The 72,089-nt window shown below is 31.8% G+C and overlaps 3 protein-coding genes and 1 pseudogene across 4 annotated transcripts in view; 1 reads left to right on the top strand and 3 right to left on the bottom strand.

Annotated features, from left to right (window-relative positions):
• The first annotated feature begins 23,030 nt into the window (after window positions 1-23,030).
• Window positions 23,031-34,764, top strand: LOC120081227 (early endosome antigen). Of its 2 annotated transcripts, none has more exons than XR_005482765.2 (7): window positions 23,031-24,320; window positions 28,133-28,226; window positions 28,618-32,745; window positions 32,835-33,077; window positions 33,170-33,328; window positions 33,458-33,633; window positions 34,188-34,764. XR_005482765.2 is itself a non-coding variant. In XM_039035968.2 (7 exons), the coding sequence occupies exons 2-7, from the start codon at window positions 28,146-28,148 to the stop codon at window positions 34,446-34,448; spliced, it is 5,031 nt and encodes a 1,676-aa protein (XP_038891896.1). In that variant the 5' UTR covers window positions 23,031-24,320; window positions 28,133-28,145; the 3' UTR covers window positions 34,449-34,764. The 2 variants fall into 2 exon arrangements, 1 of the variants encoding a protein (XP_038891896.1); XM_039035968.2 differs by having other exon boundaries at window positions 33,475-33,633.
• Window positions 34,765-39,928: 5,164 nt separating this feature from the next.
• LOC120072884 (histone H4-like) lies at window positions 39,929-40,532 on the bottom strand (annotated as a pseudogene).
• Window positions 40,533-54,225: 13,693 nt separating this feature from the next.
• Window positions 54,226-56,642, bottom strand: LOC120092974 (GRAS family transcription factor). The gene has a single exon (XM_039051250.2). It carries the CDS (start codon window positions 55,916-55,918, stop codon window positions 54,566-54,568), a length of 1,353 nt encoding a protein of 450 aa, XP_038907178.1. The 5' UTR covers window positions 55,919-56,642; the 3' UTR covers window positions 54,226-54,565.
• A 14,797-nt stretch (window positions 56,643-71,439) lies between these two features.
• The window catches only part of LOC120067095 (large ribosomal subunit protein eL27y-like), a 687-nt gene continuing 37 nt past the window's right edge, over window positions 71,440-72,089 (bottom strand). The window contains exon 1 of the mRNA XM_039018499.2: window positions 71,440-72,089. This exon is cut by the window's right edge and continues 37 nt beyond it. Coding sequence (XP_038874427.1) covers window positions 71,638-72,045 — 408 coding nt within the window. The 5' untranslated portion in view covers window positions 72,046-72,089 and the 3' untranslated portion in view covers window positions 71,440-71,637.

Here is a 72,089-nt window from a genome sequence, read left to right on the forward strand (position 1 = left end):
AGACGTATCCGTATCTTAGTTTTTTAGAAATTGACAAATCGCCGTATCGATCGTATCCGTATCGTGTAGCCGTATCTGTATCTATGCTTCATAGAATGATAGATACGTGGGCATATATTTCAATTATTAGATCAAATACATAAAAAAAAAAAAAAAAAAAAAAAAAAAAAAAAAAGGTTAATATCATATTTAAAAGATATTACATTATGCTACAAATAAAGGAAATTTAATCTAAACACTTAAGAAAATATATTAGTAGTCAATGGTTTGAATTTTCCATTTGTACATATATTAAACTCAAAGAAAAAATAATAGTAAGATTGAGTCATCACTATAAGGAAAAAAAGTACTCTCCCAACATCTAACATCGCTGGAAAATAGCCAAAAATATGTCGGGAGATGAACTCCCTGAAGGGAATCGAATTCGCATGAAAGTGTAAGATCACCTTGCATTTCGTTTTTTCATTTAATAGAAACAAAATCACAACAGTCCACATAAGAATAATGGAAAATGAACATCATATTCAACATGCTATACAAGATAGAGAAAAGGGAAAATAGAACTCACCTTTGTTGAATCCTGATCTTCTTGTAAATTCTTCTTGCTTGTCTCACGAATACCTCCTCAAGAACTTGGACACCACTGTAAGAATAAACGAGAATTTGTTGAAAGAGAGTAGAGAGGAATTCGGTGGAGGTTAGGTATTTCTTTTGCACAATCAAATCTTTATCCTAAGTGGGCTATAAAGATATATTTATATGGAGAAGGGTTAATCCCTTCTTCAAGTATTTCCTTTTCTACCCTTAGTACTAATTAACTCAATAACCCTTATTTAATTAATGGGCACGCTAATTAAACCATATATTAAATCCTCTCAATTGATTTAAACAATTCAAATCATTCTTCATTACTATCCTTTAGCAAGCTAACAAGAGGACTTTATAGACCTGCATATTAGAAGCTCTAATGATATGAGATTAATTAGTTAAACTCTTTAATTAAATTAATCGATATTCATTAACTGTCAGTCACTCCACTAAATACTGATAGTTGCACTCTTCGCACTACATATATATTTCTGTGTTCATGGATATAACCAATCAACAATGAGTCGACCCTTCACAAATCACTCATAACTACAGCTAGGTCAAATTATCGTTTTACCCCTATAGTTACATCTAATTCTTTAAATACCACTTATTCCTTTAATCGACAAACAGATTATTGTCTAATTATAAACTAACACCTCTCGAGCTAATGAGAGATTGAGGCCTCATTATTCAAGACTTGAAATCAGCTATTAAGGGAGTAATTTATTTACTTTCCCTAAGATCGGGAATAAGTGAATTCCATCTTATGTAATTGTACTCCCAACTCCTTACTCGGACAAATCCTCAAAATGGTAGACTTGTTAAGTTAGTTAGCATAATCACTCTCACCCATATAGATCAAAGGATTGCCCTCATAAACAAGAGTTCACAACTCACTCAAGATTAAGGTTAAGTTACCTATGGTCATCCTAGTGAAATGTAAGTCTCTTCTAGTAACGGTGTTATATAAAGAGACTATTCATTTTGTGGCCCGATCTTAAACAAACTCTTTGTATAGAATATCCTTGCTTACATGTCTCCACATGAACGATCAGGATCAAATCATTTATTAGCACTTTACAAGAATTGTAACAACTATAAAGTGGACCATATTCATAGTGCCACCAGGATAAGATTCCCAACCTTATCCATCTACTACAGACCATTTAGGCTATTCCTTAAATATGAACCACCTATGTTAACCACATACATGTTTTAAGTTACATGAAATAACATTGAATCTTGGTTTATTAGATTGATTTAATGCAGATTAAATATTAATAAAATATCTCTTATTTTATTAAATATATAATTTGTATTTACAAACTACAAGATACATGAGATTTAAGACACCAAATCCAACACTCCCAATGTCGTTGTCATTGTTGAGAGTATAGTTAGGAAATCCCCATAGAAAGACTAACTCCCGACGTCGGTGGCCACCTTGTCGGGAGTTTAAACTAACTCTTGACATCATATGTACAATGAGTTAGTTTAAACTCTTGATGAGGGTGACTACTAGCATCGAGAGTTCATTATGTCCAAATTGCTCATTAATATTCCGACGAGGTGTTTACCTGTTGGGAGATTCTTAATTTTTTTTTTTTTAGAATATTCATTATTATGTTCTTTATTTTTAATGTTGATCTTCGTAACCGAAAATTTAGAACTCAAATCAATAATAATTGAGTAAAGGAAAAGTTTTTACATACATTCAAAAAGCAACCAAAGTTGTTGTTAATATTGTTGTTACATATAAAGAGAGATATGTATACTAGAGAATAATTAATGTTTACACATATAGAGAGTACAAGAGAAGTATGTTTACATGTAGCTTATGACTCTCAAACGCACCTTCAAAGCATCAAATTTACCTACAATATAACTAAGTTCATCAAATTTATCTACAATATAATTAAGTTGCGATATTAGAGAATATTATATTACCAGCTCACTTCAATGAATCCTACAAACAATTCTAAAATACCAAACAGGCCTAAATCATTAACATTTCACACCCCCTCCCCCCTCCATAAATACACAAAAACAAACTTACACTTATTAACAATTAAACCCACTTCAATGAATCCTACAAATAATTCTAAGACACCAAACAAGATCAAATCATTAACATTTCACATCCACCCCTCTACAAACATACAAAAACAAACTTACACTTACTAAAAATTCAACCCACTTCAATGATTTCTACAAACAATTCTAAGACACTAAACAAGCTCAAATCATTAACATTTCACACTCACTCCTCCATAAACACACAAAAACAAACTTACACTTATTAATAATTTAACCTACTTCAATTTGCACGTTCCTAACCCAAGCGTAATAATTTTAAGAGTTAGAAGTCACATGCAGTCTTACTAACAATCCAAAAGGGTTTAACAACTTTAAGGTCTTGTCCAAATTTTTCAGTCAATCAAAGTAGATCCACACAAGGGTCATCAAGGCTTAAAACTTATCAATTTTCTCCAAAATCAAGCTCCAACACCTACTGGATAGCATCTCAAATTCTTCCAAAAGCTCCAATCTAACCTTAACAAGAGCAAAAAGAATTTAGGCCAAAATTTGTTGGGTATTCAAGATACACTATAAAATTTGTCAAAACTAACAAAATCCTTACCCAAACAGAAATTCCAGCGAAAACCCACAAGGCTAGTGCTCGTGCCTCGTGGCTGGCGAGGGACGGAGATCGGGTGAGAAAGAGATCAACAAAGAAGAAAAAGATTTGGTTCCACTATGTGGACGAGCTTTATCTGACCAATGTCGGAATACGCAAATGAACGACGACTGTTGGATGTCAACTGACGATGGCACCTCACGAACTGGCTGCTGGTGTGATTGGGATGTCCGTCGTGATCAGAGATATGGAGAGATGGAGGGACGTCGAAGAGAGAAGACGAAGAGGCAAAGAGGAGAAACTTTGGCTTTCAATTGTGTGTCAATTTCATATCTAAATTTTTCAACCCCATCTCCTGACAGCCTATCAGACCCATCGAGAGTTTATACTAACTCTCAACGAGTTCATTACTCATCAGGAGTTATCAAGCATCTCACGACGCTCTAATGCTAAGCATCGAGAGATTGAGACTAACTCCCGACGTCGGGAGTTAGTTCACTCCCCTAAAGCTAACTTTATAACGTCAGGAGTTAGTCTAACTCCCGATTATTAAACTTACGATGGTTATTTCTAGCATTAAGAGGGTTTATTTTTCTTGTAGTGTAGTGTAAATGGATGATAAGAACTATTATATATGTATTCGAATTTTATTGTATAAAGTAGCTCAAAGAATCTGTATTGTACAATAAATGTTAGAGAAACTATAATTTGAGACACTATTTGCTTGAACTTAAAATAAATAAATACTATTGTTTTTTTTGTTTAATTATTAATTAGTTAGTATTTGATGTTAATGAATTTACCTTTATTTTTATAACATGTGGGTGGAAAATTTGAATTTCTAATTTTGGAGTTGAAATCACAAATTTTATATCAATTAAGTCATGTTTGTTTTTATTAACGTGATGAATAAAACAATATATTTCCACGGATTTTAGACGTCAAAACAGATGAATAGTGTATTTGATTTAACTTTTACATATTTAATTTTAAAAATAAATCATTTTAAAAAATTTGAATTGTTTCTAACCACTCAAAAACTTTAAAAACTTTTTTAAAATATATTTTAAACTCTTTATTTAAAAAGAATTATTATAATGACTATTTTGAAAATTATTTTCCTCCCTAGTGAATCCAAACTTCGCTTAATGCTGGTGGTTCATTCTTGTGTTTCTACTTAAGAACTATGCTTTACATTTTACTATATTAAAATTTTAATATATTTGTTTCTTACATTAATTAATCTCTTAGAGTTAAAAAAAAAAATAGGCAACTTCAATAGACCATATTTTGTGGCTCCCACGGTAGATATTAATATGATGAGTGAGTTGATATTTCATAGTATCCAAGAATAAACTTTTGTTCATAAAATCTTATATGAATTATTTGGATTAAGATTTGAGACATAATCCTTTTAAAGGGGAAAAAAATCTGACAACTATATTAATAACAGCGACATATATTGTTCTCATATTAACTAAAACATAAACAATAATTATGAATAGAAATTCTTGATCAAATTAATTTTATAAATTAACTAGTGGGCTAATTTTAAGTTTAACCTTTCAATTTTATCCTACCAAATTTTAAATTTATGAACAATTGTCGTAATTATTGCCTCCTTAAAATTAAATTTGAAATTTATCCACAACTAACAATTACATATAAAAATGGATCAATATCGGTGGAAAACCATCTTCTTTTAACTAAAGGGAGATGAAAAAAAAATTGATATTGATGCGATCTAAATCATTATTATTAAAGATCAATCTTGAACTTGATGGATCTTACCTTCTTCTGATATACAAAATGTCGAAATTTACTAAATTTTTTCATTGAAAATTTTGAACCATACCATTTGTATTTACTTCAATAAGGTGCACACTTCTTCAATAGAAGAACCTTTTTTTTCGTATATGTCCCAATCCAGCTACAAATTTATTTTATATATATAAAGAGAGAGCAAATTTAAATATTTAAATATTTTATTTTGACTACTCATTCAATTTTAAAGTTCAATTTAATGAGATTAATGATTTTTTTAAAAACAAAAATATAAAATTAAAAGTATACAACTTGATCCATGCATGGCCCGTTGAAACAGCACTAAAAAAAACATAAATTCTAAATTTGGTGGATAAAAATGTCAAAATGAATTTAACTCAACTGACAAAATATATATTATCAATTTCAAAGTGTTCGATTTTCCCATTCCACATCTTGTTATTAAAAAAAAAAGGAGGATAGAGTAGTAATAATTAAGGTCCCGTTTGATAATCATTTCGTTTTTTGTTTTTTATTTTTAAAATTATGTCTATTTCGTCTCTAATTTTTAGTACTTATTATGATTTACATATTTCTTAAATATAATAGTTGAATTCTTAACCAAATTTCAAACTACTTTTTTTTTTTAGTTTTCAAAATTTAATTTGAATTTTTGAACCATTGATAAAAAATAGATAATAAAATAAGAAATTAGAATAAAAGTAGTGTTTAAATTATAAGCTTAATTTTTAACAACAAAAACTAAAAATCATTTTTTTACTAGTGGAACCTATGATTTTTGTTTTCCTCCATTCTTGCTTGCTTCGGTGAAAACTGACTGTCAAATCTTTTTTAGAGCTGTTTTTAAATATAAAAAAATGAATCAAAATATAACAAAATTTTAGAACTAACAGTGATAAATGCTGATAGACACGGATAGACTATCAATGACATTGATAGATACTGATAGAAGTCTATCAGTGTCTATCAACGTCTATCATTGATAGTTCTAAAATTTTACTATATTTTGTAAATATTTTCAACAGCTTTATCATTTGAAATAATTCTCCTTTTTAATCTTTTCTTTTCTTGTTTTTTACGTAAAATTTTTTGGAAAGACACCGAGATTATGAGTTTATGAGGAGGAAGTTAAAAAGGTAGCGTCTTAAATTGACTAAATTTTCCATAACTACCCCTTCCAACTTCCTTAATTCCCAATTCTCACCTTGAAGTCAAACTTCCCAAGACATTCTTTGCCAACCAATCAAATTCCTTGGACCTTGGAATTTTCTTTTCTTTACTTGTATATTTTCTTTCTTAAAAATGGAAAAAAAAATTATAAATGTCATAGGCGAAATTGGCCGTCAAAAAATTACATCATCCTTTTCTTTTTAACTAATTAAAAATATATTTGTTTTGTTTTTGTTTTTTTCCTTAAAAGAAACTACATTTGTTTTGTTATGTTTAGAGTATTAAATTTTCTTCGATATATCTATATTTTTATTGATATTTCTACGTTTCTATGGGTTTGATATCGATATAAGTGTGAATCAATATTTTGATTATATCGTAGAAAATCCATGAAACACAAAAAAATAAGCATCAAAATGTCATTAATAAAACTATAATATAAATAATACACATGTTTACTTATTCGAATATAATAAATGGTTTATTTACTAATTTCATTTTTAAAAAAATCTTTTGTTTTTATAATTTTTTCAGAAACATACATCGAAATCGATATTGTATCGATATTTTCATTGAAATTTTCGTAAAATTAAGACCTTGATATTTCCATCGACAACGATATTTAAAACCGCTTTCTCAAAAAAAATAAATAAGTAAATAGATAGTCAATGATTATAATTCAAGTGATGTCAATTTATATTACCAATCTCCTATATATATATATATATATATATATATGTATGTTTGATATTAAATTTTAGATTAAAAAGCATTTTGAGTCCTTAAACTTTCATAGAACTAACAATTTAATCTTTAAATGTTGACTTGTAATAATTTAGTTCTTATACTTTTAATTTTGTAAAAATTTAGTCCATAAACTAAGTAGGTAATAATTTAGTCTTTGTACTTAAAATTTGTAACGATTTGATCTTATAGTAAAAGATAAGTGTTAAGGTTTAATGAGATTCTTCCATAAATAAGTCAATTAATCAGATACTTAATATTTTTATAAAATACAAAGGGTACAATATAAAATAACAAAAATGGACCTAATTGTTATTTTTATAAAACTTTTGGGACAAAAAGTGTTTTTTTTTTATTTTTTTTAAAGTGCTTTGTTTTCCCTTAATTTTTTTTTTTTTTTTTTTAAAAAAACGAAATGTACGTGTAGTATTAAATTTTGTTTCTAAAAAGAGATCTTTTACCAAAGTGTTTTTATTTTTATAATTCCGAATGATATATTTTGTTTTTACTTTCTTTATTTGTTTCATATTTATATTAATTAAAATAGGACACGTTTATATCAAATTGTACCTTAAAAGAAGATCTAATTTTGTGCTACTAAAAACTGTTTTTCAGAAGTTATTATGTCAAACTAGTTTTCTACATTACTTTTAATTGTTTAATTGTTTTTAAATGAATAATTTATGAGATTAATTCAATGGTAATGGGCTCTTTCTCTTGGTTCAACCTTGTTACATACACTTCAAAAAATAAATAAATAAAGATTATAAATCATTATTTAACTTATCTAATATAAGATTTGTAATCTATGGTTTATATTAAAATTAAATTAAAACATTTTTAATTTAATAATAACATAATGTAATTATATGATAACCAACTTATTCATATAATATACATTATATAAATGTTATAACTAATATAACATTCGTAATCTATGGTTTATATTATATCATAATATAATATAACTTATAGTTGAAAATTTTCGTAATATAAATCAAATTTATATTAAATTTAATTATATAAATCTAATTCACATAATTAATATTTGAATCATATTCAAATATTTATTTTCTCTCAAAATAAATTTTATATTATAATGTATCAAATACATTATATTAATTATATACCACGAGGTTAATAGTATGAACATTGTGTCAGTTGAGCTACGCTCTTGTTGGTATCAACTCCAACAAATTGATACTTATTAAAGTTTAAGAATTAAATTGTTATAAATTTAAAAATACAAAGATTAAATTATTACTTTAATGAAAGTTGATGGACCAAAAGTGATTTTTAATCTGGAATCAAATGTAATTTTAAATATTTAAATATTTATTTTTTTAATCTTAAAAGCGTGCTAAGAAAATAAATTGTATTTAGTTTTCTTCCCATTCCACAATGGTGGTTTAATTCATACAGCTAAGGCGCTTAGTCCCCACCCCTTTCCTTCTCTTAATATTTATTTCCTTTTTCTTCTCTTAATTTTTGAAAGAAAAATAAAGTTGTTAATTGTAGAAAGAGATGTTTAGGTTTGAGAAGACGTTACGTTATAAAAGTTTCCTTATGGCTTATGGGCTGTTTGGATATTGACATTTGCTTTTTTAATTGGATTTTTATTTTTATTTTATGCATCGAGGTTGATTTATTCAAAATTGTATTTAATCGTATAGATTATGGCTATCCACTAACATATATATTTCAAAAGTATTCAATTGGAATGAGAAGAAATTAACTTCACATCCATCTAAGGACAAAAACCAATTGAACACAACGAAGAAAAGAACTAGGGGTGGTCATTTAAACCACAAAGATCGAATCGTTTCTAAAAATCAAATCGAACTAAATCGAAAACTCAGTGAAATTGAAAAATGCAATTTGATCCGGTTTGAAAAAATTTTGAAACCGAATTTATTCGGTTCGGTTCGGTTTCACTTTCGAAAATTGAACCGAACCATTCTTAACTAATATATATATATATATATTTATTTATATATTTAGAAAAAGAGTAAAACCGAACCGAACCGAACCGAACCGAACCGAACCATTTTTTAATTAAAAAAGAATATAACATAGATTTTTTAAAAATGTCAAAACCGAATTTGAAACCGAACCTATGCGGTTCGGTTTCACATTTTAAAAAATTTGATTCGGTTCGGTTTGACCACCAAACCGAACCGAACCGAACCACTTCCACCCTTGAAAAGAACATCAACAACTCAAGGAACAAAAGTTTCAAGGAAAACGTCCTTTCGAGTCACCTCAATTAAAGTCTTAAGCTACTTAAAAGGGAAAAGCAACATCATAGATCGCACAACGTAACGTATCACTTCTGCTAATCAATAAACTAATTAATAATTGACCTAAATGCATATAAATTACTATGGGAAAAGGAATTTATATATATATATATTACTTGGGTGTATCTATAGCTCTAATACCCAATTCACTAACCTCCTATTTTCTACATTTATTGTTAACGTTTGTTTAGGTTTTTTTTACTCCAGTGTTTGAACTTGATTTATGATTACTGAAGTTTCAAATCGAACACTTTAATTTCTTAATTTTTAACTACCTTCAAAATCTCAATTTGTCTCAAATCATCTACCTCTCGTCTATTAGTTCCTCCTTTCTAACTGGCCTTGTCGTTTGGCTTATTTGGGAAGATGATGGTTCCAACACCCTTTAGCTCTTAAGCCTTGAGAGGATTGAAGAAGAAAATGGAGAAGAGTGAAAGGAGAGGGAGACCACACATATAAATATATGTGTAATTCTACTAAATTAGTTAGTCAACTCATCATTATATTTAACAGTCACATTATTTTAAAGTTAATCACTAGCGGTCTAGGAATTTAGGAACTATGTAGAATTATTTTTTAAACTTCAAAAGTTAAGTCCGATTTGATAACTATTTAGTTTTTAGTTTTGGTTTTTAGTTTTTAAAAATTAAGCTTATAAGCACTTATTTTAACTTTAAATTTATTGTTTTATTATCTACTTTTTACTAATATGTTTAAAAATCAAGCCAAATCTTGAAAACTAAAAAAATAGTTTTTAAAAATTTAATTTAATTTTTTAAATTTAGCTAATAATTCAACTCTTATACTTAAGAAAAATGCAAATTATGGTAAGAAGTTAGGATAAATTAGGCTTGATTTTCAAAAACCGAAAAACAAAATAGAAATAGTTACCAAGTTCTAAAATATATATTTTGAAATTTTATAGATCCAACCTTGGTCATTTTGAATAACCACAAGTGCATTTTGTGTTTTTCTTTGATTAATAGGTCACTTTGAAATTCTTTTAAAAATTTTAAAAAAAAAATTAAGAAAAAAAATATTTGACGAGAATTTTAGGGGAGGAAATTGAGCCAAAGTAACTTACAAAATATACCTCAAAATACGCAAATTTATTCTAAAAAAAGAATTAACTTTCCATTTATAACCATCCAAAAGAGCAAATCATTTATAACAGTCCTGCTCGGCACCACTTTCATTTTTTTAGATTAAAATAAAGTTGGTCCATGCAATTAGTTTATTGTTAAATTTTTTCACTAGAAAAATTAGTCTCTATTTGCATTCTTTGGATAAATTGTGAAAATATATTCAGTCTTTGTCTATGAAAATTAAAAGAATAATTTTCAATGGTTTTGAGATTAATGGAAAGTGCATGACAAACATTTGAGCAATTTTTTATTTGTCTGTCTCTCTATTTTTCTTACTATCAAGAAAGTCCTCCCAACAATCATTGTTGCTATTTTTGCACAATTTTTTTAAACAACTGTTCTATTTAAGTGATTTTGAGCTTATATAGTTATAAGTTATTAACAAATTAAGTAATTCTTTTTAGTACAATCAAAGGTAGGAGAATTCGAACTACGAACTTCGTACTTTCTAGTACACTCGAATGTCAATCTAACTATGTTCGATTTGACAACAAATCAGATAAATTGATTCACTTATAAAATTTTAAAGTATAAATTAATAATATTAATAGATACAAATGAGACATCAATTGATATTGATGAATGGGGAGGCGGGGGGGGGGATATAAAGAAAGTAGAGGGGTGGGAATATGAAAAATGAGAAGGTAGCCAAAAGGGAAATAGCAGACGTCAATATCAGGGGGGGAAAACGACAGAGTCGTCACGTTTGCAGGCATACAATGGGCGGTTTGGTCGGTGGAATTTGCCAACGCCTGTCGCCGCCACTTTGAGACCAAAAAGCCTACCCTTTTCTCACATTGACCATTCTGACCTCCCCTTTCTCATTTCAATTCATTAAGGACGACAATAATAATAATAATAATAATAATAATTTACTCGACAACTTATTCATTCTATTATGATTCATACATTTAAATGACTATTTAGTTATTGATTCACCTTTTCTATGAAAACATGAGAACAATTAAGATAGAGGATTCAAACCATATATTTCTTACACTAACACGTTCATTTATATGTCAGTTGACCTATATTTACTTTGATCATGATTCCTAAATTTGAATACATAAAAGTATAGAGGTTAGAATAAGTATTAAAACATATGACTAAATTATATATCAACTAGGGAAGCTCTCTAAAATATATTTTTCATTTAATTTTTCAAGAATTTATCTATTCTTTTATGTGCTCGTATAATTTTTTTTAATTCAACCACGGTGGTGGGAAAAAATTTAAACTCTGACTTCTTGATTGAAAGTACATACTATATTTCGATTAAATTATCTTGTAATGAGTTTTTCTTTTTAAAACAAAAAACAAAGTATTATGTGTGATGTCACAATATTTTTTTTAAAAAAATTATAATGAATAGTTACATTTAGATTTAAATCCATACATCTATTCAACTTAACTAGTTGGAGTTGAAAGGCCACTTTTCTTTAATACATTTTTTTTATATGTTGTTTATTTATATTTTAGTTCACTGATCAACGTCAAGCATCAACCTTTGAAATGTCATTTTTAGTTCAACAATGCATGGAGTGGGATTCTAATAGCACCATAAAAGTGCTATCGTCCTTAGTTTAACTTGGGCTCATCCATAGAATTTTATGTGTTTATTTTGCTATTTTATAGATATTGAGCAACTAAGAGGTACAACAGACATTTGGAACTAAAACAAGACAAAACGAACAAAATTGAAGTTTTGTAGCATCAATCAAGGAAAATTATTCAAATTACCAAAATACCCCTAAGAGAGCATTGCAACCCTCCATCCAAGCGCACAACTACATTGGAAGGCAGTAGCATGGTGTTGTGAGAGCATTACGCTGAAAGGGTCTTTGACTCCTCGATACTCAATCAAATCCTCTTTTTTGAGGATTGAATGCACCCCTATAGTCCCATTATATGAATGAATCCAGGGCTTAAGTTAGAATACCAGTCTTTTCCAAGCCATCAGGTGAGGTCAATCTGATTAGATAGTCTTTTTATTCTGTAACTGTTCTTTTCTCTTCCCGCAGCCTTACTCCGCTGCTCGGCCAAAACAGAATACAAAGGATAAGATCCATTTCTATCTATATAAGATAAGAGATTTTCTATCTATATAAAAAGAGAGATTCTCTATCAGATCACGGCTCCATGTAGGTAAGGGTGGAGGAGTAGGATAGGAGGTGAGTGGTTGATAGAACCTTGGGATTCTAGGGAGATTTTGACAATAAGAGTGGTCATCACCCGTAACGTAATGAAGCTCACATTACGATGTGTCTTACGCTGAAGACATAGGAGCACCTATTCTCACAATGTCGCAACGCTACATATCAAGCATAGCTACGTTACGTATTTTGACAGAAAAAACATGCGCGCTTGTTGATCAAATGAGTTGAGGCTAGCGTGGCAACGTTTGATCCAAGCGTAGCAACATTGCGACAAGAATTATTTGACCTAGTCGTCTACTTTTGGCACACATGGTTTTGAGTGGAATTCTCCCTACTTTCTGACATCCTCTCTAAATTTCTTCTTCCCTACTTAATTGGGACATTTCTAGATCATTATTTTGTTGATTCTATCCAAATATTTAATTCCTCTCAATATAAATCATATTTATATTTAATTACATGAATCTCATTCATATAACAGGTATTTGAGTCATATTCAAATTCTTCTCATATTATCTTAAATTATAATATATCAAATATATTATATTAATTATATCACATATATAATCAATTTAATCAATTATATCATATATAATTAATTCCCTCAATTAATTTGAACACTTCAAATTAATCCTCGATTAAATCCTTGTTGAGCTACAGAGGAGACCTTATGAACCTGTAGATTGAAGCTCCAATGGTACTCGGATAATTAATTAAACTTTTTAATTAAGTTACCTAACATCCGTTAACCGCGGTCACTACACTAAAGACCGATAGCTACACTATTCACACTACAGATAAATTTCTGTGTCCTTTGGATATAATCAATCAACAATGCGATGACCCTTCACAAATTGCTCGTAAGTACAGTTTGGCCAAAATTTGTTTTGCCCCTGTAGTTACATCTAACTCCTTAAGTACCATTGGTCCCTTTAATGAAAAATAAGTCATAGTCCAACTATGACCAAGTCGCTCTCGGGCAAGGAGAGGGTGTGGCCATTATGTTCAAGACACGGAATCGACCCTTAAGAGAGCAATTTATCTACTTACCCCTACATCGAGGAAGGAGTGAATTCCGTCTTGTGTAGCTGAGTTCCCAACTCTCCAGTCAGACGAATCCCCAAAATGGTAGGCTTGTTGAGTTGACAATCTGATCACTCTCACCCATACAAATCAAAGGACCACCTTCATAAGCGAGAGTTCACAACTCAACCAGGATTCAGGTCATGTCACCTATGGTCATCCTAGTGAAATGTAAGTCACTATTATTAACGGCGTTATATAAAGAGACTAATCATTTCAAGGTTGGGTCTAATACAAACTCTTTGTATAGGATAACTCCACTCATATGTCTCCACATGAATGATCAGGATCAGATCATTTGCAGCACTTTACAACACTTGTAACACCTACAAAGTGGGTCGTATCCGTAGTGTCACCAAGATAAGGTACCTAGCCTTATCCATCTACTATAGACAGTTTAGGTTATTATTTAAACAAGATCCACTTATATATCTCTACATACTTGTTTAAATTACATGAAATAACCTCAGATCTTAGTTTATTGGATTGAGTATATGCTTATAAAATGACACTTATTTTATTAACAACAATATATTTATACAAAGTTTACAAACTACGAGATTACAAAGAGATTTAGGACATCATTCCCAACACTCTTGATCCGAGAGGGGTTTTGGTCAAAGTTAGACTATGACTTATTGTTCATCAGATGTAACTACAGGGGCAAAATGGTAATTTTGACCTAACTATAGTTACAAGCAATTTGTGAAGGGTAGTTGCACTATTGACTGATTATATTCAACGGGCACAGAAATATATTGTAGTGCGAAGAGTACAGCTGTCGATCTTTAGTAGACTAGATATTTTAATTATTCGAATTCAATCTTTATTTACTTTTCTTGCAATTTATTTCATCTACAACTAGCAAACTTCGAATTCCTTCCCGATTACCTCAGGCTGTAAACTGTTTGACTGAGAAATTCTTTGGTTCCCTATGTTCAACTCATGTTACCACTATTACAAAAATTTGGTAGAAACTGTAAAATTATTAGGTCTAGAATTAGGCGACAAATTTCACCGATAAAATTGGTGTCATTGCTAGGGAACCAAGCAGATTTCTCTTAAAGGGTTTATGGTTTAATTTTTCTCTGAATTTATATTATATGAAAATTGGGAATTGGGAACGATCCGTGCTTCTACAGTGGACCACACGGTTCCTTCAGTCCTTTAGGTGTTTGTGTGGTTCCTCCTCTGTACATCTAGAAAATGAAGACAATAAGTGAATAAGACCAGTTTTAAGCTCAAGAGAAAGCGTGGTCTCAGAATAAATAATGCATGGAGGCTGTTGGATCAAGTTTAGGGCCATAAGGTCCCTCAATGTACGCTATTTTGCAACCACTATGATGTTCTCTTCCTCTTCTTCTTCAAAATGCTCTTCCTCATATGTGCCTTCAGCATTAATATATTCTTCTCTAGCTCTTCACTCTCTATCCTCCCTTCTACGTCGCCTTTTCTCCCTACCTAATTCTGTAAAATACAACTATAGGATCCTGAGAGGATCGAATCATATACAGATGGAGAAAATACATAAAGGGGTTTGTATAAGACCGAACTACGAAATGAATAATATCATTATATATCACCATTAATAATAGAGACTTACATTTCACCAGGATGACCACATGACCTCAGTCCTGAGTGAGTTGTGAACTCCTGCCTATGAAGGCAATCCTTTGATTTGTATGGGTGAGAGTGGCCAAATTGTTTATTCAATAAGCCTACCATTTTGGGGATTCATCTAATTGAGGATCTGGAACACAGCTACACAAGATGGAATTCGCTCGTTCCCTAATGTCGAGGTAAGTAGATAAATTGCTCCCTTAAGGGCTGATTTCGGGGTTTGAACAATGTGGTGTCACACCCTTTCTTTGAATGAAATTTTCAAACAGTTTTAAGGTCAAGTTGGGCATCTATGTCCTCTAGATACCCACCTCTGATGAAACATATAAATTGCTCTAGTCCTCATGGGACACATACATACATGAAAAACTGAGTTTTATTCTACTATAGTTAAGTATGCCCACTATTTCTAGTAAGTCCCGTAGGACCCACAACCTCTAGTGAATCCCGAAGGAAACACAATCTCTTTCATATACATGGTTATGCATACACCTCTTTCGTATACACATAACCCACTTAATGTGTACCTCTTTCGTACACATGGTTAAGTATATACCTAACCTACTGAGTATATACCTCTTTCATACATCTAGTTATATATACACCTCTTTCGTATACACATAACCTACTGAATGTGTACCTCTTTCGTACACCTGGTTAAGTATACACCTCTTTCGTATACACCTAACCTACGGAGTATGTACCTCTTTCGTACATCTAGTTATGTATACACCTCTTTCGTATACACATATCCCACTGAGTATGTACCTCTTTCGTACACCCCAGATCCTCTCTATAAATGTAGGGATGCATACCTCTTTCGTACACATGGTTAGGCATACACCTCTTTCGTATACACATAACTCACTGAGTGTGTACCTCTTTCATACACCCCAGTACCCTCTAGGTATGTATCACTTTCATACACACCAGCCCTAATACATCTCTTTCATGTACTAGCGCCTTTGGACGTGCATCATTTTCATGCAGTCACATAGTTTAGAAAGGATAAGAGATTGCATCTAACTTCATATTACATATAACATTCACCTAATCATGAATCTTCTAAAAAATCTCTTGATCAAGGTTAGGCTAGTTAACCTCAACATACGTAATTAATCTAGTATTAATGGATCCACTCTAGTACATCACTTTCATGCACTAACACATGTAACAATCAAATATTTGAAATTTCATAATACATCAAATAACTTACACACTTTCATAATAAATCACATCAATAAGCACATCAACAAAATGCTCCAAATTTCACCTAACTTTAAGACATTTTCGTAATAGTGCCGCTTAACTCATAATTTAGGGTCATGCCCAATCGTCTTTTTAATATATTTCATAAAATTCTAAATCATGCTCATACATTAACATGCTTCAGTCATATTATCACATGTTCATATATCTTATCTAAACGGTCTATTAAATCTCAGAACAGTCAAAATTATCCTTATAACCAGTCTTACAATCCTCAACATCAACATATTAAATACAACTATATGGAATCACATACCATCTCATGCTAGCATTCAAGTGCCTATGTGCATAAATAAATAATTTGGATCTCGTAACAGAACATACTTTAATCATGTTATACTATCAATCTTTCATGCTGTCATTCTGCCATAACCTTCATTTAACATGCTAGCATACATCTAATGTTTGGCCCATGGGCAATTCCAGTAGTAAGATTACTTACCTTGATATTAGGTCGAACCAAAAAACAATTGAATCAATCTTTGTGAAATTCTTGAATCCTTAATCAAGCCTAAGGTGTGGTCCAATTCGAATTCACCTTCCAAACCTCCAATTTTAAGTCCAAATAATTAGCAAACCAAACTCTTCTTCATCTTGAATGAAATTCTTGAATCAACCTCCAAAACTCGCTAAAACAAACTCTAACTTCACTGAACAACATCTCAATACCTTCACAAACCAAATTGATAGATCCAGTGACGACAAAAACGAACGACGCTTGAGCAGTGGTGGACGAAGGTCATAAAGAAGAAATTGACGCGACGGCTTTAGGTGGCGTCGGACGGGCTCACGAACGTGAGGAAGAAAAGAGGGGTGGGGTTTGACTTTTTATAAAACAACAACAACAACAATAATAATAATAAAACAAAAAAGGAAGTAAATATAATTACATTTAATTCTTTTCCGTTTTATACTATTAAATTCATTTCCGTTTCAAAAGAAAATTAATTCCTGTCATTAATTTTCAATTTGAATTTCAAATTGAATAATTTCACGCTAACAATTAAATTCCCGCACTTACACTTGAAGTCCAAAATTTCAAAAATGCCCTCCAACTAATAACAATTACTAAAATTCCAAATAATAAAGTTATTGAAATTACATTATTACTAAAAAAAATGTATGGGGTGTTACATGACCCCAAAAACTCGAACTTGCAAGTAAGTAATGGTTTTGTTAAAATGTTTGCAAGTTGATTTTCTATTTTGCAGTAGACAAGAATCACATCTCCATTTTTCTGTACTTCCCTCGAGAAAAATAACTTTGTTTAGTCTTCCCGTGAAACATAAGATTACAAGAAATAGCAATAGCAGCTTGATTGTCAACAAGAATCTCTGTGCTTTCCTTATGCTCCTAGTCAAGATCAAATAAAATTTTCTTAGTCATAAACTCTGCAACACTGGAGCCAAGAGTAAAACAATAGCCTGAAATGCTCCTCATATCATCAATGGAACCTCCTCAATCGCTATTAGAAAAATCAACCAGCTTGAACTCCTTGCTCCTTGTGAACTTAATATCGAAATCAATTGTGCCTTTTAAATATATTATCACTCTTTTGACAGCCTTAAGATGTAATTCACTTGCACAATGCATGAATCGAGACAAAATATTTACAACATTCAAAATATCTGGCCTTGTTGCCGTGAGAGACATCAAACAACAAATCAAACTCCTAAAATATCCTTCATCAACTTTGTCAGAACCATCTTCTTTGCACAACTTCTCTTTTTGATTCACTTCACAAATCCTTAGGGTTGCTCAACATAAATTTCTTCCTATAAGACACCAATTAGAAAAACTAATTTTACATCCAACTGGAACACTTTCCAGCCTTTTTATGCTACTATTGCAAGTAGTAACCTGATTATGTCTAATTTGGCAACAGGAGCAAAAGTGTCAGAGTAATCAATACCAAAGACTTGAGCATGCCCTTTAACCACCAGCCTGACTTTATGTTTGTTAATTGAGCCATTAGCGTTAAGTTTGGTTTTAAACACCCACTTAACCCCAATTACCTTCCTTGTTTGAGGCCTGTCCACAAGAATCCAAGTCTTGTTCTTCTCTATCATTGACAGCTCCTCCTCCATTGTAGTCATTCATCTTTGATCCTTTTTTTCTCCTGCATAGTCAATAGGTTCACATACAACAACATTGCATCTTTCATAAACATCTGAAAGTAACCTTGTTCCTCTCACAGGAACATCATCCACTGCTTCATTTTGCCAATCATCTTCTTCTTCGATGCTTGAGCCAGAAAACTTGAGTTGCTTTGCCATAACCTAATGCTTCTTTGCTTCATCCTAGTTCCACTTTTCATTCTCTATAAAGTGAATATGCATACTAACTACAATATTTCCAGTTTGTGGTTGGAAAATTTTATAGGTCTTACTGACAGTATTATAGCCTATGAAAATACCTGATGAAGCTCTTCTATCAAGCTTGTCACGTTTACTCTATGAAACACGAGTGAAATACAAGCAATCATATACTTTAAGAAATTTCAACGAAGGTTTGTAACCATACCAAGCCTCAAATGGCATTTGTTCCTTTATTGCCTTTGTGGGAAGCCTATTGTAAAGAAACATAGTTATATTTGCTCCTTCTACCCAAAACTTCTTTGCAAATTTTTTTCATGCAACATGCATCTTGACATCTCCATGATGTATCTATTCTTTCATTAACCCCATTTTGTTGAGATGTGTAAGGGTTTGTAAGTTGATGCTCTATGATTGAATTTTCACAAAACTTGACAAATTCTATTGACTGTACTTCTTTCTATTGTCAGGCCCAACAATATGAATTTTATAGCCGCTTTCATTCTTAACTTTTGTCTTGAACTTCCAAAACACTTGGGCTATTTCTTACTTAAACTTCAAGAAAAAAAAATCCAGCACATTCTAGCGAAGTCATTAATAAAGGCAATATAATAGAGACTACCTTTTAAAGAAGGTATTCTTTGAAGGCCTACAACATCTGTGTGGATGAGCTGCAATTTGCGAGTGGCTTTCCAGGTTGACTTTGAGAATAGTTTTCTATTGTGCTATCCAAACTGACATGCTTCGCAGCTTGAGATTGTATCACTGAGTTTGGGCACATCAAGTGCTGACTCCTTTCTTTTAGTTACAGCAAACCTTGATGATGATAGTATCCTACTGATGATAGTGTCCTACTCTCTTGTGCCAAATCTATGTGACTTTTGAAAAGAAAGGCTGATTGTTCCTCTTCTAAAGGATTAAGTGAAAAACTCTTTCCTTTCATTTTTACTTTGAAAATATCTTGATTAGTTGCATCTTTAATTAAACAATATTTATCTTCAATAAGTTGACCCAGGTTAATATCGGGAATAAAGAGAACATCCTATATATGTTTTATACCGGTACAACTTACAATTGCCACACGACCTTTTCCTTTAAAAGAGATGAAATCTCCATTGCTTATTCTTACTTTGGTAATGTTTGTTGGCTTCAAATATTTAAACAACTCCTTGTCATGAGTCATACGATTAGTGCAACCACTGTTAATAAGCCAATTTTCATTTGATTAGTGAATCAACATGTAGCCACAAATAGTTTATCCTCCTCCTCCTCCTGATCAACATTCTAGCCTCCTGATCAACACTCTTAGCCTCTTCACCTTACTGTTGATTCTTGCTCTTGTAAATTACAGCTTCATGTCCTATTTGGTTACATTGGGTGCACTTGGCGTCTGGTCTTCTCCAACATTTGAAAGGAGGATGACCTTTTTTATTGCAATGTTGACATGGAAGGTATGATCCCTTCTTGACTCCTACTTTGTTGTTGGTTGAAGATCCTCTATTGAAATTTTGGTTCTTCTTGAAAAATTTCTTCTTCTTGTTGTTCCTTGCATTCTCATGATGCTTGGCTACCAAGGCTTCTTCAACAACACCATCTTGCCTCATGGCTCTTCTTTGCTCCTAAGTTTGTAAAACATTTAGAAACACCATCTTGCCTCATGGCTCTTCTTTGCTCCTAAGTTTGTAAAACATTTAGAATCTCTGCAAGAGTAATTTCAGTTACATCCTTGGTATTTTCCAAGGCTGAAATGGATACCTCAAATTTTTCGGGCACTGTTACAAGAATCTTTTCAACAATTCTTAGTCCTTAAATGCAGAACCAAGTAATTTAGTTTGCAATGTCCAACAACCTTTTAGAATACTCTTTGATTGATTTTGTTTCCTTCATCATTTGCAACTTGAATTCTCAAATCAAATTCAGCACACACATCCCTTTGATTCTTCCATCTCCTTTATAATTTGACTTTAGATAAATCCATATCTCATATGCTAACTTCAGAGTCATAATCCGAGTGAATATAGTAGATGAAACATCAACAAACAAACAGGCCTTTGCCTTGGATTTATTTTCCTTTTTCTCCTCCTGCAATTTGATTTGTGCCATGGTAGGATTGTTTGGGAGATCAGGAATTTCATAATCCTCTTCCACAACTTCCAAATATCCAAAGCTTCCATATAAGTCTCCATATGAACGGCCCAAACCTGGTAGTTGTCTCCATTAAACACTTGTATTATTAACTCAAGCTATTGGGGTAGAAAGATTATAATAAATTTTTCATTGCAAAATGATCAAAACATAACGGTATTTAAAGCTCTAAAAATAACAAAATGCTCCTAAACTTGCTCCCCAGTTAAAGAGCATGAATAACAACAAATTCCTATAAAGTAGGCATAAACTAACTATTTCCTAGAAAGTAGAAATAGACTTTGACATAATTATTTTAAAAAAGAAAAAAAAAACATATACTTGTTTCAGTTTTTTTTAAGAGGTCCTATAATGAATTTATTAAGTAGTTGTGAGAGGAATAAGTATACTCAATTAAGATATTTTCTTCAAAGTGGACATAACTCAACTGATATAGTATTTGTATTATCAACTTTAGAGTCAGAGATTTGATGGTATTTTTGTCTTTATGTTTTGTATTAACTAATAAATAAGAATCTTTAAAAATTAATCAAATACTTTAGAAAAAAAAAATCAAATAAACAATAGTATTTCACACATCTACTCCACATGATATCTTTAAAAGTCATAAAAGTTCGAGGAAAGGACAAAATGTTCACAACTCAAAGAAAGACAATATTTAGTATCCTCTTAGGAAAGTCATAATTATAAAGCAAGCCCATGCACACATTATTGAAGCACATTATATTACCTTTTTCTATTACTTCTCACGGCGTTAACAAAGTATGTTGCCATAGCCATTAGAACATTCATCTTCCAACCCAACCTCTATTAGCTAAAAATTTGTCTACACTGAGTAGCAATCGTCTATGCATGTGCTTGCATGCACTCATGTATGTTGAGTGACGGTCAAAACAAACAAAAGTATGCTATAATTTAGAAATATCGACTCTACAAAATTCAAAATCTCATTTATCATGTATGTTATGAGCTAATCTATGAGCAATTAGTTTTTTCCTGCACGTGATCTAGTCAATGATGATATATTGATGTATATTAATTGATGTGCTATCTGTTGATGCATATTAACAAATGTGGTATTAACTATTGAATTTGTTTAGAAGATAATTTTAGTATGTTAGCTAATATTTTTCTATGGACGGAACTATATATCATGTAATTCAAATTGGAGTTTCAAATTAATAATACACTTTTTTCCATAAATAAAAACTAAAAAAAAAGTTTTATTGAGATTAAAAATAAAACTCACCATAGATATACTTTATTTTTAGTTCAACAAAAATAAACAAAGACATAGAGATTCAAAATAGGGTAGTACCTTTATTGATGAAATATTGTTCATGTCCCTTGAGATAGATATAATTTAAAGCTATCTTCCATAAGATCACCTAATTTTTCTTAGGTTCAAAATTATTACCTATTTTCTATCAGGTGCACTTGAAACTTTGTTGTCATGTTCATTCCTCTTGATCATTATTTAAATTTATTGTTGCATTACAACTAATCGATGCTAGCTTCGACATTTTAAATGATTGCTAAGATAAAATTTGAAATGACTTTTATATGAATAAAAAAAATGCTTTTAATTTCTTAAAAATGTCTTTTTTAAGTAGTAATGAAATTTGTTTCGAAAATTTTAAAAGTAATAGAAGACGCAAGGTTAAGGTTAAGATGTATCTAAGAGAAGCACTTAGGTACGTGATTATGAAATTATTAAAATCATTTTTGTCATGTTCAAAAGAACTTCGAATTTTTTTTAATTAATTAAAAAAAATTTAATATTTAAATTTATATTTTTAAATATAATTTTCATAATCAAAATTGATTTTAAATGACTAAGAACACATTTTAGAGTGATCTTGAAAATGACGAAAATGATTTTAACTATTTTTTAATTATCTTGAAAACATATCATTAATTATTAAGATTCAGAATAAATAATTTTTTCAAAGAAAAATCATTAAAAATCTCCTCTTATTATTTTGTACAAACTTTATTTCATACAATAAATTCAATATTCATAACATCTCAATTCATTTAATATGATGAATAGCTTACTTTAAGCTCATATCTTAACTAGTAGAAATTGCGTAAGCTCTCAACTAAGAGGTATGTACGTCTCAATTTCTCCCTCCCCATGTTGGATTAGAAAAAAATCATTTAATAAAAACTTGACCTCTTAATAGATGTTAGAACAATATGATTTAGATTCCATCTTTTGAAGAGGTTTAGAAGGGTTTGTGATTTAATAAAATAATTTCCTTTTTTTAGCTGCAATTATTTTCTATTCATTTATCTGAAATTATCTGGAATATGTGCAACAGATTAAATAACTTAAGGGGGAAAATTACGGCCTTTAAAATAGAAAAATCTGCAAAATCAATACATACTTTTTTTATCTTAATTAAAGGTTTCTTAACTAAAATGTAATTAAAAGTTTAATTTATATAAATATTACCATATGATTTTGTATGTGTGTGTTTCTTCAATTAAGTTCTCATTATTTGAAAGTTTTAATCTAATTTCTTATGTTATAACATGGCGTTATATATGGAGTCCTTGGTAAAAATTTATAAAAGAAACTATGCTACATAATAGAGATTTTTTAAAATTAAAGTATTGGTTGAATTTTCAATTTCGACCCTTTTAGGATATTTATGGTTTTTTTTTTCTAAATTTCTACCACTGGTTAAGTATCATATTATATAAAAATTTATCATTATCTATCTTTAATATTCACCAACAAAGAATTTCCTAAAAAAATATTCACCAACAGAAAAATGTTTAATTAAAAATCTTAAAATATGAAGGAAATTAAAACTTTTTATATAGTAAAGAGGGAATTGGAAAACACACAAATATTTAGAGGTGAATCATATTCATAATTTTTTTTTAAAAAAAAAGACATATATTTAGGAAAAGAAAATAATAATAATCATGGAAGAAAGTAAATAAAAAGTAAGGGCTAAAGAGGTAATTTGATTAAAATGAGAAAATTGGAGAGATAAGTACATGGTACGGTTGTAATATAACTCGAATCAAAGGGCTGATGTGGATGAAACATCCAACGCGGCTGCTCTAATTGGACCTATACCTATTCTCCCTTCTCTTTGTTATTGTGGACCCCACTCTCCTGGGTCCCACGTTCTAATTAAAAAATATATATATTATATTAATATTTATGTTAACCATATATTAACAATTCAAGTCCATTCAAAAACTCATTTACTAAAAAGAATCTCTCTCTCTCTCTAACCACCCTCCTTGATCGGCGTCTCCTCCGCCGTTCCCCCATTTTCCACGGCGTTAGAAACCGCAGAAATCGTATTGAAAACGCTACCGCCGGACCAAAATTTCAGGTAACTTCACTTCTCTCTTTCTTCCTCTCTCTCTCTCTCTTGTCGTGTTCCTTTCTTGTTTACGCGTTTTGTCTCTCTTCACTTCTCCGCTGGCTTTGCTACACTGTTAATTTCTGCAACTGCTTCTTCAGTCTTACCTCTATTTTTTTCTCATGAGAAGATCGGCGACTTTGTGTTCGATTCAATTTTATTATGTTATATTCTTTACACTTGATCTCCTCGTTGTGTAGTGGTGAATCGATATTGATTGATGATGTTGAACGGCCGTCTCGTCGATTTGCGTTATGTAAATTTTCTTTAATTCTCTGCTTATTTTCTGATTTTTACTGCAATTGGATCTCATTCAATCTCGCTTTCAATACTGCGGCTCGTGGTTTCTTCTGATCACTATGTGTTCGTGCTTCATTTCTCTTTGAATTCTGCTTTGCTGAATCGAAAATTTGCAGTGTTATCGGTGTGTGCTAATGACTGTTAAGTCAATTTTAGGATGAATTCTGTATCAGATCAATTCACCGCTTTCTTAAGGATCAAGGTAGAATTTCATCAGATCATATGAGATTTCCTTTTCGCCTTTACTCTTCACCAAATCATTCGATGCCTTTGATCTAAGGATTAGGATTTTTTTTTTTTGGTTGATTCATCGGTACGGAAAATTCTGTGGCATAAAGCGAATCATCCCTCATAATTCGAATTAAATTTTCACTTCCAACACTTCTATCGTGAAATATTATTCAACTTCCATCTTTAGATCTTTAAAGATGAAAAATCCTTACACATATGAGTTTATTCGCCCAATTTCCTCCCTCCTCATTCTTTTTGGCTGCTTTCACTGTGTTGATCTACTGCACATAAAATTTTAGGTAGAACTAGAAGCTTAGACACTTGAATAATTTAGATTAAATATCTGACACATATCCACGTGGCATGTGATTAAAATTCTTAACACGATGACATGATTTACCACGTCAGATAAATGTCAATGTCAATTTCCCAAATTATTCATTACTTAATTTTGCATTGAATAGTTAAATTATTTTGACAAAAACAGTTAATAAAATTTTACAGCCAGTAAATAATCCACTCAAATTATTTTGACAAAAAAAAGTTAACAAAGTTTTACAGCCAGTAAATAAGGTAGTGGACTTAGTAAATAAAAAGATGCCATTATAATGATCAATCATTTTGACAGAACTATTGCCTTTTTCTGGTGTCGTAGTTTGAAATGTCATGTTTACCCTTCTGTAAAGTATGTAATTACAAAAAGAGAGAAGGAGCCAGTCGTAATATTGGGAGAGAATTATAATTAAAAAAATGGAAAAAGAAAAGAAAAAGGTGCTTTGATTTGGACGGCGTTGATTGAGCTGTCCGAACAGATGGAGAGACTATAATGCGTTTGGTGGTAGTGGTGCTGCTGTTGGTGCCTATTGGAAACCAGCAACGGGCTAACCGGCTATTGGCGGTTTTCATGGTGGGGACCACCGACTCTATATTCGTTCATGTCCAACCCTCTGATCTCATCTGATTTATATTTAGGCTTATTTCGAATTCTGTGGTAAAATTCTGATGACAAGGCTCCTTCCCTTGATTTGCTGGCAAGTGCCAAACCTATCCAATGGGTCCCATCCTCAACCAACGGTCCTGACTCTGGTTCTACTTTAATTGAAAGCTTGTTTAGCACTAAAAACAATGCTTCTGGGCCCACCAGCTAGGTTCGAAATTGTTTTGGTTTATAATTCATATTGCTCTAAACGTAAAACATTTCCACTTTTTTTCGTTTTGGGGCAATGTAGTTCATTATTCTTTTGGTTTTCCTTTTAACGTCTTTAAGAAAAGAAAATATGATCCCCTAAGTTCTACTCTGTTGCCTTGCATGCCGAATAAAAATTTCAATTATTTTCTATTTACGAGACACAATAAAACAATATATTTTTTTAAAAAATATATTTTATAAATACTAGAGGTGAGATTATATGTTACTTTTTATTTTTCTTTTTTAATTTTTTTTAAGAAAAAAATTGGTTTATTTCTTGATTTGTTAAGCTTTTGGGACCATTTCTTATATATATATACACAAAAGCATACTATATAAATAAGAGGAAGGTTTTTTCTTTTTGAAAGTTTATTGTTTATGTATGCTAAAAAATGTTAAATTATTGTAATATTTTATTTTTATCTTGTTATTTTATTAATTTATTCGTATGGTTACAAATATATCCGAGGTCAAAGTGTCACCTTTTCCATCATCTCATATTATTTTATTCATTTCAATTTAACTACTTATAATAAGTACATAAAATTGTTATATTTTTATATTATAAGGACTAAAACTATTATTTAATAATTTGTTTAATGAAAATGAGTTTCTTTTTTAGTTAGCACTAGCAGGTGGCTTTTTGAAAGAAAAAGAAAACTAGAAAGAGAAATGTCCAATTTAGTAAATAGACCTTTTTTCTTGGTTGGTTGGTTGGTTTTTTTTAAAAAAAAAAAATCTAGAAAACGTGCTGCCTATAACTTTTCTTAAAAGAGACAGGTAGAGTATCTCTTAGGATATTAGTTGACGGAGATAAATAGCAATAATGTCTGCATTATACTAGTTATAGCTAGTATCGTTGGTAATTATCGGATTGACATAAATATAAATTAGTGATCTGAGGTTTTCAATTTTAGCCGCCTAGTAATAAGTAATAATGGTCCAATTGTAATCAATTAAGGCTGAAACATCCACGTTCTCTTCCCTAGAACGATACTCAATCTCTTCTTTAAGAATGACCAACTTTTGTTTTATGCGAGAATTTTAGAATCCAATGCAAATAGTGCAACGAGCCATGGCATTAAAGAAAAGACAGAATAATATTTAAATTACTATCGTACTTCCTTTTGTCGCAAATTTGCATGTTCAAAAATCTATCAAGTAGCTCAACCACTGATCTTTTTTAAAAATGGTGGGGGTTAAAATTTTAGATCTCATTAAATGTCGAGATAAATTCGATGGATCTAAATTCTAATTCAATTTTCTGGAATTTAAATGCCGAAGGAGTTGCCGTTACCACCTTTTCACTAAATGAGAGAAAGTGGGTTAACGAATAATTAATTGAAAGTTGCGTGTGTTGGTAAAGTATTGATGCATGCCATAGCGTAGGATCAAATGTGTGAGTTTTTGGTTTTGTCAGACGCACACCATCTTCATTTCATATATATTTTTGTGCAATTCTTTGCTTTCATTCTAGCTTTCAAGTGTCTTCTCTCCTCTTTGTTTTCGTATTGTGGAAAATTCAGAGGGATAATATCCTCATGTTACTTCAAATCAACGAGCATGAGTTTTTATGGAGAACTGGGCTCTAGAGTGTTTTTATGATGGACTGGGCATAGAGCCTACACGGAAGTGCAGAATATTAGATCAACATAGAATTATATCTCAAAACTAATTGGCTATGATAGGTTACCGAGTAACCTATGTATTTCATACATAGCTAGTAAGGTCCCATATTTTCTAGATGAGATCTTCAACATCTCTCATGATTGTGTTTCTGGTCTTACCATTCTTAGATCGGATTTTTTTCCTAAAATAGTATACTCATTTGGGCTTCATGGACTTTTATACTATATTAGATAAGCATTCCATTTTAAAACCAATTGGTTAGTAACTGGTATATCTTATAAAGATCATAAGGTATCTTTAAAGATGGGATCTCGACACATATTAGTACTGAAAACTAGCGTGGAATAATCGTTGTGCACTTTTCTCCTTGTTACTAACTTACTATACGGTGACTAATTGACCTTTTCTTTTTCTGTTTAAATTGACGTTATAGATAAAGCTGAATAATGGAAGTCGAACCTCAGAAGTCGGAAGTCCCAGCTACAAAGGTGGTTGAGGATACTGGAAATGATGTCAACGGCGATAAGGTCAGGCATGCCTTTTCTTGTGTTATACTAATAGCTTTCAATTTGGTTTGAGCTTGATGACTGAAGCAGAATAAAGAATTTAGTAACGGGTGGTTATCTGTGTGTTTACAACATTTTTGTAACATGTGATAAATCAGTTGACAAAGTGTATGTATGCTAAGTTGTAATGGTCTTTCTTGGCATGTTATGTGCGCAACTTTCTTTAATTTTGCTTTTCTTTTCTATCAAAAGTAAACCATTTTAGTGTTGTGGCATCATGACTAATAGAGCTTGGATAACTCAATATCTGAACTTGATAGAAATATTTAGGCCTACAAATATCATACTAAAATTACAATTAATTCTTAGAAGTTCTTGATAGTCATACATGGTTTCCCAAATCTTATGATAGATCACGAATGGGGATGCAACTCAAGTAGAAAAAGAAATTAAGAACGAAGAGGAGGACAATGCTCTGGACGGGGAGTTCATCAAAGTAGAAAAGGAGACTCTGGAGGCGAAGGATACTCTAGCCAAAACAGCATCCTCAGAGGATAAACAAACTATTGTTGAAAGAAGTTCAAGCAACTCGAGCAGAGAATTATTGGAGGCCCAAGAAAAGTCGAGAGATCTTGAGCGTGAAATTGAGAGATTAGCTGGAAGTTTGAAGCATTTAGAGTCAGAGAATTCAAGGCTGCAGGATGAGGTATCACTCACAAAGCAGAAGTTTGAGGAAAGTGAAAAGAAATTTGAAGTTCTTGAACTTGATCACAAGAAATCGAAAGAGCTAATTGTTGAGTCTGAAGAGAAACACAATTCGCAGCTCATCAGTTTGCAAGAAGCACTGCAAGCTCAAGAAGCAAAGAACAAGGAGTTGATAGTGGTGAAAGAAGCATTTGATAGTTTGACTAATGATTTTGAGAATTCCCGCAAGCAGATTCAAGAGTTGGAACAAAAACTGAAGATCTCTGGAGATGATGCATTGAAATTTGAAGAGCTTCACAAACAAAGTGGTTTGAATGCTGAATTGGAGGCAAAAAGAGCATTAGAGTTTGAGAGGCTTCTTGAATCAGAAAAACTGAGTGCAAAAGAAAGAGAAGATCAAATCTCTTCCCTTCTAGAAAAAATCAAGGACTTAAATGACAAGATTGCTGAAAGCCAAAAGGTAGAAGAAGCACTTAGAACTACAGCAACTGAGCTTTCTGCCGTCCAGGGAGATCTAGAGCTTTCAAAAACTCAAGTGCTAGACTTGGAGAAGAAACTTTCTACAAAGGAAGGTTTAGTTGAAGAATTGACTCAGGAGCTGGAAACCCGAAAGGCTTCAGAATCAAAGATCAAGGAAGATATTTCAGCCGTTGAAAGTCAGTTTGCTTCAGCTAAAGAGGATCTTCGTGTAAAGTTTTCTGAACTGGAAGAAATAAGGTTGAAGCTTCAGGAAGAAATTAACCAAAAGGAATCTGCTGAATCTGCTTTAAAAACACTGGAAGCACAAGTCTCTGTTATTCAAAAGGAACTTGCCGCAGCTATCAAAGATAAAGAAGAGCTTGAAGTGACTGTAGCAGATCTCTCTAGCAATGCCAAACAAATGAAAGATTTATGCAATGATCTTGGGGAAAAACTGAAGCTTTCAGATGAGAATTTTGGAAAAGCTGATACTCTTTTGTCTCAAGCTCTGTCCAACAATAAGGAGCTGGAAGAGAAGTTGAAGAATTTGGAGGATCTCCATAATGAAACTGGAGTTGTAGCTCAAACTGCCACTCAGAAGAATCTTGAACTTGAGGAAATTGTCCGAGTTTCAACTGCCTCAGCGGAAGATGCAAATTCTAGATTAAGAGAATTTGAGACCCGATTTATAGCAGCAGAGCAAAAGAATGTGGAGCTCGAACAACAGCTAAATCTGTTACAATTGAAAAACAATGATGCTGAGAGAGAATTGACTGAGTTATCTGAGAAAATAAAAGAACTTAGTACTAAATTGATCAATGTTGAGCAAGAAAAGCAGCAGCTGAATGACCAAAAGCAGGAATATCAGGATAAAGTACTGCAACTGGAATCTGCAATGGAGAAGTCAACGTCACAACATCAAGAACTGGAGAAAGAGCTGAAAACCACAATTGGGAAGTGTTCTCAGCATGAGGAACGAGCCAACATGAATCTTCAACGTAGCATTGAACTTGAAGAACTGATCCAGGCATCTCACAACAAAATTGAAGTTGCAGATAAAAGGGTGAGTGAATTGGATTTGTTGCTTGAAGCAGAAAAGTACAGAATTCAAGAGCTTGAAGAACAAGTAAGTACTTTAGAAAAGAAATGTGGGGATGCTGAAGCAGAAACCAAGAAAAATTTTGACCAGGCATCTGTCCTGGCATCTGAAATCAAATCATATGAAGAAAAAGTAGTGAGCCTTGAAACTGCATTGCACGTTGCCAATTTAAAGGAAAAGGAATTAACTGAATCGCTGGATATAGCAACAGAAGAGAAGAAAAAATTGGAAGATGCATTGAACTCGTCCAGCAGTAGGCTAGCTGAATCAGAAAATTTGGTGGAAGTTATAAGGAACGATCTGAACATTACTCAAAAGAAACTAGAAAGTATTGAGAGTGATCTCCAAGCTACTGGAATCAGAGAGACTGAGGTGCTGGAAAAGCTGAAATCTGCGGAGGAGAAACTAGAACACCAATTACGAACAATAGAGGAAACTACTGCAAGAAACTCAGAACTTCAGTCATTACATGAGTCATTAGCCAAGGATTCAGAAACTAAAATGTTGGAAGCAGTAGCGAAGTTCACCAACAAAGAATCTGAAGCTAACTCTCTAGTGGAGAAAATTAAAGTTCTTGAAGAACAAATAGAAGCTTATCAGGACCAGATATCTGAAACCAATGGAAGATCTGCAGCTTTAAAGGAAGAATTGGATCAGACTTTGACAAAATTGACTTCTTTAGATAGTACAAATGGTGAACTTAAGAAGTATAGTTCGGAAATTGAAAACAAAGTTTCTCAAATTTCTTCAGAGAACGAATTATTAGTAGATACAAACATTCAACTGAAAACCAAGGTTAATGAACTTCAGGAGTTATTGAGCTCTGCTCTTTCTGAAAAGGAAGCTTCTGATCAACAGCTTGCTTCTCATAAGAGCTCTATTGCTGAATTAACAGAAAAGCACTCGAGGGCCATTGAGTTTCAGTCTGTAACAGAAGCACGTCAAGTGGAGATAGATCAGAAATTGCAGGAAGCCACTCAGAAGTTTGATCAGAGAGATTCCGAGGCTAAGGACTTGAGTGAGAAACTGAAGACAGCAGAGGACCAGATAAAATTGTTTGAAGCAAAGGCTCTGGAAGCTTCTGCAGATGCTGAAGCTCATAAGAGTCAGCTAGAAGAGACTCTTTTGAAAGTAAAGCAACTAGAAAGCATGGTGGAAGAGTTGCAAACCAAGAAAGTTGATGCTGAACAGGAGAGTGCAGGGCTAAATGAGGCGAAGTTGAGGCTTACTCAAGAACTGTCCTTAATTGAATCTAATTTGAGTGATCTCCAGGCCAAGTTGTCAGCTGCAAACGTTGAAAGAGATGAAACTGCTGAACGGCTTCAGACAACAGAGGGTCAGATTAAATTGGTCGAAGCAAAGGCTCTGGAAGCTTCAACAAATGCAGAAGCTCACAAGAGTCAGCTCGAAGAGACTCTTTTGAAAGTAAAGCACCTAGAAAGCATAGTAGAGGAGCTGCAAACCAAGGCAATTAATGCGGAAAAGGAGAATGCAGGATTAAGTGAGGCAAATTTGAAACTTACTCAAGAACTGGCCTTAATTGAATCTCATTTGAGTGATCTCCAGGCCAAGTTGTCAGTTGCAAACGTTGAAAGAGATGAAACTGCTGAACGGCTTCAGACAGCTGAGGGTCAGATTAAATTGGTTGAAGCAAAGGCTTTGGAAGCTTCTACAAATGCAGAAGCTCATAAGAGTCAGCTCGAAGAGACTCTTTTGAAAGTAAAGCACCTAGAAAGCATAGTAGAGGAGCTGCAAACCGAGGCAATTAATGCTGAAAAGGAGAATGCAGGATTAAGTGAGGCAAATTTGAAACTTACTCAGGAATTGGCCTCATATGAATCTAATTTCAGTGATCTCCAAACCAGGTTATCCGCTGCACACGTTGAAAGGGATCAAACTGTTGAACGACTTCAGACAGCAGAGGGCCAAATCAAATTGGTTGAAGCAAAGGCTCTTGAAGCTTCATCAGATGTTGAAGCTCACAAGAATCAGCTCGAAGAACGTGTTTTGAAAGTAAAGCATCTAGAAAGCATATTAGAGGAGCTGCAAACCAAGGCAATTAATGTCGAAAACGAGAATGCAGGGTTGAATGAAGCAAGTTTGAGACTTAAACAGGAACTAACCTCATATGAATCTAATTTGAGTGATCTCCAGAACATATTATCTGCTGCAAATGCTGAAAAGGATGAAACTACTGAACGGCTTCAGATTGCAGAGAAGACAGTAAATGAGTTGAAATCACAGCTGGCTTCTGAAGAACAAAGGCTACAGTCTCAGGTTTGTAGAAAAGTTTATCTTTCAACTAATTGGTGCTAGTTAAAATGTTATTTTCGGATAGTTCAATGAATTATTTCTCATGTTTACAGATCGCTTCAATTATGGAAGACAACAACGTCCTCAATGAGACATACCAGAAGACCAAAAACGAATTTCGGTTAGAGATATTGCAGCTGGAAGAAAAATTGAAAGAACAGAGCAAGGTAGAAGAATCATTAAGATCTGAAATTGAAAATCTTAAAGCAGATATCGCGGAGAATAATGGTTTAAAAATACGCCAAAAAGAGCTTGAAGAAGAGCTAAGTAAATCTGAAGCTCTACGGAAAGATGAGGTATATCTAAATGAAGATTTCATTAATTTTCCATTTGGTAAAATTCTTGTTCTGAAACTTTAATGATTGTTTGTGTTGAATGGTTTTATTAGGTTGAAAGTGTCCGGGCAACCGCTGCTGGAAAAGAGACAGAATTGATTTCCAAATTGGAAGATTATGGACTAAAAGTTCAAGATAGAGATCAACTAAATGAACAAGTACTTCAACTTCAGAAAGAATTGCAGGTAGCAAAGGCGGAGATTGCTGAACAGGTTAGTCATCATTACTCTTTTTTTTTTTTAACTCTTTAAATAAACTCTACATTTCTGAAAAAACATGCTGTTACAATCAAGTTGAATTGCTTGGATTGTATCAACAATGAATTTAGTTTAATTTCTTAGGACGCTGTCTTCAACAGAAAGAGAAAGATTCTCAAAAAGAGTTCGAACGAGAGGATTCACTTAAGCGGTCTCTTCAAGATCTGGAAGCGAAGGGCAAAGAAATTCTTGCTCTAGAAACACAAATCAAGGACCTCCAGCAGAAATTGCTCCTGGCTGAGGCTAAGCCCATAGAAAAGGTTCGTTTGTTCTCATATATACAAATCTTAAAAGAATCCTATTATTGTGGACGACGTTAAGTTATTTCTTTTAGGGAGAGAGAGAGGATAAAGAAAAAACTACTTGTCTTCAACATTTGAATAGTATGAAGCTATCTGTTATGAAATCAACAAATAAAAATTAAAAAAAAAAAAAGAAGAAGTATAAACAGTAGAGAATCGATGCAAAGATTTACATGGTTCACTAACACTATGTTAGCTACGTCCACGGGAGGGAGAGCAGTTTTTTTATTAGAGGGAATCTCATTGAGATTACAGATTAGCATTTCTGGGGCTAGAGTTTATATAACGCACATCTCTAAACTTTAGGGTAAAAAACATAAATAATGTAAATATAACAAATACGAATACAATTTAGATTTGTTCGGCAGTCTCTGATAAGTGAGACCATGTACTTAGTTGTTCAAAACGTCAAATAACAAATTCAAGGCATTCTAATACTATTAGTGCCTCCAATCTTTAAGTTGTCAAGTAAAGTATGCAGGCATTGATGTTTAGTTGAACTATGTTTGCAGGCTGATGGAGGCAGCTCGATGGAGTCGAAGGACGGAGTAGAAATCAAATCCCGAGACATTGGATTAAACTTTTCAACTCCAACAAAAAGGAAACACAAGAAGAACAAAGAGGCATCAGCATCAACACCATCTCCATCTCCATCTTCTGCTGAAACACACACTCAAATTGCTGAGGTTTCTTCAATCTCCTCTTTGAAGTTTGTTTTGGTAGTAGCTCTGATCTCTATTATACTTGGTATATATTTGGGGAAAAGGTATTAAATATTTGTGGTTTTCGATTTTTCCTTTTTTTGCCAATCATTTCCCCCTTGTTTTTTTCTTCTTTTTTCCCCCCCCAAAGCCTCTTTTTGTTTCTTCTTTCAAATTTCTTTTTGAGTTTTAAGGTTTTTCTAGTCAGTTCGGGAATTCGTTTTTTAATTTCCATCCACAGCCAGTATGTAAAAGCAAATACAATTTGATGATACGTCCTAGTTCTCCTAGTGTGTATTTATTTTGTATGCTCAAAAGTTGCAGATGTATATGTATTTTCTTTGTAATGCATTTTACAAGTCATTATGATGGAAGCATTTTACTTTTATCCATTCTCACCATTTTAAGGTTGAACATCTCGGATGTAAGTTTCCCATTTGAAATTGAATCCATATTTGAACCTACAACCTCAAAAAGAGTACGAATACATGTCAAATCACTATATTATGTTCACTTTAGCTAATCTATTCAACTTAAAAGTTTAATCGACAACCACAATATATGTTGAATAGTCTACTAATTGTGTGTTGGGAATGGTTTGTTTCAACTATGCTGCACCGATTTTGGTTTATACTGATTCTTTACTAACTTTGGAGAAGTGAAAATTATTTTTGAAAATTTTGATGTTGTATTACAAACTAAATTTATACATCAAGTTTAGCTCTAGGTTGGTATCCAAAGGTCCTTACTGTAAAAAGTGGCTAACAATGAGGGGATACGTCGGTCGGTTTTTTTTTTTTTTTTTTTTTTGCAAGTCAAGCAACCGATCAAATTTTAAAACTCAAAACCGACAACCGGCCGGCCTACATCCTCGTCAGTTTTCAGTTACTTTATGTACACCCTTGGTAACAATCAAGTCTTAAGAACTTTTGAAAAGTCTTATAAGTAATTTCAAATTTTCATGTCTAATAGGTATCTTCGACCATTTTAAAAATTAAAATATTAATTGATCTATCAAATTTAAAATTGATATTTGAGAACCTATTAAAAAACGAGTAATACTTGGATACATCTCTGTATGCTTTCCTCACTCATCACTCATACTAAAAAATAATTACTATATTTTTTTTAAAAAAAGAATAATTTGTCACATGTTAAATTATGACATCACTCACACCAAAAAATAATTTAAAAAATAAGAATAATTTGTCACGTATTAAATTATGATAGAACAATTCAGTGAGATGCACAGAGATAGGTGCTCCTCAGATGCACCTAAGTATTTTCATTAAAAGAAAATAATCTAAATAAATAAATAAGCTTATTATTACTAGACACAAAATTGATAGTTTAAGTCCTATTAGATATCTTTTAAAGTTTAAAGACTAAATAAGCACAAATCTAAAAGTCTATGGACAACTAAACTTGTAATTTTTGTAAAGTATAATATACAACAACATTAAATTTTTTAAGAGCACTTTAAGAAGCTAAAAACACTTTGTACTTTTTCCAAAATCATTTAGAACACTTTGTTCACAAATGTTTTCTTGCATGAAAATCCATGAGAAACTTATAAGATGTTTTAGCTTTTTTTTTTTTTTTTTAATAAGTATTTAATACATATCATGGCATCTAACTCCATTTACATGGAGCTCAACCAATCTTACAAGATAAGACTTGTCTCTATAATTTTTTATTTTTTAAAGATATTATAATTAAAGTATGGGGTGGGAAAATCGAACCTCAGACCTCGAGGTCAATAGTACAAGCACTATGTCAGTTGAGCTACTAGGAGACTTAAATTTATTCTCCATAAACTCCATTTTACAATAACATATTTAAATAATAATAATAATAATAATAACAATAATAATAATAACACTTCTCAACAAGCATTCAGGTATCGTCAAATTTTCCCAAAAAAAAAACATATTTACTTAGTTAAAATTAAATCATTTTCTAATTAGTCAAAGAAAATTTGAAAATCATAAACCATAAACAAACACACAATTTAGAATATTCCAAGAGAGGAAAAAGAAAGTCATCAAATTTTATGTGCATGAGCAATCCCAATCAGTCAAAAGGAGAATTGCAATTGATAACACTTGTAAGGATAATAATTAAGATTTCATTTGGTTATCTTTTGTTTTTTTAAAATTAAACCTATTTCATCTATATTTTTCTATCATGATTTGCATCTTTTATAAGTACAATGGTTGAATTCTTAGCCAAATTTTAAAAACAAAATCAACTTTTTGAAAACTACTTTTTTATTTCTAAGAAATTGACTTGGTTTTTTAAACAATTGATGAAAAATAAATAACAAACGAAGAAATTTGGAGGTGGAAGCATTGTCCATAGGCTCAATTTTCAAATAAAAAACAAAATGGTTCCCAAACAGGTTCTAAGTGTATCTTGTGTTCACTACAAGAATTTTCACCTTTCTTCCCTACGCAAAAAAACGTCGGGCAAAGTATTAAAAACGTCAGGACTGATTATGCCGATGCATTTTTTTGCGTAGGCATAATCGTCATCGTATCCATGTTGGGAGAAGTTTCTCCCAACGAAAACGATTTTCGCCGACATAAATACTATTTTTGGCAACACAATTGTAGGTTTAGCTAAGCGATCATTTAGTTCTGCTCGGCACACTAAGCGATCGTGTAGTAAATGTAAGCGATCGTTTAGAAATCGCGGGTGATCATTTAGTACGCGGGTGTGCGATCGTTTAGGAACACGAGCACTATCGCATAGGCTCTCAACGCTAAGCAATCGTATATTTTCACACCGTGAGTGATTTTTCTGATCTCTTTCGTGTCTTTTTAAAAAATGAAAACAATTTTCATTTTATTCTTCAGTTACAAGAACTGAATTCGAACTTCCCTCTTTCGCACGAATTATCACATAACCGCCCAATTAATTAATTAATTAATATAATCATATTATATTCTTAACCTATAGTTTGATATCATATATTTACTATAGTGTTTTCTCCTCTACTTGATTCATATTTATATTCAATTTCCTCCAAAATAATGTATCTCACATATTTAGTCAATCATATCATATATAATTAACTAGTTCAATTATATCATATATAATCGAACTCCCACTTGTCAATTTGAACATTTCAAACTGATCCAAAAACTTATTCTCAACTTTATCTAAGCTACCAAGGGGACCTTATGGACCTATGACTCGAAGCTCCAATGGTACATGAATAGCTGACTAAACTCTTTAGCCACGAGATCGGATCTGTTAACTGCTAGGCATTCTACTAAAGACCGACAGTTGAACTCTTCTTACCACAGATATATTTCTGTGTCCATCTAATATAACCAATCATGAATACGATGACCATTCACAGATGCTCATAAGTACAGCTCGGCCAAATTACCGTTTTTGTCTCTTTAGTTACATCTCACTTCTTAAGTACTACTAATCCCTCTAATGAACAATACAACATAGTCCAACTATGTGTGAACACCTCTCGAGTCAAGAGAAGGTGGGTAGTGCCACATCGTTCAAGCCTTGGAATCAACCCTTAAGGGAGCTATCTATCTACTTACCCTTGCTTCGGGGAAGGAGTGAATTCCATCTTGTGTAGCTGAGTTCCTAGCTCCCATATCAGACGAATCCCCAAAGTGGTAGGTTTGAGTCGGCGACCTGGCCAGTCGCACCTATGCAAATCAAAGGACCACCCTCAATGGCAGGAGTTCTCAACTCACTTAGGATTGAGGTCATGTTACCTATGGTAATCCTAATGAAATGAAGTCTCTGTCATGAACGGTGTTATATAATGAGACGTTAACACTTCGTGGTCAAGTCTTATACAAACTCTTTATATTGGACGCCCCCACTCACATGTCCCCTACACGAATGATCAAGATCAGACCATCTGTGACAAGTTACAACATTTGTAACTATTCCACAAAGCGGACCCATCCGTAGTGTTACCAGGATAAGGTTTCCCTCCTATATCCATATACTACATATCATTTTGGTTATCACTTCAAACATGATCCACTTGTATGTCACCACATACATGCTTAAGTTACATAAAGATAACCATGGATTTTAGTTTATTGGTTTGTGGCAAAGCAAATAAAACATTCAACTGAGCAAAATCAAGAATTAAAGTAAAATATCATATATTATACATCACAAGCTTTAGTACAAACTGTTTACAAACTACAGGACACGATACTTTAGAGCATCAACCCCAACATGAAGTTCCTAAATCCATTACAACACTCGTATTTGAAGTAGTTACCATAACTGTAGGATAGCCACACAACAACCAAATTAAGTTTCTAAATCCACTAACCAAAGACTAAAAGTTGTCATAACATACCTAGTTGTTCGAAGGTGCATCTCCTTGCTTTTGTTACGCACCTAACTATCTTGTGATTTCAGTCAATTGATCTTGAAAACCCGAAACTATTGACTTCAACATGGCATTTTCCTCCTTTAAGTTTGTCACCTCCGCCCCAAGCTTTTCATACTTATTCCCAATATCTTTCTTCAATTTGTGAGGAAATTTGTGAGGAAGATGTAGCTAAATTGGGTTTTAAGATCCATCTAAGACCTTTAGTATGGCCTGATCGTTTTTCCAAAACCCGTTCACAAATAATTTCCTCCATTGTTGGTTCAACCCCATCTTGTGATGACTTTCTAATCTCCTCTTGCATTGCCAACTATATTTCTAATAGTTTTTTAGGTTATATATTATATATAAGGATTAATATAAAATTACGCATATATAATACAATATAACTTACATATGTTTCTTTGGCGGCTTCGTTTATCCACTCATCCTTCACTGAGAAGTGACTTTTGTAAAACAATTATACTTGGCCTACTTTTTCACCTTTCTCGATCATCTATAATTCAATAAACAAATTTATTTTTTACATTCAATGGGAAATTAATAAAACAATAATGAATTTACATCATACCATACCAATTCATTTTGCACTTGAAGAAAGGATTTCGATCCACAATAATGGTTGAAACGGAGACATTCTCTATTCTTCTTGTTCTTCTCCCTTTTTTCATACACAAATTATAATTTATTAGTACAAGCAATTTATGTAAACAATAAGTACAACAAACATACAAAATTTATCTGTCATTCAGGAGTCTCCCATCGATCACAAAGAATCTTCCAATCTTCTTTATTTGTTAACCTGTCTGGTGGACTTTCACGAATAATTACAGGATTCTCAAAACTACAATAGTACTTATGCAGTTCTGATCTATATTCTCTAAATGCTTATACAGTTCTGGTGGACTTTGACATCATGATTATAGATCCTAAATATGTACATATCGTAAATAAAATTGATCAGAAATATTCAACTCATATCCTTGGATTTTAGCTTCAATGTAGATTAAGAATCTAATTACAGTCACAACGCACCAAATATTAGATGTTCAAAGTTAATAAAATTTAGAATAATTGAACAACTTGAAGTGGTTTGCAGCTTTGGAATTAGGTCACACATTTTAATTTAAACATCTCAATGAAACACTAAGAAGAACGAAACAGATTGACCAGAAGAACTATAAGAAATTCATATCATAATTCTTCAACCAAGTAACATTTCAATTTCTGAACAACAGAGCTAGGTTACAAGAAGTCCTAAAAAGAGAAAAAAAAAAATTATGAACGCTAAGAAAGAAACCATATCTAAAGCCAAGATCTACAATCCTCCATATAATTAATCTATAACCTAACCTCCGAAACCATACAAAGTCCTTCCCTGCCTTTTCAAGGCATAAACCACATCCATGGTGGTCACCGTCTTCTCCTGGCGTGCTCAGTGTAAGTAACAGCATCGCAAATGGCATTCTCAAGGAAGATCTTTTAAAACGCCTCTGGTTTCTTCATAAATCAAACGGCTGATTCACTTCACACCACCATGACGAGCTAAAAACGGCGAATTGCAGGCTTTGAATGTTCTCTCTCAAGACCTTTCTGTGACGCTTAGCTCTTCCTTTTCCCAAACCCTTCCCTCCCTTTCCACAGCCAGACATTTTCAAAACTTGATTTAGGGAGGGTGAAAAGAGAAAGAGAAAGGAAAAGAAAAAAAAAAAAAGAAAAAAAATGAGGGGAAAAGAAAAGTGAGAGGTGGAGGGAAGAAGAATGGGGTATTAAAGACTTTTCCCCATGCATATTTTATCGTGAAAATTTTCAATTTTTGTCGGCATAAATTTTTTTAAAAAATGTGCACGTTACTCTATTTTGGCCAACGCATTAAATTTTCATCGAGATAAATACGCCTATGCTAATGAAAATGAATGCGTAGGAAAAAAAATATCAGAACAAATAAAAATTCTTGTAGTAGTTTTTGTTAAAAAAAAAAAAATTAATGTATAGTAACATTTTTAAAGAATTGCAAAGATAGAAAAATCTATCAATGATATAATTTCTGGTAATTGCAATGAATAGCATTTTTAGAGCTAATAATGAAGTGCATAGCAACATTTTCAAAGAATTGCAAATATAGCAAAACCTACCCATGATAGACCCTATCACTAATAGACACTTATTAGTGATAGACTATATCGCTAATAGACTCCTACTAGCGATGTGATCTATATCATTAATCAACTTTAAGAGCTAGAACTAAATTTTGCTAAATTTACAAATTCTTTTGCATTGTACTATATCTGTAAATACTTTAGATCTGATTGATTTTTATAGTTCATCACTGATCCGAGAGCTAGATCTAAATTCTGTTATATATATAAATATTTTTGTATTATGTTACATCTACTAATACTTTAGTTATTGTTATATTTGCCATTTTCTGTCTGATTATAATGATATTCGGGGGAATATAAATCCATGAAGGGTTGTTTTTGTTTTAGGTTTTTGCATTGAGACGCGTGTGGTACACATTAGCATTAAACTCCTTGGACACAATTGATATGGATATAATGCTCATGTTCACCATCAATAAGTGGATGTCTTTTTCAACTTTTACAATTGTTTGAGGAAAAAAAAAACAAAAACAAAAAGCAAAGCAAAACAAAATAATAATAATAATAAAAGGATGCGTAAATTTATATCCCATCGACATTTTGGGCATTTTCACTCATAAATAAATAATTAGAATTTTTTTAGTATAATTAAGGATAGGGGATTCGAAATACAGATTTCAAGATCACAAACACACTCGTACGTCAGTTAAGTTTTGTTCAATTTGATAAATAATTAAGTTGTAAATGTTTGTCGAATATGATTTAACTAGCACGAAGCTTGTATCATTTATTTTGATGTCAAATAAAAAAAAATGGATTTGTACACCACATATTAAAAAGAATCTAAATATTTTTACAGAGAGAAGATTGGCACTTTGAAGGTAATTTTATTTTACTTTTAAATGTATCACTTTCCCTTCACCTTTTAAAGTTGACGTGTGAATTTTCTCAATTTTCTCAAGTGACAATCTTTGTTTTCATTAGGGATTTGGTCAAAAGGAATTCTAATGTTTTTCAAAGATCAATGATTTTTGGTATCCAAGTTTCTCTTTTCTTTTTCTTTGTTCTTCTTACACACAATTAAAGTGGGTTCTCATTTTGGCTTACATAATTTATCTTTAACCAAATGAACATGCTTCCATACAATTATATTCTTTTTATATATATAAAAGAATATCCAAGTCTTTCATATGTTGGAGTTTTAAAATCTTAAGTCTTCCCTCCTAGTTTGAGAACACAAAAGGATTTGTTTGATTATCCCTCATATTTTGCTATGGAATGCCCATGTTTATGTCGATGATTTGATGATATGAAGCTCTCTTGAGAAAAAAAAAAATTAGTGTCTATTTTAACTAAAATCTAAATCTCTTTTAACTTCGTAGCAATATTCACAGATGGAAATTTTATATTTTTCTCCCCCACTCCTTCTCCCATTTCCCGCTCCGTTAGGGACGAGCCCCGTCCCTATGCGAAAATTGTACATCTCTACACTCAACATGTCTCGTACCAACGAAAATAATTGTTCATACATATATATCCACGATCACTTTCTTCTTTATTCAATGTGGGACTTTATTTGTACTCTAACACTGAAGACATGACCTTAATGCATGTTCGAGCGGTTCGGTCAACGGTGGACCTATAAATATTTAAGGATATATAATGTAGTAACTAGTAAAGACTAAGGTGGAGAAGTTCAAGAAATTCCATACGAGATGTGCGGGGTATATGGAAGACAAAGGAGTGAGACTGAGAAAAACAAAATAAGCTAAAAAAGTTAGGTTTTATTGGATAACTGTTTTTCTTTTAAGAATATGCTTAAATGTACTTTTTTAAGATAACATTTAAAAGTACTTCATATTCCCATTTTACCAAAATATATACATAAATAAACATTAAAAAAAAAAAAAAAAAAGTTGATAACTAGAAATTTCTTTCTTTTACCCATTCAAATGACCAAGCACTACGGAAAAATTAAAAGAATATTGTACTTTTAGAAACTATTTAGGAAAATATTGTTGTTTTTAAACTATTTTTAAAAATATTATTGTTTTAAATAAGTCGAGGGTTGAAAATTCGACCTAGATAGATCGAATTTTGAACCCTCGACCTTCTTTTTTTTTAGGAAAATATGGTTGTTTTCAAACGGATTCTGTCATCTCAGCAAGTCTGACTAAATAACGAGCTAATGAATCTCTTTCTTTTTGCCACTGAACTTCCCAATCAAATTCGAGAGCGAGATTTTGAGCGAGAGCGTGAGCGTGAACGAGAGCGAGAATACCGTACAAATTTCCTTTTTTTTTTCCTTTTTAATTATTACACATTCCACCTTCTTCTTTTTAATCCTTTTTTTTTTTTTAATTTTCCATTTTATAAAAAAAAAATTCTAAAAATATTTATTATTTTATTGAAACTCTAAAAAGAATAAATTAAAAAAATAATAACTCATAAAAATAAAAAAAAATGTAAATTAAATATCTCATTTATATAAAAATAATTACAAAAATCAATGTGTCCCACAAGGCGGACGTCGTCGATTTTAAGCTGGTTGTCGTCGTCGACTTCGAACTTGAGGTTGCTCGGGTTCTTCTTGATGTTGCTTTGATACCTCTGCAGGCGCTTCATAATATAAATATTCATTATGCTCTCCACGACCCCGACCATGTCCATGCACGTATGAAGACGAAGGACCAGCCTCTGAGTCATAATGTCCTGAACCAAATACTGACATCATCATCATCGGACTAATATAATCAGTTTGACTCTACGTCTGCGTCATAGGGGGCAACTCTTCCACATTATGTGCAACCTCATCAAACTCATCCTCTTCCCGAACAGGTCCTCTACGTCTAGGAGCTGGTGGAGGAACAATAGATATATCATACATATAATGAATTTCCTCCATATAGCTTTGGTTGTTACTACATATAGCAAGAACCTGGTTCGGATCATTCGCAACCTCACGAAGTCTACTGTTGTTCGATCTCTATGAATTATAAAACAATTAGACAACATTTAAATTAAAAAAAATTAGATAATATTCATTCATTTATCAGATGACCCACAGCTGCTCCCGGAAGAGTGACGTAGCGCCTTGTGATATTATTATACTAATGAATATATTCTGGAGTGACATCTATGTCAAACTGTTCAAAAGAAACCCCCACTGCAATAAACCTTGCACGATAGTGCCATCGAACTACCAAATGTGCAACTTTTTCGGACCAATCTCCAGTCCTTAGGTCAATATCATGCAGTACGGGTTCAGTATTACAAGGCGATAGGACATCCTGCTGAAAACCGAATTGTCTCTTCACCCTGTCAGGAAGATGTCACTCACCAATGTGAAAACATATGAGAGGACTCATCGTCCGCCATATGTTTTGACCATTCGTACAAAAATTAGGCAAAGTATGCACAATAATTTTGTACGACTCCCAAAAAACCTGAAACACAAAATATTATATTAGAGAATATTAAAGACAAATACAATAAAATTGTGAATAAAATAATCAATTAGGTTTAGTGTAATATACATGTTCAAGTTGAAGCAGATCAAACATGTATCTATACTGGTTGACTACACGTGTGGTTGTCCTAGTCACACAAAATTTGTCTCTCCACTTAAATTTTTAAATTGATAATTTAGAATTTAAATTAACTAGATTAGTGATATAAAAATTAAATTGAATTAAAACAACATACTGAGAACCGTAGGCTCGTCCAACTAACTGAGCGTCATTAACATGATGTAGCTGTGGAGCCATTGTTGGAAATCGCTCCCAAGCCCATAGTTGCAAAAGTATAGAGGTCCAGCTATCTCTCGAACCTCAAGTCTTGTTGCTTTGCATAGTTGTCTATACAACCATGCTAAGCATGCTCCACCCACGAATACTGCCCCTCATCATGGAGGTTAGCTAACGTGGCATGAACATCAAGTGAACAAAATGACTTAGTGATCTTGAACAAGCCATCATACCGAGCAGTACTGTTCATGTAACAAGTGGCAAGCATTCGGCATTCCATGCTCGCATTTTATGGCCGTTTGCTCACATTTTAACATGAACTACGAAGATTTTATTGAGGACTACTACAAATTGTCAACGTATGCTGAATGTTACTCTCCTCAATTTCAACCTGTACTGCATGAAGATTACTGGATCATGCACCCTAATATGCCTGTCTTACATCTTGATCCATCGTTGTTGAAAAGACCTGGTAGACCGAAAAGTTCACGTTATCACAACGAGATGGATTGGACAGAACCAGCCACTCGACAACGATGTGGATTTTGTAACCAGTTAGGACATAATCGAAAGAAGTGTCCTTCGTTACTAAGACGGGCTTCAGATAGTTAGGGATTGAATAATAAATAATTTTTTTTATTATATATTCATTTTATTGTATATTCAATTTTTTTATAATAATCTACTGTATATTCAAATTTTTTTTTTTTTTAATCAATAAAGTTTTACATTATAATAATCTAATATATTCAATTTGTTGTCAAATGATTATTCAATTATAGTATAATAGTCTAATATATTCAATTTGTTGTCTAATGATTATTCAATTATAGTATAATAATCTAATATATTCAATTTATTGTCTAATCATTATTCAATTATAGTATAATAATCTAATATATTCAATTATAGTCTAATGATTATTCAATTATAGTATGATTATTAGCTCTTTTTTCTCTTTTTTTATATATATTTCTATGGAAAGTTCAAATAAAGTGAAAACTCTCGCTCTCTCCTAAGATCTCGCTCTCTCACTCTCACTCTCACTCTCTCTAAGATCTCACTCTCTCGCTCTCTCCTAATCTCGCTCTCTCTTAAAATCTCGTTCAACATCTCGCTCTCTCCTTAATCTGCTTCAACCCACTTATCTCCTTAATCAATTTGAAGTTTCGACATGTGTGTAACCTTTGACAACCTAATATACAAAATTTTGTTCGTAGACAAAGCTAATTCGGAATTGTCTTTCATTCCAAGGCATAACTTGTATCCATGCGCTTCATATTCGCCTGGAGTTCGCTCCCAGAAATATAGTCATCCCCACCCCCTCACGTCAATCCCACAAGCCTTCGTCTAATTCAAAATGATAACAAAATGCATAGGTTGTTAGAAGCAGCTCGAGTACACAGATACATATAGTATACCATCTCATTACTTTATTTCCTCTATGAGGGAAAAAGAAAAGTAATAAACCTGCAATCTCGAGGGTGGATGTGTGTCGAAACTTCAACATTCGACAACCTAAGCGAGATTCGCGAGATTTCCCTTGTCGAGGGTTGAAGTTTCGGCTTATGTATTGTTTCCAAGTTTTTCTTTGTTCGTCGAGTTCTCAACGTTCGACCTCCACATTAGTCGAGTTCTCAACGTTCGACCTCTAGCCTCGTACTCCCAAAACAACAATATTTCTCTAATAAGTTTCAAAACAACAATATTTCTCTAATAAATTTTGAAAACAACAATATTAATATTAAAAGTCCCAAACACTACACCAAACTCAAGTGTTATTTATCTTAGAAAATATTTATAAAACAACATGTTTAATTCTAAAATGAGAATGAAATTATGAAATATACGAAGTTTTTAAAAGGTTATTGGTATAATATTATCATTATTTTTGCTAACCTTGACATAACTCGAACTCGTTAGGATAAAGAAAAAAAATAAATAACGATAATATTAGAATCTCCTTAATCGAGGGAACAATGTGATAAAAAAAAAAAAATAGATTTTTAAAACACAAAAGAAAAAAAAAAAAAAAAAAAAAAGAGTGGAATTGAATGAAAAGTTTCTATTAAAAAAAAAAGTACCAAGTTGATATATGCTTTCCAACACAGAAATAATTAGAATGTAGACATATACGTACATAGTGTGTGTGTGTGTGTGTGATAGTGACCCAATAATTCTTATCATATGAATGATGCAAGAAAAATAAAAAAGAGTGAGTGTATGTATTGTAGTGTCTGTATGACAATCCCACCATCACTATGTGTCCAATCTAACTCACTGTTTTTCAACTAAGTCTTCATTATTTTGGCTTTCATTGATAACAACAAGTTTTTGCATTGTGTGCCAAAGATTCTTCCACTACTTCATTACAAAGTTTAGCCTTCTCTTTTTTGTTCCCAAGCTTTACTCTTTCTTTCATATTCAATTTCACTTATATATATATATATATATAACATATGAGTGTTTTTATTTTAAACCATTTTAATCGGTAGTGTTTAAATGAAACTGACTTATTTAAAAACGTTTTATTTTTTTAAGTTAATTCAAACATATTCTTAATTTGTTACTAAAAATCATTTTTGGATAAATCCTTTTCTTTTTCTTTTTCTAAATTTAGTGTCTACTAATCAATCCATAAACTTTAAAAACAGTCAAATAAGCTCTTGAATTTTGGATCTTGTGCATAGGTCATTATAAAGCTTAAAATTTATATAAAAAGTTATCCACATTTAAACTTTTAATTTTATGTCTTATAGGTATCAATTGACATCTCAAAGTCGATTTTGCTGTGTAATTCTCTTTCTTGCCATTTTTTTATTTATCAAAACTAAAATTCATGAACTTTCAATTTTATATCTATAGATTTCTATGATATTTAAAAATTTAAATTAAAAATAAATACCTTAAAATTGATGGACATATGTTTGAGATAAAATTGTATATTGTAATAAAACAAAATTCAAATTTGTATCTAATTTATTTTATTTTTTTCGAAAAGGAAAAGGAATATGATAAAAGAAAATTGTATATTGTCTTATGACTTATGAGACACAAAATTCAAATTTGTCTCTAATTTTTTTTTTTTATTATTTAATGGAATATGATAAAGAAAATTGTATATTTTCTAATTAGGGGATGCAAAATTCAGATCTGTGCCTATTTTATTTTTTTTAATAGAATACGATAAAAATGTCTATTAGACATAAAATTAGAAATTTAGAGACTTATTAAAACATATCTAAACTTCAATAATTTACACTAAATTTCAACTAGGAAAGTTTTAATAATTTATTTGACACATAATTAAAAGTTCAATGACTGACGCAGTCGTGAAAGTTGTTAAACTAATTTATATTTTATCAACTATTTTTAGAAATTAATTAATTGAGATAGTTGTGCATGCACTAATTTTTTTTAATTAACATACTATCTTTCAAATAGGATTATTTTCAAATAAAGGAAACTAAGTCAACTTATTTATAAATATATCAAAATGCCACTATCTATGATAAACTGTGATAGGCTTTACTAAGTGATAAAAGTCTATCGGGGTCTATCACTGATTAGACATTTCGCTATATTTATAAATATTTTTAACGATTTTACCATTTAAAATAATGTTCTGTGAAACCATTCGAACTAAAAAGTGTCACTATAAAACATGTTTATGCAACTTTTATTCTCAACAACAGAAAGATGTTTTTGGAAACTACTATCAAGTTTCAAATAAATCCTTTATGTTTTCTTTCGTTCTCATCAAAGTTGCCTTTTGAGTTCTTCTTTTCTACATTTTAGGAATTTTAATTCATTAAAATTGAAGTACTTCTATTTCTTATGGAATAATGAAAGAATATTGAGGTGGGATTGGATATAATAATTATGCAAATTTATTGTTTAAATCAGAATTGAGAAACTAATTAGAACAATATGTTTTGGGAAAAAATAGCCATATAAATATAAAAAGGGACAAATATTTCATTAACCTTCATCTCTACATACAAAGAGAATATTTTAAGGAACTAATTTAATGCCTCGAAATTTGAATTCTATTTTATATTTCAGATTTATCGGATTAAACAGATATATCGAATATCTTGATTTAGTTATTAAAAAAAAAATTTAAGAAAGCAGTATCATTTCATGTCATATTAAAAAAAAATAAATATATTAGCAATTGTTTAAACTTGGATTCAATTTCTAAACTTCCTATCAAAAATGTTTGATAACATTAAGAACATAAACTCAACTTTATTTTTCATTCAACTCCTTATTTAATTTTTCTTCTTTGTAAAAACAAGATTAAATTGTTTTCTTCTTAAAAACAACTAAATTATAGATATTTTTATAATAAAAAAATATATATATTTGCTTCTTCAAATTTCAAAAACTAGCAACTAAGAAGAGAGCTAGAGAGCCCCACACCCAACACCTATTTTGATAAAAATATATTCTTCTTCTTCACAACATGAGACGATGATGACATATCCCCACATTCTATATCATCTCAGTATTTGGAAGCTCATTATTTGATCTCACTGATTTTAATTGTTTGTGGGTCCATTTTCGGAACGTGTTTCGTATCTCACCGTCATTTTTCTTCCGTGTATCGTATATCATCTCAGTGCTTGAACATACTCAATCATACTCAATCGCTCATACTCGATCAGAACTTCTCACATCTTGTATCATATCAACGTCCCAATCAACTCCTAAGAGCTTTAAAAAAAAACACAATTATATGCATTAAAAAAAACATTCGAATCCAAAAAAAACACCTATCACTTTGGAGACAATTATTTAGCATTTTGACAATAAATAAATGATTCCTCCCTTGACTTTGCTTCCGTTATGGAGAGAGATAGGGCATCAAAATTATGATAAACTGTCCTATAGTTGACACTCAGTGATGATGAATTATTGAAGAATTAGGTGGCAGACCGTTTTTACACTATTGAATGTATGAGCTATCAAATAGACACTACGAGAGTATCAGATAATTAAGTTTAGATCTTGTTTATTAGTATTCATATCCGTATCGAAATTAATTGATTCGATCTTTTTTTCGTTTTATTTGTACTTATGGAATATATTAGAAATATCGAATGTCAAAAACCCTCCATTTCAATTTATGGATATATCAACATATTGACCGATTGTTTCACTCTTTTGTCTTATCTTACTTATTACACGAATTAAAAAACTTAAAGTTCTAGTTATTATACATTTCTTAAAATACAGAGATTAAAGACATCTTTAAAAAATTTAGAGGCTAAGACTTAGTTTGAGATTTTTGTAGTTTCTAAAATAACTGTTCAGCAGTTATTTTTAAGAGAAAGGAAGGTAAAATAGTTTTTGGTAAAAAAAAATACTATGGCATTAGTTAGTTAAATAAATACCAAATTTTTGTAATTTAGTTATATTAACCAAAAAAGACTTGAGTGTAACTCTTTTCTACCGCCTAAGTTGTACTCAATAAAAATATGTTAAGTGACAAAAAAATTAATTTAATTTTTTATTTTATTTTTATTATATTAAAAAAATATCATTGAGATTGTATCTAATCATTACTTTTATATCAATATTTAATTTTTAATTCATTATAATAGAATTATTTATTTTAAAAAAATCGAATTGCAACTAGTTTTTTCTTAAAATTTAATTATTATGATAAGAAATTAAATAATAATTATTATTATGTGAGAAAGTAAATTAACACATCAGGACAAATTTGAAATTGGTAAATATTTATGGAAGGTATTAAATTTTTTAAGAAGACTAAAATCTAAAAACTAATATGTAGTAGCTTTTTTATAGATGAGAATAGATTAAAAAGTGATGTTCATCAAATAGTCTAAGTAATTAAGACATTAATATATTTATATTTTACACTTGTAAATGCAATTTTAAACCGATCTAAAAATTGGAACCTCAAAATTAGCGTTTTGATTGATTTGAAACTAAAACTCTTTTTTAATTTCTTTCTTTTTGGTTTGGATATTAGAGAAGGACAAAAGGAGGAGGCAAAATAATTATAAAATGTCCTTTTTACAATTTTGCAGAAAGAAAGAGAGAAGAAACTGAGAGTTTAAGTTATTTTTTTTATTTTTTAGGTTGATTTTCAGTCACCATTGCCTGAGCTTTTGGGGAACAACTTCTAAATGTGAAACTTCTTTCTCAAAATTTGAAATGATGATCTCTCTCTCCATTTGCCTTTGTGTTTTTGTACCATTTTCAATTTTCAATTCTCAATGAATATATTTTCTTTTTACAACAATTAATAAAATAGAAATGTGAATGAGATAGATTTAATTTTAAAAAACAAAAATAAATAAAATAATTATTAAACGAACCTAAATGAATCAAAACGTTCATGATTGTACGATTCATTTCTTTATTTTTCTTTTCTATTTGGTACTTGAGTGCATCTCTCACTTCTACTCCTACCAATATCTCTTGGAAATTTGTGCTAATTTAGCAAACCTTTTTCCCATCTCCAAAGTAGGAATTTACAACCTTCAATAATTATTTCTATATCATTACACCATCTTCAGTCATTAAAATTATGAAGAAAAAAAAAACAGAGAGAGGTCCTTTTCATCCCTCAATCTTATTCTTACCCATAAAATCATCTAAGACCCAAAAATATTCCTCAATTCTTTGCCAAAATTTCAAAACTCAGCATTAGTCTCTAAATTTCGAAATTTGTATTTATTTAAGTCTTATTTTTGTAATCGTTTGATTTTTTTGTTTTCTTGAGAATTAAGTCTATTTCATCCACGTTTTCTAAGTATAATAGTTGAATTTTTAGTCAAATTATTCCAAAAACAAAAAAAACTTTTTGAAAACTATTTTTTTTAGTTCTCAAATTTTTGCTTGATTTTTTAAACCGTTTAGCAAAAAGTAGATTACAAATAAAGAAATTTGGATGTGGAAGTAGAGTCCATAGACTTAATTTTAAAGAATAAAAATAAAAAATAAAATAGTTATCAAACGGGGTCTTAGTCATTCAAGTTTCAAATATGTTAATATGTCTTGTGACTCTTAATTTTATATTTAATAGGTCATTGAACATTATATTTCATGTACAATTAATAAGCCCTTGAAAAATACGAAATTTTAAAAAATTAGTTACTCTGATAGATTTAAATCTGAAGTTTATGTCTAATAAAAATCTTAACTTTTAATTTTGCGTCAAGTAGATTTTTTTTAATCTATAGATTAATTCAAAAATAGAATTTGTTAAAACTTAAGAAATATCTAAAACATCTTCTTTTTTTTTTTCTCTTGTCGAGTTGAACAATAGTGACATATTAATTATTAAGTCATTGATTTTTGAGGTGATAATTAATTCTTATCTTTTGGAGATATGTCTTTAAATGAAAATTTGAGCTTATTTAAGTTTGGGTTGAATCTAATAATTGGAAGAGGATAACCAATTACTTTCTATGATATGTTTTGATCAAATCCATATATCATATCATTTTTGTACATTACAAATTTTGACTTGTTTTTTTTTTTTTTCTCTTTTTTTTTCTCTTTTTGTTGGTGGTTTGTATGCTCACTCATTGGTTCTTTCAGTCAAAGCAGCTGCTGTTCATGTTAACCAAAAGCATAACAATTACAATAATAACAGCCCAAACATCAAAAGAATATTGTCCTTTTTTGTTTTTGTGTATATTGATTCTCCACTTCATATCAACATGCATGAAAATCATTATTTTTTTTCTAATGAAAGAGAAAATCATATGTTCTAAAATTCAATGGGAGGGAAAGCCATTTATTTTTCTATTTAATGTTTGTTTTATTTGACAAATTACAAGTAATACTGAAAACTAAAATCTCCATGTATTTGCACTCTCTTATTAATAGTGTAATTGTTTTAAATGACAAAATTACTAGAAATATTCTGACACGAATAGATATACTATCATTAATGTCTTTCATGGTGATACTTTACTATATTTGTAAATAAATTAACTTCCTATATTTGAAGACACACCTTATTAGTTTTTAAGTTTGTTTAATTTTATTTCCTAAAAAAAAACTGGCCTCAAATGATATATTTTTAATATGAAAAAAAAGAACTATATGAAAGAGAATAATATTACAACAATTAATGTTATATTGCTTGATCTATTATTTTGGGAAAAAAAAATTAAGATGTTGTGGAGTATAAATGTACACATAAGTTATCAAGAATAGATCTGGTATAAAAATAAAATAAAATAATTAAAAAAAAAAATCCTATCTTAGAGAAAGTGTTCTTGGAGAAAGCACAAAAAAAGACAAAGGAGAATTGGATTGTGTTGTGTTGTATTTTCAGAAAGTGTATTAAAGAAAGTTATTTCTAGGGATTTTAGCCACTTGAATTAAATACTCAGCTTAAGCAATATATATAATATTATTCAAACATGAATAAAAATTTTAAATGAACCCTCTCTCCCTTCAAAAAGAAAGTTCCAAAAACAAACCAATGATATCAGTATAAGCAATTTAAATGAAATAACTTTTCAAGGTGCTGCCCAATCCCAAACACTGTGTACAGCATATTCTTTTATATTCAATATTTTTACACATTATTAAATGATATATAATCTATAGATCCTATATATTATTAATGATATATAATCTATAAATCCTATATATTATTAATGATATAAGTAGGGTGGTACTTGCAATTACACTCTCAAATTTTCAATTTTAAAAATTGAGCTCTCAAAGTTATACAAGTGTTGAAATTGAACCCTCGAATTTATAACAGATATAGCAATTGACCCCCAAATGATAAAAATAGAACCTTCAAACTTATACTATCGTTACCATTTCTACAATTATATAAATTTAAAAGTCTAAATTTAACATTTGTATAAATTTGAGGGTTAAACTTTTGCAAGTGAAAGTTTGAGGATATAATTGTAACTATCATCAATATTTTAAAGGTGATTTTTTGCAATTTGTCCAACAATGAATGAATAGAGATAATATGAAAAGGAAAAATTATTATTATTTTGTCCATACGATTTAGATATAGTTTCTATTTAATCCCTAGGTTTCAAAATGCTACAATTTTAACTTTGACATTTGAGTTTTCCTTTAATTTAGCCTCTTTATTTTAAAATTTACACTTTTAAGTTTAATTTTTCACTAAATAATTACTTTTCATCTTTAGAGTTAATTTATGTTAATAAATTAAAAATTGTTAAAAGAATTATAATTAATTAATTTTTACTATTTTTATCACTTTTAAAAATCAACTTTAAAATTTCACTTCATAATTATTTTTAATAAATTAATAGAAATTGAAGTCAATGATTGAAAGTGTGTATTTAATAAAAAATTGAAGTTAAAAATGTAAAAACTTAAAACACATGATCAAATTGGAACAAAACTCAAATCTCAAAATTTAAAAATGAAATAAGTATTATTTCTTAAAAAAAAAAAAAAAAAAAAATTATGATCGACATGTCTTCCAAAGCTAAGAAAAAAAACTGAGAAGAAAATACAAAATAGTAGGTAAGAAGTAAGAAGAGTAGGAGAGAAGAGGCCTCTAAAAGAGCATAATAGTCTTGCGTAATTCAAATAGAAAAACCAGCCTCCTTGGAAAAGAAAAGGAAAGGAAAAAAAGAAATGATATTATTGATGACTATGATTCTTCAAAAAGAAATACATACATATATTTATTATACATAAAGAAATGAAGAAGGGGGCAGTAGCAGAGAAGAATGTGTGAGGAAGTTGGTTTGATGAGCTGCTCTGCTAGCATTTAGCAATGGAAGAAAACAATAAAAAAGGAACAATTACAGAAAGGAAAGACAAAGTATGTTGTCCCCATTCTTCAAACTGGAAAGCTGTTCTCCTCTGTTGTGTTCTGTTGTGTTCTGTGTTTTTGGCTGTGCAAGAAAAGAAAGAAAAAGAAGGAAAGAAAAAGAAGAAGAAGAAGGGCTTCCCCTTTCAATCAGAGGGCTGCCATGCCGAAGCTGTGAGAAGAGATAGGTCCTTCCATCCAAGTTTAAGGCACCCATTTTCTTCAACCAGAGTATACCCTTTCCACGGGAACATTCCCAGAAGCAGACTCGCCTGAGCGGCCGGGTTTCCCCCAAGAGAAACCGCTTTGAACCCGACCCGTTTCAGTTCATCGCCCCACCTTTCCACTTTCACTTCACCGGTTCTTTTGGGTCCACCAACCGCGATAATGTTCCTAATCTCACACCCAAACAATTGCTGCTCTACCACATGTCTTTCCACGCTATCCATCGCCAAACTATCACCAAGCGCGTCGAATAACGCGCTGTAATAATGCAAAGCCTCTACAAATCTTCCCAAGAAACTACCCCCATGGCTCAGATCTTGTTCCACAATCGTTATTAATTTTGGTTTTAGACTTGAAAGTAATCTAAGCGTACCTATATCGCTTCCCGTTACGTCGTACAAGCAATGATGCATCCAATGAACTACTACTGCTTCGCCGGATCTCAATTCCAGTTGATTAGGGTTTGTTAGGCTTCCGATTTTCCCTTCCACTGGATGGAATTCGAACGGCAGATTTAGGGATGTTGCGAAATCGGCGAGTCTCCGTCCGGTTGATTGAAGTAAATCGGAAGACGATCCGAAGCCGGAGATTCGTAGGGATTGGATTTTCTTCGGCCGGGAAGCCAGGATGTGGAACAATCCAGGCCATTGGAGACCTTGCATTACGTCGAGGTCGATAACGTGGACTCGATCTTCACCGTCTAAGGCTTGGAAGATGGCTTGATTCGCGGTGAAGTGGGAGAACTTAATCAACGGACTGATGGAATTGTACGATTGGAGGGCGTTGAAAATCCTCTGCGATTGAGTTTGATTCAGCGTTCTAATGGTTAACGGCGAGTAGGTACCTAGACAAGAGCTGATGACTCTGGCCTGAAGCGCGTGGGCGAAGTACGCGCCGACGCGCTCGGGCGAGGTACCGAACGGGGAGGAGAGCTCGGAGATCTCCGGCAAGAGATCATTGGCTTCCTGGAGATTATCGATGGCGACGCACTCGGCGCATTGAAGGAGAAGCCCTAGCAATCGCAGACCAGTGGACTCGCTACCGTCGACGAGGGGAGGGTCTTCGTCGTCGTCGTCGAATTCTGGGAGATGGAGGGGAGACTTACCGGCGGTGGGGAAGTTGTTGGGGCGGGAATTGAGCCTCTTGGAGGAAGGTTGGTGGTCGGGGGAGGAGTCGGCGGGGGCGGGGTCGGTGTCGGAGCGCTTGGACTTCATGGAGGAAGGGGAATTGGAGGTGGAATTGATGGGGGAATGAGGGATTAAGCTGCGAAGCATGATGGGGGAAAAGAGAATCAAAAGGAGAGAAGCTTTTGGGGGAAAAGGGACAAAGAAGAATTGAGGGAGAGATGGAAAAAGTTCATGAGAGACTTTGTACAGAAAAATGTGTCAGAAATGGATGAAGAATGAAGGAGGAAGAAGAAACAAACCACTCTATATCATTTCTCAATTAATTTTTTTTTTTTCTTTTTGGAGAAAAAAAACATAAGTTCCTTCTTCTTCTTCTTCTTCTTCTTTTTTATCTTTAGGTTTACATTTTGGCCATGATTTACACTTCATTTTTTTTATTTTTAAATTTTATAGTGGCAAAAAATTAATTGATAATTATAATTCTTTATCATAATTCTTTTAAACTATACCAAAAGTGAGTATTAAGTGAAAAGTCAAACAAGTGTAAATCTTAAAATTCAAAGACTAAATTAAAATAAACTTATGGTAAAATTATGATATTTTGAAACCTAGATACTAAATCAAGAAATAAAACTATAACATTTTGAAATCTAGTGATCAAAAAACTTAGAAACAAAAAAAAAAGTATTTTGTTCCTAATCTTTTTTATCTTTTTTTTAAATACCTTTAATTTCATACTTTTGTTGGTTCATTTTAGTCCACGTTGTTTTCAAAATATTTATTTATGTCTATAATTTAAACTTTGATTTGTTTTGATCTATAAAGTGATCAAAATGGTCACTTTGTAAAAGTAGAATGACAAAAAAAAAAAAATAGAGGGTTAAAACTACCCAAAGGATATAAAGACCAAAATAAATGAAAATAGAAAGTGTGGATGAAAGTAGTTTTTTTATTTTAAGAAAAATTAAAGTAATATTTAAATATTATTATTATTATTATTATTGTGAAAAGACGTTAGGTACTCCGTCTGCTGCTGTCGTTAAGTGCGTTTTTTTATGTTGAGGTTTACGTATTCTTATTATTTCTTTTTTCTTTTATCGTTTATATGCCTACGATGACTTTGGTTTTTTTTTTTTTTTTTTTAAATGATTATATATTTTAATCATATTTATAACATATATATATATAATGTTTTTTTAACTAATTACTTTCTTCCTCTTCTTCTTTTTTTAAATGTGTAGTTTTGGTGATGTCCTACTTGCGAGCTAAAATTGTCTTCAAGCCAAAAGGTTTGGGTAGGCAAAATTTCTAACCCAATCCTTTCTCCCACTCAGAAAATATATAAAATATATATCTCGGATAACTAAATTTAAGATTTATTGAAATTATAAAAATTGAAATAGGATAATTAAAAGCATATTGACTAAGATGAAATAAAATCTAAAATACCATATTTTTAAGATTTATTAAAAATACATTATCTAAAATTGAATAATTGAAAAGATCGGGACCAAAATATAACAAAACTCAATGTATAATAACCAAAATAATATTTTAATAATGTTCTCTTGAGGCTAGTGTAAATTTCACACTGTTTTTTAAAATATTTGACAGAGTAAACAATGAATTGGGATAGTATGAAAAATTTAAATGCTAATGAAGTTTGGGAAACTTCCCCAAAATGTTTCTAGCACTAGGAGTGTACTTATATTCAATTACTCTCTATTAGGGGTGTACGTGAGTTTGTGTGGGATGGGTTGAAAGACTTTTTAAACTAAATCTAATTGTTTAGGTTGTAAATTTCTCCAACCCAAATAATCCTCATTAAAAAGAGAACCTAACCCAACCCAACCATGGATACGTATGGGTTGATTTGGTTCGGTTACTCAGATCATTTATTTAAAAATTTGTTCTAAAAGGAAATTAATAAATTTGATTTTGATTATTTTCATATATTGGATTAAGCAACTTAATTTCAATTTATATAATGTAAAATCTATTTTCAAAGTGCTAAAAAAAACTATTTTTAGCAACTGTTGGAGAATAAACTATCCAAAATAACTAATGAAATTTAAAACTAAAATAAATATATGTACATCCAGTTATATCATAAGTAAAAGTATATATACATTTTAAAGCTTATAATAAACTCCGGTTGGTACAAGTTAGTTCGCATTCTTTTAGATGAACCCACACACCAACCCAACCCATAACTTTTTCATTTATTTGAATCTAACCCAATCCAAAAAAGTTGATAATCCAAATCAAATCGCACTGGTTAGCTTGGGTTGATCGACTTTTTTGAACACCCCCACTATCTATTCATAATAACTTATCAAGAAAAGTTTGTTGGATATGATGTCTTAAATCTCCTTGTAATCTCGTAGTTTGTAAATTTTGTATAAACATATTTTTGTTAATATAATAAGTGTTATTTTATCAGCATATACTCAATCCAATAAACTAAGATCTGAGGTTGGTTCATGTAATTTAAGCAAGTATGTAGAGACATACGAGTGGATCTTGTTTAAATAATAACTAAACGATCTGTAGTAGATGGATAAGGTTGGATACTTTATCCTTATGACACTATGGATACAGCTCACTTTGTAAGTGTTACAAGTGTTGTAAAGTGCTACAAATGATCTGATCCTGATCATTCATGTGGAGACATGTGGATGGGGTATCCTATACAAAGAGTTTGTATAAGACCGGACCACGAAATGATTAGTCTCTTTATATAACGCCGTTAATAATAGAGACTTACATTTCACTAGGATGACCATAGGTGACATGACCTGAATCCTGAATGAGTTGTGAAATTCTGCTCATGAAGGCGGTCATTTGATTTGTATAGGTGAGAGTGGTCAGATTGCCAACTCGATAAGCCTACCATTTTGAGGATTTGTCTGATTAGGGAATTGGGAACACAGCTACACAAGATGGAATTCACTCCTTCCCCAATACAGGGGCAAGTAGATAAATTGCTCACTTAAGGACTGATTCCAGGTCTTGAACATAGTGGTCACACCCTCTCCTAGCCCAAGAGGAACTTGGTCTTAGTAGGACTATGACTTATTGTTCATTAGAGAAATCAGTGGTATTTAAGAAGTTAGATGTAACTATAGGGGGAAAACGGTATTTCGGCCCAGCTGTACTTACAAGCAATTTGTGAAAGATCATCGCACTGTTGATTGGTTATATCCAATGGACATAGAAATTTATGTGTAGTGCGAAGAGTACAGCTGTTGGTCTTTAGTGGAGTGACCGGTAGTTAACGGATGTTGGATAATTTAATTAAAGAGTTTAATTAATTATCCGAGTACTGTTGGAGCTTCAATATACAGGTCCATAAGGTCCCCTCTGTAGCTCAACAGAGATTTAATCTTCGGATTAATTTGAAGTGTTCAAACTAATTGAGGAAATTAATTATATATGATATAATTAATTATAATGTATTTGATACATTATAATTGAGAGGAATTTGAATATGATTCAAATGTCAATTATATGAATAAGATTCATGTAATTAAATATAAGTATGGTTTATATTGAGAGGAATTAAATATTTGGATATGATCCAAATATCATTTATATAGATGAAATTCATTATTAAGTGTCATGTATAGTTAAGAGAGAATAAAATCTATAGTTTATGTTATATTTGATGCAATATAAAACTATAGGTTATATGTTATATTTGATATAACATAAAGTGTATATATATAATAAAGTAGTTATTATATATATATATATATATTCTATTTTATTAATTTAATTGAAATTAATAAAAGGGGATGAGTTATAACTCTCTTCCCCATTTTCTCAAGTAAACTTACGTGGGATTCAAGAAGTTGAATTAATCTTCTTCCTTAATTATCTCAGAGAAGAAGTGTTCTCTTTAAGGAAAAACACACAGAGAATAAAAGTTCTTCTCTTCTCTCTCCTTATCTCCATCTTCTTTCCCTCTTCTAAGGATTCAAGCAAAACCCACAACTCTTGCTTGAATCCTCTATCCCAAGAGAATATAGAGGATTCTCAAGTGGTGGTATCCGTTCTTGAAGAAGGATATCCGCGTGGAGAAGGAGTTTTGTTCGTGGCTTGTACGAGGGAGTTCTTGAAGAAAAGGATTCTTCAAAGGTAAGGGTTTTTGAAACTCTATGTGATTGTTTTAAAGCATGTTGTAAGTTTAAGTAAATGCATATCTTGTTGTTGTTTAATTGTAAAACTTTATATTTTATTTTTTAAAAAAAAAATAGAATTTGGAACAATCTTTGCTCCCACTCAAAGGATCTTTTCTGAAAATATCCTTCAATTGGTATCAGAGCCAGGTTGTAGGTTTCTAATTCCAATTGGATCTATTGATGGATGTTTTGAGATAGAGTGCTTTGTTTAAGATTTTTTTTAATTTACAAATTTGGTTTGTAAAGGCCCCTACATTTTTTAGTATTAATTGATGCAATTGGGTCTATAATTTGAAGTTTTTAAGTCGCTCGTGATGTTTCGGAGGCTTCAAAGAAGGGTTGCAGAGTGTTGTTTCGATGGAGAAAACGAAACAGAGGTTCCAAATCGTGTAGCTATAGCTAAACGATCGGGTAGTTCATGTTATGCATCAGATAGCTTTTACTACACGATCGTGTAGCATTTGCTAAACGATCGCATAGCTAATGCTACGTGATCGTGTAGAGTTTACTACACGATCGTGTGGCATTTGCTACAAGATCGTATAGTAGCTTGCTGAATGATCGTGTGGTTCTTTAGTTGCTTAACGCATGGTTGCGTGTTACACGATCGCGTATACATTCATGCTCATTGCATAGTCATTAGCTACACGATCGCATAATCTTTCATGCTCGACGCATGGTGCGTTTGCTACACAATCAGCTGCAAGGTGGTTCTTTGAAGGGTGATTCGGTTCGAGCAGTTCAAGACCTGGTTTACCTGTTTTGAACCGATTGACTCAAATTTTGTAATAGTTAGCATTTTATTTTCTCCTTTTAAAGGTCCTATCTTGGTCCATCAACTGTTAGATTAAATATACATGTGATGTATATTTTTTCTTATATGTCATATAGTTTTAAAACTCACCATAGGTTATGCATTTAATTTCATGCACCAATATTATAAGCGTTATAATGTATGTATATGCATGATTTAATTTTATAGCATGCTCATGTATCATATAATATAAGTGTTATATCATATACTTGTATGCATAAATAACATAGTCATGCGTCATTTATATTATAATCGTTATAATATATAGTTTGAATGTATGCATGTGTTGTATGTTATTTAATTTCATTACTTTGATATATATAAGCGTTATGTATATGTAGTAATGAAATGAAACATTACATGATGCATGACATTACTTTAGGTAATCTTATAAGCGTTATAATTTTTATAAAGTATGTAATGGTTGCAATGTAGGTTTTAATTTGTTTCATTTACTTTATAAGAGTTATAAATAAATGAAATTAAAAATTACAATCAATAACTAAGAGTTGCATGCAAACTTAAGTGAAATCATTTTTTAAAATAGTTTTAAAATATGATTGAGATAGACCTAAGTTCACAAATTTCTAATAAGATTAGAAATTAGATTAATCTTTTTTAATCGGTTTAATGGGATTAAATTGATTTCAATAAAAGATTAAATTTGTAGCAAATATATCTATAAAGGACCTTTTTTCTAAGACAGGTTCTAGCTAGGCTGGGGTACTTAAGCTGACGGAAATTGAACACCCTTACTTGGGAACCTACCTGGAAAGGTGAATTAGATCGATTTGCTATAAGCATGCAATTGTTGATTAACATTTGTTAAAGTGTTTAACGAATATTAATCAAATTTGTTTAACTTTTCAAAGTAAGTGTTACTTTTGGGCAAACTTATACAATCACTTAGTAAAAATAATTAGCCGTATTTTTCCTAAGTAAATTAAATTCTAGGTTGTTAAAATACCCAGTGGGAGGAAAAGATGTATATGATATCGTTGGGGTTGATGCCTTAAAGTCTTGTGTCTTGTAGTTTGTAAACAATTTGTACAAACGCTGGTGTTGTATAATATATGATATTTACTTCACATCTTGTATTTTGCTCATTTGCTTGTTTTATTTACTTTACCACAAACCAATAAATATAAAATCCCTGGTTATTTGTATGTGACTCAAGCATGTATATGGTGACATACAAATGGATCATGTCTTGAGTGATAACTAAAATGGTCTGTAGTATATGGATATAGGAGGGAAACCTTATCCTGATAATGCTACGGATGCAGCCCGCTTTGTGGAATGGTCACAAGTATTGTGACTTGTCACAGATGGTCTAATCCTGATCATTCGTGTTGGGGACATGCGAGCGAGGGCGTCCTATTCAAAGAGTTTGTATAAGACCTAACCACAAAGTGTTAACGTCTCGTTATATAACACCGATCATGACAGAGACTTCACTTCACTAAGATGACCATAGGTAACATGACCTCAATCCTGAGTGAGTTGGAAACTCCTGCCATTGAGGGCGGTCCTTTGATCCGTATGGGTGCGAGTAGCCAGGTCGCCGATTCAAACCTACCATTTTGGGGATTCATCTTATTTGGGAGCCGGGAACTCAGCTACACAAGATGGAATTCAATCATTCCCTGAGGTAGAGGTAAGTAGATAGATAGCTCCCTTAAGGACTGATTCCGAGGCTTGAACGATGTGGCACCACACACCTTCTCTTGGCCCGAGAGGTGTTCACATATAGTTGGACTATGTTGTATTGTTTATTAGAGGAATCAGTGGTACTTAAGGAGTGAGATGTAACTACAGGGGCAAAATGATAATTTGGCCTGATTGTACTTACGAGCATCTGTGAAGAGTCATCGTACTCATGATTGGTTATATCCAATGGACACAGAAATATATTTGTGGTAAGAAGAGTTTACCTGTTGGTCCTTAGTGGAATGCCTGACAGTTAACGGATGGTGGATCTCGTGGCTAAAAAGTTTAGTCAGCTATTCACAGACTATTGAAGCTTCAAGCCACAGGTCCACTAGGTCCCATGGGTAGCTTGGATAAAGTTGGGAATCGGTGTTTGGGTTAATTTGAAATGTTCAAATTGACAAGAGGAAGTTCGATTATATATGACATAATTGGACATGTTAATTATATATGATATAATTGGCTAAATATATGAGATACATTATTTTGGAGAAAATTAGATGTAAATATGATTTATGTCAATCACATTCGGACGTGCGTTAGTGGGAATGCGCTGGTTATTGTAACCGATGAATTAAAATGAAATTGGTTTTCATTTTGAATCGTTCGTCCGAAAAGAGATAAAAAAAAAAGAGCGCGTTGGTGAAATCGTAATCGATCGTTTAATCTCAAGAGCCTATACGATAGTCGCTTTGTGCCTAAACGATCGTCTACCTAGCGCTTAAACGATCGCACACTAAGTCCTAAACGATCGGTTAGCTTTCCTAAAAGATCGTATAGTGTGTCGTGTTTGCTAAACGATCACCTTATGTTTTCTAAACGATCGTTTAGTAAAGTCTATACGATCGTGTAGTTTCTCCTAAATGATAAGCATCTTGTTATACGATAGCGTCCTTTTCCCTCCACTTGCTTATCGTCTATACGATCTGTTCTTCCTCCTACCTCTACCAAATTCATCAAAGACCACGCTTTAAGTTCTCACTCCGAGAATACCTGGGGCTATTTCTGGTGGTGTCTTCCCCGTTGCGTTCGTAAGTTTGCGGTTGTTAGTGTTGCTGCAGTCGATGCATCTTTTGGGCGTTGGTTGATCAGGTAGAGGTTTTCGCTGCATTGAGTTCTGAAGTTTGAAAACTGTCTTCAACTGGTATGGCAACTCTCTCCCTTGTAATTTCTTGTTCAAAGCATGCCGATAATTATTGTTTGTTTGCATTTTTGTGCATTTGAACGTATTTGATGTATTTCGGTCACTGTGAAATTAGAGCGATCTGAACGCGCTGGAACTCTTCGGTAAGAGATCCTTCAAATATGTCATTTTTCCACTCACGTTTCTCCCTTAATATTCACACAGTGAGACTCATGCTTGGCCTTGAGGTGCCCTGGGAGCGTCCCCCTTCGAATGGTGTTTGTGTGGGTCAATATCAAGGTGAATGGAGAGAGTATTTATAGTAAATGGGAGAGGGATGTGTGTCAACATGTCCTACGGTCTCTTTCATTGGTTTACACCATGAGATCTTCTTGCACGGGCTCGAGGCACCCTAGAAGCGTCCCCCTTCAGATGGTTTGTGCAGTTGGTCAATATCAAGGTGAACTCGAGAAATGGATAAGATCTCTTTAGTTTTTGTCCAATCGGTTTTTCCCTTCGGTTGGCTCATTGGGGCAGAACTCTAGGATTTAAAATGAAGGATCGCACTTATGGAAAATTATTAAGCAAGTTAATGATTTCTTGACCAAATAAATTATGACTGATCGTTATAGAAATAAAGCTATTCGGGTGTAATGATTGGTTGAGAGTGTCTCAATTCAGTGAAGGGAGAAATTGACCACCCTTCGGTGGCTTTTGTCCTAAATCACTAAAGCGTCATTACAAAATTAGATGTTAAATGGGGTTCATTTAGATTTTGCTAAAACTGATTGGATTTTTTAAGAGTTATGCTAAAATCTAATGTAGATCAATGTGTTTATTTTTCAGCAAATATGTCAAATAGCAATTTTCCGTTAACTGCCTTTTCTAGTTTGACCGATTTTAATTACACGACGTGGAAAGAATCTATTAAAATGTTTTCCATGGTAAATGACCTCGAAATTGTCATAAATGAGGATTGTCCTGAAGTCCCAACCCCTGATGCACCACGGAATGTTCGTAATAATGGAATACACAAGCATGCAACGGAAGCAAACAGAATCAATAAGCACTCTAATTACATTTAATTTGAGTTATAAAACATGTTATTTCATAAATTCAAAAGAGGGTTTCAAAAAGAACATACCTTTAATGATTTCTCCTAAATCCAAGCTGCTCTTCACTCCAAATCAGCTCTAAATCAACAGTGAACCACCAAGAGATCTTCTCTACTATTCTCAACCTTGAATTTGAGTGGTGGAACTCGAATTTAAATGAATTTGATGAAGGATATTGAGGGTTCTTGTGAGGAAGAAGATGAAGTAGTAGAAACTATTTTCAGCTCAAGAACCACTAACTTTCTTCTTCAAAATTGAGAGTTTTATATTCTTCAGCATGCAAGCATTCCTCAACCATCAAATGGCCAATACCTACTTCTCAATTCAATTGGGATTTGTGTATGCTTGTAGGAAGAACACCTTCTACTCAAGGTGTTTTGTGGGCAAAACCCATATAATCCAGTTTTTCCAATTTTTCATTTCAATAATCGATTAATTCAAAAATTGATTTAATCAATTCATAATTAATCAAATATCAAAATTCAATTTCTTAAATTGAATTTGAATTTGAAAATTAATTTGAATTTTAATTAATTAAACATATTTAATTAATTAATTAATTTAATATCAAATATCAAATTAATCACACATTAAATTTAAACATGAATCTAATTCATGTAATTGATATTTAAATCAATATTTAAATATCATAAACTCTCCAATTTCGTTTAATTTTAATAAATTAAACATTAGATAATTATATCAAATATAATTTGTACAAACCCTAATTTGAATTTGAACTTATCCAAATTCAAACCCTAATTTCAAATTTGAACATTTCAAATTGATATCATTCCAAATTCATTCAATTTAATAATTCAAGGTGTTCGTGTTTTATGAGCTAGTAGAGGGACCTTATGGACCTATAGATCATGAGCTCCAACGATTAAGATTAATTGGCTAAAACTCTTTAGACCAAATTAATCAGTATTCGTTAACTATCAATTACACTACTATAGCTCAATAGTTGCATTCTTCTCATTTTAGATATATTTGTGTCCACATGATTTAACCATAACTAGTAAGTTGACCCTTCACAGGTTGTTCGTAATACCGACTGGGTCAATGTGTTATTTTACCCTCGATATTATGTCTTGTTCCTTAAGTTTCAACTGATCCTCTAATGAACAATTGGTTTATGATCCAATCACTAAACCAGATCCCTCTCAAGCCAATGAAAGAGTAGGGCTCCTTGTTCAAGACCTAGATTCAGTACTTAAGATAACAACTTTTCTCTTATCCCTAAATTAGGTAGGCATGAATTCCATCTTACATCCTATGTTCACAGCTATCTATCCGGTCTTACCCTTGAAATGGGAGGCTTATTGAGCCGACGTTGTTGAGCCAACCCTCACCTATGAAAATTTAAGGATAATCTCAAATAAACAGGAGTTCATAGTTAGCTCAGAATTAAGATCGAGTTACCTAGGTCATCTAAGCGAAATAGTCAGTCTTAAACAATAAACAGTGTTTATAGAGTAAGAGTGACTTATTTCTTAGTCCAATTTTATGCAAACTCATTGCATAGGACGCCCCCACTCCTCATGTCAATACACAAACGAATCTGGATCACTTCATTTGTAGTATCTTTACAACAACTTGTAACATCTATAGAGTAGGCCGCATCCAATAGTGTTACCAGAATAAGGTACCCAACCTTAATCACGTACTATAGACTATTTTGGTTATTTACTCGAACTTGATCCATCTCTATGTCTCTACATAAAGTTCAAGTATTCATATAATAGCCATGGATCTTAGTTTATTGGATTTAGACTTTTACGTATGCAATTTATAGAATCAATAATAAGTTTATTAACTGTAGAATATGTTTAACTTTTACAAACTGCAAGTTTTAGGAAATCCAACATGTAATGCATATGAAGTGTGATGAAGGCTAATTTGAGGGCTCGAGTTCACATTTTGACAAGCATATCTAATGCATTGGCCTAAATGTTTGAGAACATGGTCATAGCGCAGGAGATCATGGAATCAATGCGAGAATTGTTTGAACGTATGTTCTCGCTATTCAAGCAAAACGGGATTGATGACAATGAACCAATAGTATCTGTTCCTAATATAATCTCCAGTCCATATTGAATGTAAGGGGACTAATAGAGATAGCAATCGTTGAGAGAGGAATTTGAATATGATTGAGAGGAGTTTGAGTATGATTCAAATACAATTTATATGAATAAGATTCATGTAATTAAATATAAATATGATTTATATTGAGAGGAATTAAATATTTGGATATGATCCAAATATCATTTATATGGATGAAATTCATATAAGTGGATTTAATATAAATGTGATTTATATTAAATGCTATATATAGTTGAGAAAGAATAAAATCTATAGTTTATGTTGTATTTGATGCAATATAAAACTATAGGCTATATGTTATATTTGATATAACATATAGTGTACATATATAATAAAGTAGTTATTATATATAAATATATATATATATATATATATATATATATATATATATATATATATATATATATATATTCTATTTTATAATTAAAATTAATTAAAAAGGAAGGAGTTATTACTTTCTTCCCTATTCTCTCAAGTAAATTTATGTGGAATTCAAGAAGTTGAATTAATCATCTTCTTCCTTAATTCTCTCAAAGAATAAGACGTGTTCTCTCTAAGGAAAAACTCATAAAGAAGAAAAATTTTCTTTTTCCTCTCATCCTCTTCATCTCCTTTCTCTCTTCTAAGGATTCAAGCAAAGCCCACAACTCTTGCTTGAATCCTCTATCCCAAGAGAATACAGAGGGTTCTCGAGTGGTAGTGTCCGTTCTTGAAGAAGGAGATCCACGTGGAGAAGGATATTTGTTTGTGGCTTGTACGAGAGAGTTCTTGAAGAAAGGGTTCTTTAAAGGTAAGGGTTTTTGAGACCCTATGTGATTGTTTTAAATCATGTTGTAATTTTAAGTAAATGCATATTTTGTTGTTGTTTTACTGTAAAACTTTATATTAAAAGAGATGAAATTTGGAACGATCTTTGCGTCCGCTCAAAGAATCTTTTATGAAATTTTCCTTCGGAAGTATAAATCATTTTTCATAGTAGAGAGAATTGTGTATATGTATCGAGGCATTGGACTTCATGGTTCTCATCTAATAGTTTTTTATAATTTAAGAAAGTTACAGTGTAACTTGATAAAACCTAAAAAATTTATAAGTATCTAATTAATTCTTCGACTTTGCCAACAAGAGCTTAGTTCAACTAGTATGTATATGTGTTAAAAAACCAAGAAATTCGTAGTCCAAATCCACCCCTAATTTGTAATAAAAAATCATTATTTAACTTTCAAAAAAAGAAAAATTTAGACTTTTAGTTTTGTTTTCAATAAGTGTGATTGAATTTTGAAATGTAGCTCATAAACAAAGATCTAGTATATACAAAATTGAAAGTGTATAGACCTATTAAATATAACATTGAAATTAAATGTATTTAATTATACATATTTTTTCATTTAATGACTTATTAAAAGTTTATATAATTTTTACAAATCTATAGACCTGGTTCAAAAAGTTCAACGACATACTTATAGATTAGCCTTTACTTTTCATCTATTTTCATGTGTGACCATGATGAAAATGATGATAATGAATTATTTTGAATAAATTTTGAATATATATTTTTTGAATTGGATATTTATTTAATAAAAAAGAAAACTTTAGATACGTGTCGGGAGATAATACCAGTCACTATCCCCATCCTTGAATTGTGAACATATGTAAATATACTTTTAAAACTGATAGACAGAATACTAATTGAGACTAATTTTGTAAGAAAAAATCAACCAAAAACAAAGTACAAAGACCAATTTGAAGATTTAATGAAAAAAAACGAAAATAAATTAGAAGTATAGTGAAAGAAATGAAACAAAACTGTAAAATGGAAGAACCAAGATATTTAACCATTAAATCTTCATCCACTAGTGCCGTCCAAACTAAAATAGCGTTAATTCATCCTCTAATTCTTCTATAGAAGCTTAGAGTTCAAATCTTTACTTAGTTTACTGGATACGATTACATAGCACATCATTTTCATATAACAATAATCTATTTCATATCATGACGACGATTAGGTACTCGAAATATGTCTCTTTTTTATCTATATCCACACTTATTTTTATATGGGATGAATATGTCCAATTCATTTATTTAACATCTAAGTGATGTCCAAATTCCAACCAATTTTAATCAAAAATAAATTTATTATGCGACATCATAAAGTTAATATTTTTGACACAACTAAACGCTCAATCGAAAAGGTTAATACATAGAAACTAAATTGAAATTAAAAGATATTTGAAAATTATAGAAGGAAAAAAATATACTAGATGTGGTACAAAAAAATAATAAACATATTTACATATTGGAAACAGAATCGTGATTGGTTCGATCATAACAGTAGGGAGCAGAATCCAAAATTTTTTTAAGAATAAGAACAATATGTATGAATATGAAAAATGGTATTTTAAACTCCGTTTGGTAATCATTTGATTTTTTTTTGAAATTAAAAATAAATGGTTACAAAAAAGGCTAAGTTATTGAAATCTTTTTCAAGTTACAAGTTTAAAAGATAAATTATTTTGAAAAAAATGAATTAATAAAATAAGTTAGTTTAGGATAAACACTTAAACCAAATTTTAGGAAAATGAATTTTGAGTGTTCCATAGTTAATCTCTCCTTAATTTGCATGTCGTTGACTAACTCCGATGACTGCAGCCGATCTCTTAGGCCACCACCACAGCCAGAAAATTCCTTTAGGGCCGTCTGTTTTTCAGGAATGATAATGTTACGAAATTGTAAGATTTTCCAAAAAAGCATTTTTAGAATTTCACATCAAAACATTCTCTCGTAAAATCATACACAAATGCAATATAATCAACTAAAAAAAAAAACAAAATGGATCACAAAGTAATATAATGTCTACTTCATCAAACTTGAAAAGTTTTGAAAGCCAAACAGCACTCGACAAACCGACCCTAAACCAAATAAAACCGAACAAAAAAAATTCAATCAAAAACAACTCTAAGTTTTCCAGTTTTAAGTTTAAGAAACCACAAGAACCCAAAAGAATGAAGCAAACTCACCTACTAAACTTAATTAAATTGACTTACATTACAGGTTTTATTCGGTTTCCACATCCCCCTCTGGGCCGATGGGAAAAACATAATACATAGATGAACACATGCAATGGACAGTACTGAAATAGCAAAGGGATATTAGCAACTAATCTCTGATTAACATGGATAAAATTACAAGCAGATAAGCATAACACAGATCATATTTATAAGGAAAGAACAAGTGGCTATCAGTCCACCTTCTCAAGGTGTCCAATTTAGTAGAATAACATTTTCCCAACACTCCACCAGACCTGGGGCGCTGTAAATGTGTAGTTAATATGTTGAAATTAGGAACTATTCATCAGGATCACTACAATCCCTATGTTCTTCATCATAGCGATACTTCAAATCTTGTTCTTGTTATTGAACCTCTCACTGATGATAATTATGTTTCATAGAGTCAATCGATGATTCTTGCTTTGTCAATCCAGAATAACTTTGGTTTTATTGACGAATCAATCCCTTGACCTACAGGTGAACTCCTTCCTCCGTGGATATGCAACATTAATGTTGTTAATGCTTGGATCTTGAATTCTCTCCAGAGGAATTCCTTCTGGCATCCTCTTCATTGAATTGACTCGAACAATTTAGCAACATCTTCAAAATCATTTTCAGAAACGAAATGGACCACTCATCTTCCATCTGAAACGTGGTTTGTCCAATTTAAAACAAAGATTCCGTTACCATGTATTTCATTAAAATGATGAGTCTCTGGGATATGTATCATATTGCCCTAGGTGTACCTGCAGTTGTGGTGGTGTAAAATCTATTGAAGAATTCGTCCAATTTGAATATCTCCACTGATTTCTAAAGGGACTAAATGATGATTTTAACATGCTCGATCTCAAATTCTTCTCATGGATCCTGCTCCTACCATCAACAAAGCTTTTTCACTCATTGTCCAACAAGAACAACAACATCAATCTGTTGCGAATCCACCTTCTTCAGCAATTACACTTGCCGTACATAAGCCTGATAATCCTTCTCCAAATGCCTCACAACGGAGTAATCAACAGTCTTCTTTCAAACAGAATAAGAATCAACCTATTTCAAACGGAAGTCATTTTTCCTTCACACTTATATTCAGTTAATAGCTTTCAACTCCAAGTTCCCAATAATCCAAAGTTTCCTCGACAAATAAATATTGAAAGTGAACAACTTCCAAGTTCCATCAAGCAAAGAACAGATTCAAAAGCTCCAAAACATAAGATCAACTATAGCCAAACGATGCCAGAAAGTAAGAATTGGTAACAGCCTATCTCACCTCAAAGACAAAGTTAACTCCAAAAGCAGAAAACAAGAAAAACAATCAAAACAAGTGTATTCAACCAGTTTGACCAATAATCATCAGTTGGATCAGTTAGTTTTATCCAATCGGTAAGGAAGTTCGTCAAAAAGGTGCATTCAAGCATTGGTTTATGATTTTTTTTAAACCAATAATCTCATCGATGAAAGAAAACTGGGTAATAAACCCCTACTAACAGTCACTAAAATACCAAAACTTGTCTATTTAAGTCCTTATGTGTAAAAGTTACTCTTATCAAACTTAAACAAAAACAGCCACAAGAATACGTGCAACTATGCACAGGCTTCAGACATTAAATATAAATTCAACTGATTGAAATGTAATTTGCGCAATCCGTAACACAAAAAAACAAACTACATTGGAATATAGAACGTACGATAACTCGAGAACAAAAAAATAAAGTTGCTCAGTAGCCTAATACGAGAGAAATCTAGAACAAACCCATAACTGAACAACCCACATCAGAACCTGAGCTTGGTGAAAAACCACCTGTTCTTCCCGGTTTTGAACCTTTCCTCGAACCTCTTCTTGGTCTCTTTGGCGGCGGTGACCTTCTTGTCCTTGGATACCAATGAATCGATAGTGACAACATCTTTAAGATCGACATCGAGAGTGTACCTGGTGGGCATCAGGTGCCTGTAATTGACGAGCTTGATGAAGGGCTTGACTCGGGATTTCTTAGCGGTCTTCTTGGTGGAGTCCTTGCGGATGACCTTGGCCGGGTACTTTTTGATTCCGGCGACTAAGCAGTGGCCATAAGCCCGATCCCGAGTTCCGTCGTCGAAGGCGCGAATGATGACCGCCTTCCGGCCGGCGTAACGACCTTGAAGGATGATGACGGCTTTGTTCGGCTTGAGGAATTTCACCATTTTCGGATTTCTCCTCTCTGTGCTTCTCCCTTCTCGACGGCTCT

This window comes from Benincasa hispida, chromosome 1 (genome assembly GCF_027475165.1).
Source record: "Benincasa hispida cultivar pf3 chromosome 1, pf3_genome.v1.1, whole genome shotgun sequence".
In the NCBI taxonomy this organism is placed as follows: Eukaryota; Viridiplantae; Streptophyta; class Magnoliopsida; order Cucurbitales; family Cucurbitaceae; genus Benincasa; species Benincasa hispida.

Coding starts and splice junctions, on each gene's coding strand:
- LOC120081227 (XM_039035968.2), top strand. CDS start 28,146: ATGGAAGTCGAACCTCAGAAGTCGGAAGTCCCAGCTACAAAGGTGGTT. Junction 28,227..28,617: donor ATGATGTCAACGGCGATAAG/GTCAGGCATGCC, acceptor ATCTTATGATAG/ATCACGAATGGGGATGCAAC. Junction 33,329..33,474: donor AGGCGGAGATTGCTGAACAG/GTTAGTCATCAT, acceptor TGTCTTCAACAG/AAAGAGAAAGATTCTCAAAA.
- LOC120092974 (XM_039051250.2), bottom strand. CDS start 55,918: ATGCTTCGCAGCTTAATCCCTCATTCCCCCATCAATTCCACCTCCAAT.